This window comes from Pseudonaja textilis, chromosome 10 (assembly GCF_049901715.1).
Source record: "Pseudonaja textilis isolate UNSWEBS1 chromosome 10, rPseTex1.2, whole genome shotgun sequence".
In the NCBI taxonomy this organism is placed as follows: domain Eukaryota; kingdom Metazoa; phylum Chordata; class Lepidosauria; order Squamata; family Elapidae; genus Pseudonaja; species Pseudonaja textilis.
In genome coordinates, this window is record NC_141999.1 from 19,352,994 (window position 1) to 19,424,109 (window position 71,116).

Consider the following 71,116-nt stretch of genomic DNA (forward strand, 5'->3'; position numbering starts at 1 on the left):
AGGAAAAATTCTGTCCTAAAAGGGAAGCAGATGATAACATGTTGCTGTCCCCAAAACTGGGTTCTTGCTTGGTGTCGAAGCTGATTAAGTCACCGGATACAATGTGTGGGACAAAATCATGCTTTTATTTTGGTACCAAGATATCAGGATATAATCTCAAAAGCTAACCAAGGGCCTCCATGAGAATCTTACAGCAATTTTTATACAACCTTTGCCCTTCCCCTAATAATAACGCATGCATAAGAGATAACATTGATTGGTTATTTGGATCTCAGCCCCCTACATAGCTAAATGTCGCATCACCTGTGTTTCACCCCAGGTCATGGGTATCTTGCAAAGTGTCCTAGTTTCATGTGCCAGCTATGTGATTTTGGGTTTTTTTTCTTATAAGCCAGCCATTCTTGTTCCTAATATCCTGGCTAGTGGTTTAAGGTGCTAACTTCTGCCCTGCTAAGAATGTGCAGTTCCAACCTCTTTGCTATTGCAGAACAGCTCAAGGTAGTATCCCCATCCCCCCCACACACCCCTTTCTGCAGAGAAAAGTAATAGCAATTTTAAATCTTTGTCTGAGACAGCATCCCCCATGACCCCCCCCGCTCCTTCTGTAAAGAGGGGCAGGAAGGAGCAAGGCTGCTTAAGGCACAGAAATGAAGACAAGAGAAAATGTTTTTAATCATAATTCATATTCCTCACTCTCACATCCATTCCATCCATACCCGGGTCCTATCTCCACATATCAGACCCTTCCTCCGATCCCCGGGGCCTCCTCTGCACATACATTCCATCCCCTGATCCTTCAACATCTATGGAGATTCTCAGTCATCCAGGCCCTGGTTGTCCCAAAGGTGCTTTTTCAAGAGGTGGCTGAGCTGATGAAGCTTCTTGGATGAGAAGCAAAACGTCTTCAAAGAAAAAAGTTGCCCCTTGAAAAAAGCACCTTTGGGACTGACTGAGGTAGATCTTTGTTATGTAGAATAGACTGGCCCAGGCCTAAAGGCAGGGGGGCTGAGTTTCTACTTCTGTTTTAGGGGAAATATTCTGCTCTTTTTAATATATCCTGAAGTATTTCATTTTCCTAGGAGAGGAGTGGGTTTTAACTTCCAACACAAGTCAGGATTTCCATTAAAAAAACTTTAATGGGGACTCCTTCAGGAAGGGAAAAATTGAAATCCAGATTTAATACACGCTCCTCCAACTATGTAACTCAATTAACAGTCATAATGAAAATTCCATTAACAGTTTTAATGTGTGTAGCAAGTTCTTAGTTGCATGGGTGTATATACACACAGGCACACATGCAAAACATTAAATCCACAATTTTCGGAAGAAAATTAGACTGACACAAAAGGGCACTGAAAACGCCTTTGCATCAAGCCCCGCCCAGCTGAGGTGAGGGCATAGATCTATGGCGTACGCTTCCGTCACAAGTTATCCTGACGTCACCGCAACGGCAAGAATAGAGGCAGAGTTGCTTTGGCAACCTAGTCACACACTCGCCCTCCTCTGCTTCTGCGGAAAGAAAAGTTGGTTCCACTCTGGGATTGGTTATTATGAGCTGTCCCTCAAAACCTAATCGCCTCTCCATAATCGGAAGGCGGAGTTAAGATTGCATTCCAGGGGGCGGGACTATTCCATAGTCCTTTGTGAGCCTTGTGACAGAATGAATAGAGAAGAAAGATCCTCTTATGAATCGGAAAAAGGCGGGAATATAGTCCATCTAACCAATTGAGATGAAAAAGAGGCGGGCGTAAACGACCTAATTCCCCAAATCTCTTTGTGGGCGGCGCAGTTCTGAAATATCTGTCCAATGAAGAACAAGAAAGCCAATGACAGATAGACAGCTATGCTAAATTAGAAGATCGGAAACGGGGAACTCGTCTAAAAAGAATCCAATCAGCTTCTCACGTAAGACAGAGTGACAACTCGAGGAACCAATGGCCTCTCACCCGCCCCTGCAAGGCAACAGTGAGAACCCCGCGGAGTCTTCAGAAGAGGAGCCGGGAGCTAAGATGGCGGCCGCCGATGGAGATGACTCCCTTTATCCTATCGCTGTATTGATCGATGAGCTGCGGAACGAGGACGTTCAGGTACGCCCCAATTCGGTGGGCGTTCAGCTGTTGCTGAGAGGGGGAAAACCCAGCCGCGAGGGAGAAGATTTCAGGCCCGAAAACCCAACTCCCGGCATGATGACCAATCGGGGACGGTCTTTTATCTGAGAAACCCGGATGGGAGTGCTGAGAAACGGACCCTGATTGGTCGCGAGAGAACACCAAAAGGAAAGGGGGTGGCTAATGAGAGGGGCCGTATTATCTGTCCCCCACTACCACCTCCTGCGGCAATGCAAGCAGCCGCGCGATTGGTTGGGTCACCCATTTCTTTTTGGGGGGGGCGGGGGTGGTGGAAGAATGGGAGGCAGGTCGTCTTCTTTTACAAAGCGTACTTGGGGGTTGTGTGGGGGGGGGAGAAGAGAGCGGAGGGTTCTGATTGGGTCGTTGCCTAGCTCTATTCAAGCTTCCTAGCCAATCAGTGAAGAGCCTGGGCCAGCCCTTAGGATGGTTTCCTGGTTCTGGCATTTCCTTGCTGGAGATGTTTTAGCCCCCCCCCCCCGGGTTCCCTCTCCATGAAAGACGGTAAGGGAGGGGCTGTCAATAGAGGATGCCGTGATGGAGGGTAGCCCTTGATGGTTGAGGAAGGGGTGGAGTCTTCCCTCCCCACCCCACTGGCTTCCGGGTGGATGCCCTCCAGGTGTGTGTGGCTCTTCATCTCCCACAATCCTGAGCTTTCTGGGGCGTCTCTGTTTGAGAGAAGGCCGGTCCAGTCATTCTCTTCGCTGTAGATGTTTCAAATCAGAATAGAGGTGGAAGGGACCTTGGAGGTCTTCTAGTCCAACCCCCTGCTCAAGCAGGAGAACTCTAGACCATCTCAGACAAGGGACTGTCCAGGCTCTTCTTTAAAAACCTCCAGTGATGGAGCGCCCACAATTTCTGAAGGCAACTTCTATTCCACCGGTTTCTCTTGTCATCCAGGTCATGGTTATCCCCCAAATAATAAAGGCAGGATACAAAATAAAAAATAAATTTAAAAAAGTAAGCCTTAGCCACTTTGTCTCAAAGGTGCTTTTTTTTCAAGAGACAAAACGTCTTCGAAGAAAAACAGCAGAAAGTCCAGTTGCCTCTTGTAAAAAGCAACTTAGGGACGCTGCTGTGGATATGCAAGGAAGAAAAAAAAAAACAGTCACCTAGAGTTCTCTTGTTGCAGGAGTAGCTTTACGGTTGAGACTCACTCGGTCTGGTAGGTAGCCAGCCACCTTATGTGCCATAAAATGCTTCCAGACTGTTTATTGGCTCAGTATCTATCAAGATTGGCGACGGTAAGGTGCAAGGGCTTCAACTGCTGGCTGGGGAAACTGAGGAATTGAAGTTCATGCATCCTATAGCTGTCCCATGGTTGAGAAATATGGCCTGGCAATGAAATAAGAGCAAACAAGACGATGGAATTGAGTTAAGAGGTGCCCAGTCTTTTCTGGAAGCTGGTAAATCTCAGTACTTGGAACAAATGAACCTCCTAGGCAGTGAGGCCTGTGTTATTTCAGGATAGAAATAGAAAGGAATAGAATTCTGTATTGGCCAAGTGTGATTGAACACAAAGGATACATATAATGTATCCTTCTGTAACATACATCACAGTGTACAGAGAAACATCAAGTAATAGGTCATAGATGATCAATCAGACTCTCGAAACTGAACTAATTCAGCAGAATGGGATACAGCTATATGCATCTGAACCTTAAACTAGCCATCTCCAATTGAATAACCCAGCAATGGCAGGGGAGGAAAAATATCATCTTGGTGTTCGAAGATAGTGCCCCCACTGCTGTCACATTTCTTTTCCAGTTTACACTCATACATGCCTCACTTGAAAAGAAAACCAGTGCCTGTTGGAAATGAATGGAAGCAATCCACCAGGATAGTGCTAAATGGTCATCTAAAAGAGCAGTCTGTATTTTTTACATAGATAATACATATTTGACCTTAAAGGGTACCACAGGTAAATGCAGAATAAAAGCATTACTGTATATTAGTCACCATATGTAAACAGCAGTTCTGTAGCTTTTGTGTGAGGAAAAAAAGGAAAAAGGTGAAGTCTTGCTGAGTGCAGTTATAGTCATTATATCTTGTCATTGTTTCTTAGTAGTATATGATCAGGGTTATTCAGTTGGAGATCTTGACAGTTCATACTGTTATAATTTGTAGAAAGATTCAGAAGTCAACATGCACTAGACACACAGGCAAGGAGCTGACACCTGTTTATAAAATTGGAACAAAACAGTTCTAGTAGTTTAAAAATGTGGTTTATGTTAACCATACATACTATCTGTATATCAGTAAATATATACTGTAGAAGAGCAGAGCAATACAGATTTGAATAAGTATGTGCAAAGGGGCACCTGCTGCCATGTGGGTGGATTATGAAAATGAATACAAAAATGGAATGCTTTAGTGCCATAATAGTTTCAGTTCTCTGCAAAGCCAGTATTCAGCATTCAGACAGAACTGGCAGTTTTCTCCTAAGCTTCATCTGTATGAATCTGTTCCTTGCATTTCTCCCTCCCATATGCAGCTTCGTCTGAATAGCATAAAGAAACTCTCTACCATTGCACTGGCCTTGGGCGTTGAGAGGACGCGCAGCGAACTCTTGCCTTTTCTCACAGGTAAATGAAAATACCCGGCAAGATAGGAAATAGAATGTGGAACTAGCCCAGAGACAATTTGGGCATATTTCTGTTCCAGTCATGTATTTTGGAGGATTGCAGTGTGCCTGCTCTGTGAGCATGAAGATCCTGCAAAGTACTGCGATATCCTTTACTCCGTGCTCATTGATAGAATCCCAGAATCTGCCAAAGACTATGTGGGGAGTGAAATTTCACTGGGATTAAATCTTTGCTGATCTGCATTAACTCAAGGATGTTTCAGTTGTTAAATGATCCTCTTTATGAAAAGTAAATCATCTCACTTCAATTTTCATTTGTCACCAGAAATGGTAGTAACAAGTAATATTTAAATAAGTTGATTATCTTTATTTATAAACCGAAAAAAAAAAATCTGCGGAAATACATTGTCCCTGGACCTGTATCTCACAGCAATCAAGTCTGAAATTATATGCCACACTTCCTCTAACATGAAACATGCCAGACATTTTGCCCAATAGCTCCATTCCTGACCATTGATCATGCTGGCCTGGGGTTGATTGAAATTATAGTTGAGATATGGAATGATATCCTGTAAGCAGTGTCACCAAGGTTACCCTTGGAAGTTGTATAGAGTATTCTATGTTCTAAACTATTCAAATTTTGCCCAGTATTGTTTCTTGGATCTTCCCAGGACAGTTTTAAAATATTGATGTTAAATTTAGACATGGTTCTACCATGGTTCATTGGTGTTACTTCAAATCTCTCATTAGATTTCTTAAAATGTAATTTCTCATAGTCATTTATATTACTATATAAATGTATGTATGTATGTATTTATGTTATTCAGCTTTGTTTGGGTATTTCCCCACGTCATTGTAGCTGTGCTTTTAAAGTTGTAGCAACGTTTCGGCAGAATCTCATCTGTCATCATCAGGCTTCTGTATAGTGTTATAGTGTAGATGAACACTATACAGAAGCCTGATGATGGCAGATGAGATTCTGCTGAAATGTTGCTACAACTTTAAAAGCACAACTACAATGGCGTGGGAAAATACCCGAACAAAGCTGAATAACATACATGTAAGTACCCACGAATACTTAAGAAAACATACACAGTCACATACACACATACATATACATACATACATATATATATATCTTAAAAATAAATATCAGTCCAGCTATTCAGAGACTCATTTTGGCTGCCTGTACATACGGAAGGATAATAAAATAAAATGGAATTGGCACTTTCCATTTTTTGTTCTAAAAATATACAAGCTTTGTCTTACTTTTTGTTGGTTTCTCATTTTTTAACTTCTTGCAGACACTATTTATGATGAGGATGAAGTGTTACTTGCTCTGGCAGAACAACTGGGAACATTTACAGCTTTGGTCGGGGGGCCCGAGTATGTCCACTGCTTGTTGGTAAGTTATAGGCCGGTTTCTGTGAAGGGCTCGGGAAGCCTGACTAACACAGAGAGAAAATGAACTGTTTCTTCCAAAAGATGAAATTGGGTCATGCATATTGTTAACCAAACTGCTAAGAAGTTAGCCTGGGTGGTTTAGGGTGGTTTGGTTAATTAGTAAAGAAAATGTGTATCCCTTACCAAATTAATAAAAGTGTTAAAATGATATTTGGTGATCATTGTTTGACACTATATTGGTGGATTTAATGGCATATGGGAATATTTTTCCCCAAATGCTTGAATTGCACCTAGATAGAATTGTATGACTGGAATGTAACTCTTCCCATTTGAACGTACAAATCCCAATTTTTGGTCATATTCCTTGCTCCCCACATAGACTTTCTTACCTTTTCCTCTTCTCAAAAAAGAGCGGAATTACATACATTCTTATGGTGAACCCAAACGAACAAGGCAGTAATTAAATTATCCTAGAGCTCTTTTGTTTCTCCTTCCTGGTGGTTCATGTAAGATGCACAGGTAATGCTCCGTTTCCTCCTCCTTTCTCCAGCCCCCACTCGAAAGCCTTGCTACAGTCGAGGAGACGGTGGTTCGGGACAAGGCCGTGGAGTCCCTGAGGGCAACCTCCAATGAACATTCTCCAGCTGACCTTGAGGCTCACTTTGTGCCCCTGGTGAAGCGCCTGGCCGGGGGTGACTGGTTCACCTCTCGCACCTCTGCTTGTGGCCTCTTCAGCGTCTGTTATCCCCGAGTTTCCAGTTCAGTTAAAGCTGACCTCCGCCAGTAAGTCAAGGGCCTTGCAATCAAAATTGAGACCCCATGATAAAATTCTTAATAGTCAGAACAGAAGACATTCTTTCTGTCCCAGTATGTTGCAGTTAATACGTTTCTACCTTCCTTGTTTGGTTGTTTTTTGGCAGATATTTCCGAAACTTGTGTTCAGATGATACTCCAATGGTGAGGCGAGCTGCAGCCTCCAAACTGGGCGAATTTGCCAAGGTCTTGGAACTGGAATATGTCAAAAGCGAGATCATTCCCATGTTTTCGAACCTGGCGTCTGACGAGCAGGTCAGCATGGCCTTGGGTTAGCTTTGGGATGATAAAGGGAGCGAGCTGACCCCGAGGGGTGAGCTGTCTACCCTTGTGCTCTTTGTGAGGAAGATCTTCCATGTTACCCACAGGACTCTGTGCGCTTGTTGGCCGTGGAGGCCTGCGTCAATATTGCTCAGCTGCTGCTTCAGGAGGACCTGGAGTCCTTGGTGATGCCGACGTTACGACAAGCAGCCGAGGATAAATCTTGGCGAGTCCGTTACATGGTGGCCGAGAAGTTCACAGAGGTCTGTACCAATATTTTTGTAGTTTGAAGATTGTATTCGTTTCATTTTTTGAAAGTTAAATGACCATAAATGCTAAAAACGTACCAGTGCTTTTGTTTTTCTGCCCACCACTGTCAGTTCTGTGGACCAAGAGTTTTCGGGGTAGAATTCTTTCTGGCGGGGAGGAATGTTTTGCTCTTTGGAGTGTTTGCGTGGTCAGTTTTGGGACTGTGTGTTGTTGTTTTTTTCTCTCCCTATAGCTCCAGAAAGCTGTTGGGCCAGAAATCACAAAAACTGACTTGGTCCCGGCCTTCCAGAATCTCATGAAAGACTGTGAAGCTGAAGTGCGAGCAGCAGCTTCCAGCAAAGTCAAAGGTTATTTTTAATCAATAGCGATATTGTCTTGATATTTATATCGAATTTCCCTGTACAGGTAGCCCTCGAGTTACAGCCGTTCGCTTAGCAACAGTTCAAAGCTACAGCAGAACTGCAAAAAAAAAAAGTGGCTTGAAACCGTTACAGCATCCCCATAGTTACGTGATCAAAATTTGGGCGCTTGGCAACCAACTTGCATTTAAAACAGTTGCAGTGTCTCATGGTCATTTGCAACCTTCCTAGCTGGCTTTTTTTACCAGCAAAGTCAATGGGGGAAGCAGAATTCATTTTTAACAACTTTACGATTTACTTATCCGCAGTGATTCACTTAACCATGGCAAAAAAGGTCATACAATTGGACGTGACTCACTAAACAACTGCCTTGTTTAGCAGTGCAAATTGTAGTCCCAGTTTGACTTGTAAATCAAGGACTACCTGTGTAAAGGCTTTCTTGAAAGGGATAGACTTCTGGGCAAGAAAAGAAGAATTTTGATTCATTAAATAAATCTAGTTGTGTAATGGTTTTAAGCAGCCTCTTGATGTGTAAACATAAGAAAATTGTCTGGATCCAGCTGTAGGAAGACTTAAGTTTTCAGAACGGAGTTCAGGAATATTTTCGTATATAGTTTCACAGATGAGTATAGTGTGTCTTATGTTGGGCTGGAGAGATTTAAGTACTCAGTTAATAATTAGAAAAAAATATTACCTGGGTGAAATCTACAGTGAAATTCTTATTTCTCCCATCTTTCTTTCCCAAGAATTCTGTGAGAATTTGTCTCCCGATTGCCGTGAAAATATCATCATGACCCAGATTTTGCCCTGTATCAAGGTATGTACCACCTTCTCTAGTAACTTTTGAGCAATTCTTATAAGCATCAGCAGCTCATAGTTTTAGTTGGTCCAATCAAAGTCATGCATGCAGGAAGGCTGAAGAAGGCATGGAGTTGTTCTTAAAGAGGACGAGTACAAGGAATGTGAGTGCTTGCATCTGCCTCTAAGATATTGATGTTCACAAGGTGACCAAATTATAGAGGGAATTTGGCTGACTTCCTGTATGAGTGTATGTTGTAGATGTGTGTCTTTGAGTGCCTGGTTGTAAAAGTTCAACATTGTTTTATTGAACTGTATTCCAATATTCCATTGCTGTGAATACATTGGCTTATGGATCTGTATTTAAATATTCCAGTTGCTTTATTACAATCAACAAATAAGATGGCAGCAGTGGTGTGTGTATAAAGGCAGTGACATCGGAGGCATTGCATAAATTGTTTGTTGTGTCTTATCACTTAGGAACTAGTATCAGATGCCAATCAGCATGTGAAATCAGCTTTGGCATCCGTGATCATGGGATTGTCTCCTATTCTGGGCAAGGACAACACAATTGAGCATCTTTTGCCTCTCTTCCTGGCTCAGCTCAAAGATGAGGTGAGTATTCCCCCCCCTCCCCTTTTTGAGGTCACTTAAGAGTCTTAGTGGGTAACTCTTGCAGGTGAACAATAGTGTTATCTGCTCAGGTGGCTTCACTGCACTGAGATTAATGAGTAAGAATAATTAAAGAAAATCTATGGGTTGGTGCCATGTTTCTCAACTTTAGCAACTTAAAGATGTGCGGTACTTCAATCCCCAGAATTTTGCCAGTTGAAATCTGTTTTGAAAAGTTGCCACAGTTGAAAAACACTTGAGTTAGTACTAAGGCGTGTATATTCACCACTAGTTAAATCTTAGATCATTTGTAGAAGACATTTCCTAATTCTAGGATGAATAGTTTTCTGAATAGTATCAACTATGGTACAGGATTATTTTTTTTCCAAACCTTATAACTAGTTACATTAGTATTGCCACCTTTTAGCTAATCAGAAAGTTGAAAATTTAACTTCTGTTCCTTTTTTCATTTTATCTGAGTTCTTAGAAACCTCCCCTTAAACTAGCAGGACAGGAAGCATTTTAGAAATGACAATTAAGACAGCGGCTCTACTCCATTCTTCTCTTTTCTGCAGTGCCCTGAGGTCCGACTCAACATAATCTCCAACCTGGACTGTGTGAATGAAGTGATTGGCATCCGGCAGTTGTCTCAGTCTCTGCTGCCAGCGATTGTGGAGTTGGCAGAGGATGCCAAGTGGCGTGTTCGGTTAGCTATTATTGAGTACATGCCCCTGTTAGCTGGACAGCTGGTGAGTGTGGGGTTTTTGTTTTGTTTTGTTTTGACCTTTTGTAAACAACTGCAAACGTTTGAGCTTTTTACTCAGCAACCTGGGCATTATTAAATCAGTCAGAATGTGAATAGCCGCAGGTGCTTGTAGAGTTCTCTGATTAATAGGTCTGCTAGGTCTGTTTTGTCAAGATCTTCCAAGTTTGATGACCCATCTCCTGGGTTGCCCTGTTTCTCCAGATTCATGTTTTTGTTCTGTTGATTTTTTTTTTTTTTGTGAAACGATGAAAATTCTATAACCTTATTTGTAACCTCGTAATTTGTCATCCTTGCTGGTGATTCATTTGCTGTCACTTTAATGTTCCCTGTCTTCAGGGGGTGGAATTCTTCGATGAGAAGCTAAACTCCCTTTGCATGGCCTGGCTAGTGGATCATGGTAAGACTCGAATCTTGATGGCTGATATTGGTTAGTTTCTCCTTTACCAGTCACCTCCTGTAACCTTGGTTTGCATTTGTGCACATTGCTTCTATGTCAAGGAAGGTACAGTGCCAAATCTGAAGGCAGCTGCATTTTGACAGGTAGTTTTTCCACTAACGGCCAGTTGCTTAGGAGACATCCGAAAGGCGCTCACTACCTGGTTCCAAAGTTCTGGTGCGTGCCCTGCCCCCACCCTCCCTAAATGATATGACCATATCTGGAGCACTTGGCATCTGGCCTATGTTTATGGCCACTTGTAGCATCCCCATGGTCAAATGATCTCGATTTGCAATGATTTTGCCAAAAAACCTGGCATTTATTTATCTAATATATATAAAGGCGAAATACCACTCCCGCATCATCATCACAAAATCTCCAGAATCATAAAGCTTACAAAGTTGAAATTTGGCACATAGGTGCTCTTGGCTTCTAGGTGCTCACTAAGAAAGGATTTTTCCAAATGACCATCAGAGCATTAGTATTTCATATATTATTATTATTAACACACTCTGGTGCTAAGGAGTTCTTCTCCCCCTCCCCACCTGAAAAGAAATCTCTTCCAAATGCAAAACACAAGCAGAGGAGAGGAATTCCAGCTCCAGTTTTAGTTTCACAGCAGCAAGCAGCTGTAGTACCGAACAGTTGAGCTAAGCCACACCCAGATTCCTTGCTATCTCCTTGCTCACACAGCAAATACTGTTTCAGTTTCCAAACAGCCCTCAACTCTCTCACACACTGACTGGACGCTAGCCAGATGAATATCAATGGATGCTGGTAGGCAGAGGCAGAATTTCTTCCTTATTTTCCTCCCCCTAAACTAAGCCCGACCACATAGTTTCATAGCGATGCACGGGTATCATGATAGTTTCCGATATTTGGCCAAAAAAAAATCCTCAACCTACAGCAAGCAATGGATTTGCTTAACAACTGCAAAAAAAAAAAAAAAGCTTTTAAAATCAGGTTGGTCATGTGATGGACCACTGGCAGCCTCCATGATGGTTGTAAATCAAGTATCGAAATGGAGTGGCGATTAATTTTGTATTTACCTCTAAAAGCATTAATAGCTTCAGGGCATCTTTAATTTTAGCTATGATGGCAGCTGCAGCTTCATCTGGACCGGAAGCTTTTCCTCAGCTCTCCATTCTTTGGATGGAGAATATAACGCAATCAGGGTTATCTGGTAAACCGTGGAGTTATTGCATAGGATATTTGAACAGAGTTAGCACTTTTTACATATTCCATACTGAACGTGAGATCATCCGAGAAAAAGCTTTCAGTGGCTCTCAGTAAGTGCAGGACAGTGTATAACTTATAACGTTCTTTTTTTTACTGAATCCTGGGAATAATATCTTTAGGGAAGACTGTTTTTTGTATTCTTCTGTCACTGGTTTTTCATGTGCTAACTCTTCATATACTTAAATGCCCCTAAATATTTAGTTTGTGGATCTATTTCATTGTTTATAACTTACTCTTATTGTAAACTACTTAGAAAACTGTTTCGTGGGTATCTAATGGAAGTTACGAATCAGGTTTTTTTTTTTTTAAAGAAATGTAAATGTCTCATAGGAATAGAAGCACACTTTCTTTCATCTCAACTGCTAAAGATTTATTATCCCGCCTTCATCGGGATAAAACAAACCTAATACTCCTTCCTTCCCCTATTTTCTCCACAACAACAACCCTGTGAGGTGTGCTGGACTGAGAGAGGGTGACTGGCCCAAAGTCATCCAGCCAGCTTTCATACCTAAGCTGGGACTAGAACTCACTGTCTCCTAGTTTGCAGTCTGGCGCCTTAAATCACCAGACCAAATTTTCATGCAATTCATCCCAATTACTGTACCTGTAGAAGAAAGAGGCTGTAGCTCAAGGGGAGAATATAAGTTAAACTAGTTATTTGGCTCTTGGCCAACATTTTTAAAATTCAGAGTGCTTTTCCCCAACTAGTAATCTAAAGCACTGAAAGCATATTTCAGAATTAATGGGATCCATTGTGTCAGCAATTTTCTCCAGCCGAGAAAATGAATCACTGAGGGCTTTTAGCACTAAAGTAAAAGAGGTTGAGTCACATTTCGGTATTTAATGGGATAATCTTTTCTAGCAATTAAATACAGATTTAATGCAGGTACATTAGGAAAAAAAAACCATTACAACATACTAGCTTTTCTCGTCTTCCCCCCCCCCTCCATTTCAAACTTTGATTATTCAGCATGCGGCATTCATATAATTTTCAGTTTATTTTTATTGTATTTTGTACCACTTCAAGCACATTAATTGATAACAGTGAATTTTCACTTTTTGGTCTCATTCTCGCCTAATAAAATGTACTACCAACAGTGAGTTCAAGCTCTGATTGGTAATTATATAACATGGTTAAAAGCTCATTTTCAGCCTAGAAATTCACTGTCCGTTCCAGTTATTTCTGGGATAGGTACAGAGTAGCTACAGCATTAAATGAGGATATAAATTGCCGGTGGAAGCTAACTGTCGCAAAGCTCTCGCAGTTATATTTCAGCTTCATCTACCATCAGTTCCAGTTGGATAGGAAAGAGGTAATGCAGACTGTAAAAGAATACAGTCAGCTCAACTGGAAATGCTGCCTGTGGCATAAAACAGAACTGGTTCCCCATGCTGTGTTCCAAGAATATGTATAGATAGGACTCCACCGAAGAACAGTAATTTGGCCAGTGTCAAATGCACCATAGACACACACACGCAGCCACTCTCTCTGATAAAGGAGAATATTTATAGCTCAGAGTTGAAATGAGGGGTCCCTGGGGCTCTGTGAGCTTGCTTGTTTTCTTGCAGACATTTCATTTCCCTAATTAGGGGATGGGGATAGGGATAAGAATAGAGTAGAATAGGAATAGGAATAGAATAGAATAGAATAGATCTAGAACTAGAACAGAATTAGAACAGAATTAGAATAGAATAGAATAGAATAGAATAGAATAGAATAGAATAGAATAGAATAGAATAGAATAGAATAGAATAGAATAGGGAATGAAGAACAGAACAACATGGAATGAATAGAATAGACTTTGGAATGAAGAATAAAACAGAACAGAATCTTGGAGGACTCCTGGTCCAGCCCGCTGCTCAAGCAGGAAGAATCTATAGTCCCATTTCAGACAAGTGACTGTCCAGTTTCTTCTTAAAAACCTCCAGTGACGAAACGCCCATGATTTCTAAAGGCAAGCTATCCCACTGGTTAATTGTCCTGTCTGTTAGAATTAAGTTTCTCCTTAATTCCAGGTTGATTACGGTAGTTTCCAACCATTTGTTTCTCGTCCTGCCCTCCAGTGCTTTGGAGAATAATTTGACTCCCTGTTCTTTGTGGCAGCCCCTCAAATATTGGAACACTGCTATTGTCTCACCCCTAATTCTTCTTTTCTCTAGACTAGCCAAACCCAGATCCTGCAGCCGTTCTTCATATGTTTTAGTCTCCTGGCCTTTGATGATCTTAGTTGCTCTTATCTGAACTTTTTTTTTCCTCTTGACTACCACCGATATGTCACCTACTTAGGGTAATGAAACATCTGCCAGAAAACAAGCCAACTCAGAGAGCACCTCACACTTCTGCAGCCTCAAAGTATCTGCATTTTAGAGAGGATTTTTTTTTTTAAAAAAAAAAGGCGAAATCTTAAGGTTATTTTTTTTCTCATAATCTTCGACACTCTCCCCTATCCCCGAATATCTCTTTGTGCTCCAGAGTTCACCTACTGAAACAAAACCATGTGATTACTGCAGCTATATCTCAAAATCAAGTCTTAAGTGTTACAGCAAGAACTCCCCTAGTCGTCTTCTGTGTGTTGCTCTTCTAGAATATGTGTTCTAGCTTTAACCCGTCCGGTGTCTTTCCTCACGCAGTTTATGCCATCCGAGAAGCGGCCACCAGTAACCTTAAGAAGCTCGTAGAGAAGTTTGGCAAGGACTGGGCCCATGCCACCATCATCCCCAAGGTGTTAGCCATGTCCAACGACCCCAACTATCTGCACCGCATGACTACGCTGTTCTGCATCAACGTGAGTTGGGGAAGGGATGAGCGAGAAGAAGAAGGGGAATGTGGAAAGAGGTGCCTGCACGGGTTGTGCATGCAAGTCAGTGTATGAACTGTGAGTTAAGAATTGTCCTTGCCCTCCCTGGGAGGGTTTTGGGGTTTTCTGGCTAGGGAGAGCAGCTGCCTTGTTAGGGGACTGAATCAAAGAGGTGAAGAACAGGGGCCAGCATAAGCCTAGCGCCATAACAGCAACCTTCTTAAATAATAAAAGCTCATCAGGTCCAAGTTGCACAGGGCCTTTGATCTACCCTCGCGGATCTTCCTTTGCTAGGTGCTGTCAGAGGTCTGTGGGCAGGAAATCACCACCAAGCACATGCTTCCCACGGTATTGCGGATGGCCGGCGATGCAGTAGCAAATGTTCGCTTCAATGTAGCCAAATCACTTCAAAAAATTGGACCAATCTTGGATAACAGGTATGGAGAACAATGACTGTTGTTGATGCCATCCGGGTTTGGAGTGTATCTTGATGACTGGGAATGGAGGAAATGAAGGGAAGAGATAGGAGCCATGGTGGCACAGCGGTTAGAAGGCAGCATTGCAAGCTAAACTCTGCCCGCAGCCAGGAGTTCGATCCTGACCGGCTCAAGGTTGACTCAGCCTTCCATCCTCGGTAAAATGAGGACCCAGATTGTTGGGGGCAAGAGGCTGACTCTGTAAACTGTGTAGAGAGGGCTGTGAAGCGGTATATAAGTGCTGTTGCTGTAGTGAAAATACTGAGGCTTTGGAAAACCTTAGATACAGGCCTTGTCTTCTGCCTACTTCCTCCTCCTCCTCCTCATTCCTTGTCTGTCTTTTTTTTTTTTCCTCCAGCACCCTTCAAAATGAAGTAAAGCCAGTGCTAGAGAAACTCACCCAGGACCCTGATGTGGATGTCAAATACTTCGCCCAGGAAGCTCTGACTGGTGCGTGTGCTGTCCCTAGTGGACTCATGCCTGCCTGCCTGCCTGCCTGCCTTCCTGCCTTCCTTCCTTCCTTCCTTCCTTCCTTCTTCCCTCCCTCCTTCCCTCCCTCCCCCCTTTCTCTCACTAGACCTCTGCCTGATTCTTACCATGGAAGTCCCCGTGGAGGATGGACATAATGAACCTTCTCTTTTCTTAGGCTTCATCTTTAAATTTCTGTTTCCAAGGTGACTTCCAGCTCACTGGGCAGCTGGACCTTTGAATGAATCTGGTCCTTTGTTTTTCCTGCTATCAGCTGTTTCCAGCAGGAGGTTTCCAGGAGAAATTTCTTGGATCAGCAGCTTTGTAACCACTTTAGAGAGGGAGATCTATGGGGTGCTTGTGAACTGGAGCCTAAGCTTGAACACGCAGGCTAATTTTATTTGTAAGGATTAGTTCCTAAAATTACCTCAAAGTCAGCATCTAGTTTCCCTTTGGGGAAATATTTGTGGAAAGTGCAAATAAGGCAGAGGCTCAGGCCTGGGCAAGAGGTTCATAGCACCAAAGATGTGAATCTTCTCAAAAGCTCAACCCCCCTGATATTTCAGACAGGAGGAACTGTGTAAGCAGTTAGTCAGGAGCCAGGGATTAAGGGCAAGTTACTCTATGTTTGAGATGATGTGGAAGTTGTAGCAGAAGGTCCCACTTGCACCCCGCAGGGACCAACCAGTGAGCACCTAAATAGCTGGAGTCTGAACAGTGGGAGAGTCTGGGCTTGGAACTCACCTTTTCCAATTAATGCTAGCATTTGTGAGTAACAGTGCAGTTGTGCAGTGGCCTAGAGGTGGGGCTCTCGCCTCTCAATCAGGAGGCTGTCGGTTTGATCCTAGCTAGAGGCAGATATTTCTCTCTCTGGGAACACTGAGAATATATCTGCTTGAAGAAAACTCCGCATTGGCGACAGGAAGGGCATCCGGCCAGTAAACACCGTAGCTTCATTCAGTTGCCCAGATTCCACCCCGCAGGGGATAATGGGGTCGTTAAATGATGATGATTTGTGAGTAACAGTATACGATGGGCACCGCACAACTGAATCTACAGCTGTTAATGAAATTATTAGCTTTCATAAACTATTAACGTTTAATCACTCTTTTCGTCTCTCTCTCTCTCTCCCATACAGTGTTGGCGTTAGTTTGAATCCGGGACCTGGCTCTGTTGTCTCTCCAACTTGGATGCTGTTGGGCCAACCATTTTTTCTCCCTTTTCCCTGCATGTCTCTGACCAGCCCACCCATCTCCTATTGGATGTACATGATGGAATTAGGCCACGGCTGACTATTGTCCTCTTGGGAGCCCCTCCTCCTCCACCTCCTCCTCCTCCTCCTCCTCTTAGCTCTGTGTTTTCAGAACCTTCTTGGGCAGCTGTGATATTTTCTCCCCTTCTCATAACAGTCAGGTTCAACTTAACAGTTTTGTTCCCACCGTCTGGGGGGGCCACAGGTGACACCTCCCCAGCCCCAGTTCTCTGAAACTTGCAAGGAGAGACCTATTTGTTGAGGCCCCCTGTCACTTCTTGGCCACAGTTTGCATGGGAATGCCACCGCCATGCAGCGTGTAACTGTGCATGATACCCCACAGTTGAGCTTTGTCCCAATCCACGCTCGGCCTGGGCGGTCCTCTTACCTTTTTCATCCCGATAATTAAAGCCGCCACCTTTTCCCTCCTAACTTGGCGTCGAAGTATATCAGTCCATGGAAACGTTTTCCTTCACTCAAAAATCAAACTGAGCAGCGTCTCGCCTTTTCGTTGTTGTCGTTGTTGTTGTTGTTGTTGTTCCAGAGAAGGTAGAAGGGTAGTTAAATCCTTGATTTAAATCTCTCGGTCTATCGGGCTTCATAATACGGTGTTTCCTCAGTTCCTGTGCATGATTCTCTCCTGTGCCCTTTCTGTTCACCGTACGTTTCCTTTCCCTGGCCTTTGCTGGAAGGAGGTAGCTATTTGGCACATGGGGATGTGTGTGTGTGAGAGAGAGAGAGAGAGAGAGAATGAGTGAGTGAGAGAGAGAGAGACAGACAGACAGAAAGCAAGCAAGCTGTGGAGCAGTTGACATGGGCTGAAGAGTAGAAAACTCAAGTCACTTTGGCCCATCACAGTGGGGATGCTACCTCCAGGCTAAATTTAGTCCCATATTCCCACTGAACTTCCAAACGGGAACCCTTCCCAAATTCTGGTGGTGCAAAATGAAAAGATGCTCTTTGACGAAAGACCACATCCATTGGCGGGAGAAGAGGGGGCATGGGGTGGTTTGCTCCAGGAGGGCTCGGTGACCCCATGAGCTCTTGATGGATGGATGGGAGTTCTGATTTCTGTCCTGTAGAACTTCCTCTTCCCTTCCAGCTTTGCCTTAGCGATGTCCCAAGCTTTCCTTCGGCACCTTTGGGTTCCTATTCTGGTTGCCTCTAACACTTGCACTGGACCTGTGAAAGAAGTGTGTATTCTAACCACTCATCCCTTAACATAACAGGCACATACACACTTGTTTCTCTCGCTCCCGTTAGCGGAACGTCATTTTAAAAATGTCAGAATTTTGTGTGCGTGTGTGCATGTACACTTGTTTTATTTTTTTTCTTCCTCTCTCCGATTAATAAAATGCTCGATCGTTACTTAACAAGGCTGAAAGACTGAAGCTGAGTCAGTGAATCTTTTAAAAATGAGGGTGCGGAGGAAAACCAGCAGCCATCCAGATATTCCTGGGATCTCAAGTCTTTTCGGTTCTAGCCCACACAGCCAGGAATAAAATAGGAGGGGGTAGCCATCGACTTATGACTATAATTGGGCCTGCCAGTGCAGTGGTCATTAAGTAAACCCATTGTTTGCTATAGGATGTTTTTCTCTGGATTCAAAACTTTGAGATCCGGTCATAAGTACCTTTCGGAGATCCATTGTAACTTCAAATGACCGCTAAGCAAAAGTTGAGAACTCCTGTAATTCAGGCGTGTTCAGAGGACTATCACTCCGCTATTTATCTTAGAAAGTGATAGTTGATTGAGACTGAGGAATTGGGTAGATTGTGCAAGGTCTATTAAATAATGACCAGGTTACAGTTCGGTCGTTCCATACGTAAGAAAGACAGTGGATCGCTCTTCTCTCTTAAACAGATCACTTGAGTGTTAGTACAGCATTGGATTTCCTCATTCGGGGTTTCGATTTATTTTTTTTGCCTGCATAAGCACGACACTTTTTCCCTTCACTATCTTCCCTCCACAGATAACTCAGTAGCTTTTTTTTAACAGCTCACGTTTAGTATATTCCTGAATCTCTGTTTGAAATGTTAAAATTTCCAAAAATGTGTGATTCCGGAAGAACTAACACTGCATTTGGTCCAGCTTTGGCTTTCATCCAGCTGATTTCCATGTTGCATTTCCTTGGAGCAGGGGTCCCTGACCTGAGCCACATTCAGATGTACCAATAGAAAAGGATATTTGTATCCTAACATTGAACAGTAGGGCCCTTGATGTTATCTGAGATTGGTTGCTTTTCTTGTAGACATTTCACTACCGTATTAGACAGCATCATCAGTGCCATCGCATCTGCAAGAAAGCAACCGACTTCGGCACCAAGGACCCTGCAGTTTTTCAGATGTGTGGACCTCCACACATCTGAAAGCAACTGAAAAAACCTACCTTGGAGAATAGTTAACGCTGCTTGGGGACTGGATGAGGTCCTTCATCTTCTGGAAAGATTTAAGTCATTATTCTCGGGGCCTACATTCGTTTATTTATTCTGCCTGCTTTTTCTATTCCAGTCATGCTTTTGGCAAACAAAACACAAAAAGCTGCCTTGTTATATTTGTTACATCATTTGACATAATGAAAGGATCAACCTTTTATGTAATCCGGTTTATCGGTTTCTGTTGTTAAAATTAACAGTGTGCAAACAGCTAGGCTGGGGAGAAGCGGTGGGGGTGGGAAGCAGAATTGACTCATGAAGAAAATGGCATAGGATTTCTTTTTTAATGGGTGGAGGAGGCTGCCCAGTGAAAGTTAGTGTGCCATCCTTAACATGGTCTTGAATCCAACCAGTCCTGGTGCTTGGTGTATAATGTATCTTCCAGCATTTCACCCGGAATTGATTTGTACTTGTGGTGTGGTCAGAACCTTATTTGTGTACTTTTTTGTGACAAACGTGGAGAACAAAGGTTTCAGGATCAACAGCCAGAAGCCTGGGGGTGTTTTTAATTCAAGAAATTAAAATTAAACCGGTCCCTACCACCCATTCCAGTTTTTTTTGTCTTGTTTTTCTGGATGGGAAGGTGTAGGAGATTTGCGATGTCTTTATTCCACTTGTTTTATTTATAAATATACAAACAGCATTTCAAAGCAAGCAGACATTTCCCAAGAGAAATACCCCACATCTACGCTTAGCAATTTATAGCCAGTTTTGTTTTTTTTTCTCCTTTATTCATTCTAACTGCAAAGGTTTGCACTCGCCATGCCCGAAATTTCCCTCTAGAAAAATCTACAACCATTACACTAGTGTTTCGCCACCTGGGCCGCTTGAAGACATGTGGACTTCAACTCCCAGAATTCCTCAACCAACATGAATTCTGGCATTGAAACCCACACATCTACAAGCAGCTCAGGTTGAGAAATACCGCATTTAAAGGAACTCTTAGGCCTCTTTTGAGAAGGATCACAACTCAGACTATCTTAATTTACTACTGATCCACTGCAGGTCAAAAAACTGAAAAGGGATATATAATTTGACTGCTGTTTTTTGTTTGTAACCGCCTAGCCCCATTGGCAAATTTGAAGCAGCAAGTCGCCAATGGTTTCCCCTCCCCCATGAATGTGTTTTCTGAGGTTGAGAATAACCAAAAGTTATATTTTTGGTACTAAAAGAGAAAGACCTAAAGCATTTTCTTCCCTTGAATTTTTTTTTCAAAAACTGGTCACTACAATATCTGGCCATGCGTCTAATCCCTATCACTGCCCGTATCTGGAGACAGACTAAGTCTATAAGCTGTCCATTGTATAAATAAAGATTTTAAATGAAGGAAACAAGTTTTGCTTTTTTTTTTGCTTTTTCTGGCAGCTTCCTAGCCATATTCATAAAGCTTCACTGCTTCACGCTAGTTTTTTTTGATCGTCCTTGCTTTTCTCTTTAATTCAGCCGCGAATGGTGATTCTGCTAAAATAACTGTCCTTTGTTCATCCTGTGCTGTTGGCAGCCGCTGGGCTAATCAAAAGAGGTTTTTTTTGCATTGCAGAGAACATTGTGCCTCTCTAGAAGAGCTCTGACGATGAATTTAAATCAGAAAGTAGTAGTTCCTCACTCGTCTCCTGGGGAGGCACTGCGGTATCAAGATGATGAGAGAAAGATTATCCCTGTCCATCACTGAATGCCTAGTGCCTCGGGGCTGCCTGCAGGGGCTTATGGCAGTTGTAGTAACAAGGCAGGCATTTGGTAGGGGTACCACTGATCTTCCAGGTGATGGCTGAGATAGACGTAAGATGAGCCTCAACTCTACCTTCAAGTAGAGGATGAAGTGTTCTCAACTAGGCTGAGAACAGTATTAAAATGTCAAGACAAACTCCACGCCCCCGCCCCAAAATAGTGACTTAATTTTACATCTAGGCTATGCTGAACCTGGTACCTAAACACATCTGCACTTGTGGGTTATGTCAAAGCTGCAAGCTAACCAAACGGGTTGAATTCAGACAACGTAACTTAAGCTATATTGCGATTATAACTAAACTTGACATGCTGGGCCACTTCAGCTGTTGAAAGTGGTGGGTAAACACGAGATTTTAAAAAGTAATGTGCAATCTTTTTTCTAAAAATGCACGTGGTTTGACCCCAAACACAGTTAGGATGTAAGGCATGGTAGGAGTTTGATGGTGGCAGGAGAGGGTGATTGTCTCTAAATTTACTCCCATTCTCTAAATTTCGTTATCCTAAGCAGCAGATACCTGTTTTTATGTCTCCCCCTGCATACAACCAATCTGGAGTCCAAAGAACAAGCAGTTTTTAGCCTGAGTTTAGCTTGATGCAAAATACACAATATTAGCCACATTTTGCTGAAACACTCCAGAGACGAGACCATCATTTGGGACATCCTGCATCATTAACCAAGTTGGTTGCCAGTTAGTTGGAATTCGCTTTCTTGCAGAATCCAACTTTTGGTTTTAGATATGCACACTGGTATAAAGTTCCATGTTGTTCCCCACTAGGAAAACTTGGTCTGAAGTAAGAGAGAGATTATGTCTTGTTTAAAATCAGCCACAAAAATTGAATGGAGAGAGTGAGGTCTGTAGCCGTCCAAGAAGCAAATAGTGTTCTTTAAAGCTCTGGAAAGTTGACTCTCCTTCTTTCTAGTCATAAACGGCTTTAGAAGCCTCTCTGCAGCTGACAAAAACCCAGACTACCCAAGGTTTGTTCGAAAAGTTCAGCTTCTCTTTTCATTCGGTAGGTCACGTTCACCTTCCCAATCTTGTTTCTCTAGCCTCAAGAACAGGCCACCTAAACCTTGGTAATGGAATGAGTGGGGGGGTTTTTTCCCCTCCAAGAGGCAAATTAGAAAGGTTAAAACGTCCCCACTCATCCTCCCTCCATGCCCTGCGGAAAGATTATCCCCAAAGAGTCGGTTGGTATAATTGATGCCGGGGGTGTAGTCTTTGGATGGTCACTTAGAAGCGGAAGGGAGAGCTTGTCCTATCCATGCTAGAGAAAGGCCATTCTCTTGCTTTTCAGTGAGCTAATTATCCGTGGCTATTATTCACCCTGGGACATTATGAAGAATGGGATGTAATGGTAGCATGGGTACCATATGCTTCTTGTTGGCGATCTTTACAAATGGAAAACATTTCAGGAACAGCGAGAGCTTTTGCTAGTAAGACACAAAAGAGTTTTTAAGGGTGAAAGCGACGCAAGGATCCCCTTAATTTATCTTCAAAGTACAGATGACCATGTCAGGAATGTAACCCTCTCTGAATGCTAACTTAGAAGGCGAGCAACTTTTCCTTGATAGTAGACAAAACTCTTGTTTCTGATTAAATAATGTCAAACCTTCACCTCAGACAGAGAACTTCCTTAAAAATTACAGCATATATCTTGTTTTTCCCCTCAACAATTACTCAAGTAATGCAAAAAAGGGGGGCGGGGGGCTCCCTATTTTAACTGTCAGAAGTGATTGGTTAAGTTTAAAAAGTCCCCATAGATGCAGACACAGGAACCCTTGAAAAAATGAAAAATTATCCTGTGCTACATCGGAGAAAAGAGGTGCCATGCGAGAGGATCCCCAGAAAAGGAATACTTTGCATTACTAAGATTTTTTTTTTAAAAAAATGGGACCATTTACATTTTTTAAATAATTCCTTTGGGCTCTGACTACAGTTCCAAAGCTCTGACGTGACACTAAATCAGTGTTTTTAAAACTCAGCAAGATTAAGATGCGTGGACTTCAACTCCCAGAATTCCCCCCAACTGGCTGGAGAGACATCTGGAAGTTGAAGTCCACATTCTTGAAGAATTCTGGAAATAGAAATCCATGCATCTCAATAGTTGCTGAGTATGAGAAAAACTATTATGTATAGGAATCTCAAGGTTATTAATTAGACTGCGAAGTCAAAATATTATCCAATAAAAGCAGCCATTTCCATCTGATGCCCAGAAAACGGCCTTGATGTATGTACATCACTAAGAGCCAGGTTCAACTTGATGGAAAACATGTATTTTTATAAGAAAAACGAAAAGTGGGGGAGGAATGCATGGAATAGGACAGTGTTTCTCAACTTTAGGAACGTGAAGATGAATGGACTTCAACTCCCAGAATTCCACAGCCATCATGGCTGTCTGGGGAATTATGGGAGTTGAAGTTCACTCATCTTCACATTGTCAAGGTTGAGAAATACTGGAATAGGATATAATCTAGCAAAGGTAACCAAAAGTCCAGCTATCCTGACCGCCATGACAGATATACACCAAGCGGTAGGATTATTTTTTTTCAGATTTCTGCAGATTTTACTTTACATGAATTTACATGTTAAGGCAGGGAGGTAAGGAACTGCTGCAATTCCTCTTCCCCCACCCCCCAATCTCCCACTGCACTTTCCAAAGGAGCCTGGGTCCCAAAACTTTTGGAGAGGAGAGCATCAGAACATCTATAAGCAGGATCGCCTCTCCACAAGCTTCTGCAAAAAAGAAACAGAGCAGTCAAGCTGATAAACAGCCCCACCGGATGCATAACTCTACTAGCTTAAGTATATGGTGCAATCTTTTTCACTTAAATGTAAACACCTGCCCACCCGCCCCAACTGAACCCAATGGGACTGAAGTCTGAGAAGACGCCTATAAGATTCACTATGCTAGTAAGGAAAAGGAGGGAGGCAGCATTGACAAAAATGGAGAGATCTACAGCCGGCCGGGTTATACACATTCAACAATTCTACTCTTCCATTGCACCAAGGTGGTGTGCTAATTATCACATCATTTTCACCTCCCTTCTTTTTTTTTTAAAGCCTAGTTTTTAGTCCTTGTCTCTCTCTCCCTCCCATTCCTAGTAGTTTGAGAATGCCTTCTTTTGCCGGGGAAATCCTGAGAGACCAGCTTTCCTGGTGGACTTCTCTCAGAGGTTGGCGCCCAGAGGTGCTTCCTCAAAAGCAGTCCTGAAGACCTGCAGCAAAGATCTCCGGACTGCATCCTGGAATTCCTGCCCCACAAAGACATAAAGCAAGGGGTTGATGCAACTGTTGAACATGGCCAAGCATTTGGAGAGGGGAATGGCCACCAGTCGCATGCTCTCGGGCACGAGATCCATTGAGATCCTGGCCAGAGCCAAAGCGTGATAAGGGAGCCAACAGAGGAAAAAGCAGAAGACCACTCTGGTGATGACCAGGAAGGGTTTGCTGGATTTGTTCAGCTTCTTCTTGCTCATGGTCACCACCAGGATTGTGTAGGAAATGGAGATGACCAGTAAGGGAAGGAGGAATTGATAAAGAAAAATGCAAATGGTGAGGACTTCGGCTTGTTGCCAGTCCTGGAAGATGTCCAGGTTGTTGCAAGAACTCCGGTTGTTGTTATCCACGGAGACCTGGGTGAAGAAGTACGAGCTGGGAACGAAGAATGCCAACGACAGGAGCCAAAGGAATCCACAAGCCGCCCAGGTAAGCCGGGGCGTGCGGTAGTTCTGGCACCAGACCGGAGCCACCACCAACACACAGCGATCCACACTGATGGAGCTCAGCAACAACACGCCACTACACACGCTCAGCCCGAAGAGGCAATTGGCCACTTTGCAAGCCACGGAGCCAAAAGGCCAATGGAGGTCAAGAGCCAAGTTGAGTACCGTGACAAGGATGAGGGAGGTGGATGCTAAGTCGGCTAAGGCCAGATTGAAGAACCAGACAGTGTTGGAGGTCCATCGCAGCTTCCACCCAGTGACCCATAGGACTACCCCATTCCCAGTCACACCAGCCAGGAAGATGAAGCTGAATATTACCCCTGTGATAATCTTTACGCTGTCCCGCATGGAGTTCTCCTCCGTGAGCACTTGGGAGGAAGAACCGTTGGCATTCGGGTTGGTTGACATCTCCCCTGTCAAAGAGAGAAGAACAAGGATGAAGATCCGTGATTATTAGTCATCCAGGCCAGGCAATGCAATTTCTTTGCCAGGGACCACATTTTTTTACCAAAAAGCAAATTATCCCCAAGGGTCACAAAGTTATTGATGGTAATGTCCCACCCTTGCCCTACTGCCCATGTTTCCCCGAAAATAAGACCCGGTCTTGTATTTTTGAGCTCCAAAATAAGCACCAGGCCTTCTTTTGGGTGGGGATGTCTTATTTTTGGGGAGGCCTAGTTCTTCTACTTGCTCTAGGTCACAACAGAGCAGAGAAGCCAAGACACAGTGGGACAGAGTGGAGGCAGGCAGGCGTGGCGGCTTGTATTCTTATCTCTCAGCTTTCCCGTGGTCCTTGTGGCTCATCAGGATTGCCTGCCTCCCCTTTTACACCAATTTGAACTGCCTTCTGATTTTCTTGACGCTGGACATGTGGACTACAACTCCCAGAACTCTGTGGTGGTTGAGGAATTCTGGGAGTTGAAATCCACACACCTTAAACATTGCCAAAGATTGAGAGAGACTGATCTAGAACATCACTTAACAAAGCACTATGCTATAGGGGTGCTTCAAAATTGCTCCAAATCTAATCTCATCTGGAAGACTATAAATTGCTTACCTTTGGACTGTATCTTCCGTGGACAAACTGCGATATAATTTGAGGGTCATGCGTAGCATAAGCGTGGGTGGCTCCCTTGAACAGGAAGCTCCCTGGGACTGATTATGATATGCAGTCAGATATGGTCTCTTACTCGGCTAAGATCTATGTTGCAATAAGCCAGAGCAAAGCCACATTAAAGGGGAAAAAACTATCCTTGTTGGACTCAGCACCGGATAACAAGATGGACCACGTTTGACCTTGCCTTTTTCCAGGAGAGTTTATCAACTTCCCAGTTTAACTGACACAGGTAGCCCTCAACTTACAACAGTTCATTTAGTGAGAGTTCAAACTTACAACAATGTGACTTATGACTGTTTTTCACAGTTACATTTCCAGCATTCCGATGATCATGGTTTTAAAATTCTGATGCTTGGCCACTGGTTCATATTTATGCCTGTTGCTGTATCTGATCCCTTTTCCCCAAAGGTGTTTTTCCAAGAGGCACCCACAACTTCTGGAGGCAAGTTGTTCCACTGATTAATTGTTCTGACTGTCAGGAAATTCCTCCTTAGTTCTAAAGGTTGCTTCTTTCCTTGATTAGTTTCCATCTGTTGCTTCTTGTCTTGCCTTCAGGGGCTTTGGAGAATAGCTTGACTCCCTCTTCTTTGGGGCAGCCCCTGAGATATTGGAAGGCTGCTATCATGTCTCCCCTGGTCCCAGATTCACTTCACAGCCAGGTTACTCACCTATCAACTGCAGGGATTCACTTAACAAGGGTGGCAAGAAAGGTCGTAAAAGGAGGCAAACTCACTTAACAAGTGTCTCACTTAGCAACAGAAACAGAAACAATCCTAAACTGGCAGCCAGTGGGGAGCAAACTGGGATTGAAAGAATTGCAAGGAAGCTTAGCTGTCCACAGGATAACTCTCCTATCAAGCCCAAAATTGACATAAGTGTAGCCATTTTAGTTTGTCTTAGTATATATTCTTTTTCTTATTTAGTCTGTGGCAGTAATGGGGGGAAGGGTTTCGGGCTATGGGGGGAGGAGTGGAGACAGATAGAGTTGTTTAGGCTAGGTGGTTCTTCTTACCGTGGGAAAACGAGCTGTCCGTGCTTGATCCCCTGGAGGTAGAGATTTATGACATCAGGCAACGTTGAATTACTCCTATTGGAGAATGTGACTTTCGGGGGTTGTTTCTAATTTCTAATATGGTGGGGTAATTCCAGGTTGGGTCAGATCTGGAATTACTATGGACTTTACCAATGCCTTCCTAAATAAAAGAAATCTTTTTGAAAGATGGACTTTGTACTTTTCTTTTTAAATGGGTTTCATCACTTGGAAACCTGACATCTCTCTGATCAGACAGGTTTGGGGGGTGGGTGTCACACTAAGCTATCATGCAGTCGATTGGGGTTTCGCCAAGTACAACTTGCGAAACTCAACCATTAGCCACCATGGTTTGCAAACCTGTTTTCAGCTGCTGCACCGTGCAAACCCAGCCAGCTGAATCCTACTCCAATCACAGTTAAGCAAACCATGAGTCGGGATCAACAGGGAGAGGGTCTCTACCGCAGATGCAGAGCATTCCTCTCTTGATCACATAGTTCCAGGGGTTCAGGAGAGCCCCTAGCTTAAGATACTACGAAGTTCGGAGAATCCCCAAATCCCACTCCTGGCTGGCCCCCACCCCACTCCTCCCAGGAGTCTCCACACGGCCTGTTTAGGATGCAGGTAAGTACAGGGTCCGCACGGAGGCTTGGGGAGGGTGGGAGAAGTTTGGGGAGGCCGGAAATGGGCCCATTTCCGGCTTCTTCCAGAGAGCCTCCGGAGCCTGGGGAGGCCGTTTTTGCCCTCCTGGAGCAGAGGTGGTCTTCTGACCAGTTAAGGAAAACCTGTAGCAGAAATTTTGAGTAGTTTGGAGAACCGGCAAATCCCGCCTCTGACTAGCCCCGCCCTCATCTCTTCTCTGCCTCCCATTGAGTCCCAGCTGATCGGCTGAGTCTTCTTTGGTTGCCCTGCACAGGAGAACGGAGCTGGAAAGCAGGTCAGTGGGGTGGGGAGGGAAGAAGGATTTTGCAGTAACTTTCCCCTGCTATGCCAGCCATGCCATGCCCACCAAGCCATGCTGACAGAACTGGTAGTAAAAAATTTTTTTGAATCCCACCACTGTCCTGGAGGCTCGAAGAAAGCCTCCAGATTATGGGGAGGGCAAAAATGCTCCCCCCCACACACACACACACTGTGGTGGAGGAGGAGGAGGCCAACTAGGCCACGCCCACCATGGCCACACCCACCCAACCACCAGGCAGAGAACCCTTGCTAAAATCCTTGAAGCCCAACCCTGCATGGTTTGATAGATAGGGCAAGGGCAAAAGGAAGGAGCAAGTTGCAACTTCGAAAAGAAAACCGGGCGCCTGCCAGCATCTTCAGCCTGCCTTTCAAGATGGGAGGGTGAAATGGGAAATTCTGCTCCTGGCTAAGCTGAAAACCCACCCGTCGCCCCAATCGTTCTGCATTTTCCCCTCTTCCGTAATGGAAATTTTCAAGGGCAGTCTCTGTTGCTTTGGTTACGATATTACCTCCTGACATTGTCAGGGATATTGCAGAGGGAGGCAAGAACAATCGTGAATGAGCTTTTATTCAAAGCTAGAAAGTTGCCATGGGGTGGTTGCATAGGAGCTCGGTTGCCAAGCAATGCGAGGAGGGTTGCCAAGTGGCACAGGCTCTGAGCCACAAAGCAGGTTCAGGATGTGACCCCTGGAAGCTGAACGGGGAGGCGGGCGGGTATGTTCCAAAGAGCATCCGAAAAGGGATGCAGAATAGAGGCAGACCCAGCCAGCAACACATTGTCATCCTGAACCCCATCAATGTTTTGATGGACTTCCATTCCTTGCCACACAGAGCGGGGGGGCGGGGTTTCCCATTGGATTTGCATTCAGAGTTACGCAGCCTTGGGGTCAAAGAAATTTTGTGGTGGCGGCAGTTAGAAGGCAGTCTTGCAGGCTAACTCTGCCCGCAGCCGGCAGTTCGATCCTGACGGGCTCGAGGTTGACTCAGCCTTCCATCCTTACATGATCAGTAAAACAAGGATCCAGATTGTTGGGGGCAATAAGCTGACCTTGGTAAACCGCGTAGCCTTAGAGAGTGCCATAAAGCACTGAGGAGGGGTTTGTCCCCTGTTTCCCCCCAAAATACGGCCTACCCCGAAAGTAAGTCCTAGCTTGATATTTACACGTACGCCCAATATAAGCCCTACCCACCCCAAAAAAGTCCTAATTAAGATCCTGCCCACTCCAGATTGGACGGGTAAAAATTAAACTAGGGTGAGGATGGGGAGGTGGAGCTGCCCTACTACTTACCTTTGGACAGTTGTAGCCAGGCCTCACACACCCCGATACCTGCCTTGCCGGCCCATTTCTTCTGCAGCCACCAAGGCTGGCAAGGCTTTTCTGAAGGCCTCTGTGGCTGATAAGAAATCTCCGGATCGGTCCAGAGCTCTGTTATCGGCTGCAGAGGCCTTCAGGAAAGCCTTGCTGGCCACAGAAGAAGTTCCTGACAGCAAAAAGGAGGCCGGGGGCAATGCATGCAAGTGAGGTGAGTCAGTGGATGTCACCCCCGCCCCGAAAATAAGACCTAGTGCCTTTTTTGGTGGCAAAAATATATATAAGTCAGGGTCTTACTTTGGGGGGAAACCTGGTTTAAGTTAGTGCTATTAAAATGGTTGCACATTCATGGGTTAGAGTTGAATAAACCAATGTAAACAGGATGGGGATTTACCCAAAGTTGCTTTGGGAAAAGGCAATTGGATATTCTTGGATGAGAAGTGACATGTTTTCAAGGGAAAAAAAATGCAAGGAAGTCCAGTTGCCTTTTGAAAAAAAGATCTTTGGGACAACCACGACCTGGATGGTTGAGAACGGCCGATTGGAGATTGAGTTTCCCTGTTTGCAACTTGGCAAGGAAAAAAAAAAAAGGCTTATTTATTTATTTATTTATTTATTTAATTTGTCGAGCATGTATTAGATAACAGATATAACTATAAGCATGATTATTAATACAAGAAATAAATATGAATAAAAGGGAATTTTAAGACAGGGACAGTAGGCGTGTTGGTGTGCTTATGCACGCCCCCTTACAGATCTCTTAGGAATGAGGTGAGGTCAACAGTAGACAGTCTAAGGTTAAAGTTTTGGTGGGATTGGGAAAGAGACCACGGAGTCAGGTAGGGCGTTCCAGACATTGACCGCTCTGTTGCTGAAGTCGTATTTCCTGCAATCGAGTTTGGTGCAGTTTACCTTGAGTTTGTATCTATTGTGTGCTCGTGTGGTTAAAGCTGAAGTAGTCATTGATGGATTGGACATTGTAATGGATAATTTTATGCGCTACGCTTAGGTTGGCATAGTTCTCTAAGTTGTCTAAGCCTAAAATTTTAAGTCTGGTGGCCTAAGGTATTCTGTTATGAGTAGAGGAGTGACTTTGGTCAAAGGGAATTTGTATGTGTTGTTCACATACAAGTTTTGTAAGATCACTTTGATCCGGGGATTGGATAACTTGCAGCTCTCCCGGGCTTAGCCTGACCTCAACATCCTTTCTGCAAGAGGATCAGATCTCGGGCCAGCAATGTGATTCATCAGAAAACCTCAGACAGGTCGTGCATTCTTCAACGGCCAGCCAGTTCCCTAGCTAAGCGCTGGTTTTTTGGCTTGCAATAATAGCATTCAGGGCTTAGAAGTGTGATTACCCTTTTGGCAACAGTGAGGAAGCTGGTTGGTGGATGGCTGAACTTAGTTTCTGTCCAGTATTGGGCATGTCAGAGCCAAGAACATAAAGCCAGCAGGATGTTCATTGCTTCTAGCACTGCGTGTTGCTTGCCAGCAAGTCTGCGTAATAATGGGAACCTGTTATGCAACCCTGCGGCTTCAAATGGGGTTGTTTAGTTACAACCAGTTTGGATTTATTGGGGATGGTTGGAAGGAGAGCTGCAATTCACCCTCCCTCCCTCCGTCCCTCCCTCTCTCCTTCCCTTTCTCCCCACTCTCTCTTTCCCCCTTTATCTCTCCCTTCCTCCCTCTCTCTCTCCCTCCTTTTCTCTCTCCCTCCCTCTTTCTGTCCCTCCTTCCCTCTTTTCTCCCTCCCCCCTCTTTCTCCCTCCCTCCCTCTCCTTTTCTGTCCCTCCCTCTGTCCCTCCCCCTTTCTTTCCCTCCCTTCCTCCCTCTCCCTTTCTCCCCATCCCTCTTTTCTCTCCCTCTCTCCTCCTTCCCTCCCCCTTTCTCTCCCTCTCCTTTTGTCTCTCCCTCTCTCCTTCTCCCTCTCTTTTTCTCTCCCTCCTTCCTTTCTCTCTCCCTCCCTCCTTCTCCTTCTCTTTTTCTCTCCCTCCTTCCTTTCTCTCTCCCTCTCTCCTTCTCCCTCTCTTTCTGTCTCTTTCTCTCTCTGCATTGGGTGGGAGAGAGTCAAGTTTCAGGTGTTGCTCAACAAGAAGCACCTTACTTGGAAGGAGATAAGAAATTTTATTTTTTATTTTTTTTAAGTCTTGCTCCGCTGTGTAAAACTGAAGCCTGCTGTCATCTCTCTCAATGTGAAGCAAACCTCTATATTTTTTAAAAAACACTTTCTAACAGGATCTTCAAACCACACAAATAACTCACCTCCTTAACCACACACCACTTTAATTGCCGTTTTTGGCAACATGGAGGAAGTTGGGTGATGAACTTGTTAGTTTCACTCCAGCACTGAGCAATTCAGAGCCAGCAGACATCAACTCAGCAGGATACCAAACAAGAGAGCCCATCATTTCTTAGTCCTAAGAAACCCGCATATTTTTCAAGGGGGTGGCAGAGCCCTTCGAGGTTTTGACTTTTGCTCCTGCCTTTCCTCCTCTGTGTTTTCACATCTAGCTTGGCAAAGACACCGAAACCAACCCAATGGCAAAGAAAAGGTGGTTCCATCGGAGTTTTCCGAAACTCGTTTCTTCTTTTTCTTTGCCGTCGGCTTCACACAACCCTATTAAGCCTCGGTGTTGTTATTCTTCTGGTTTTGATTTAGAATGCTGTCTGAACCCAACCATGTTTATCTCTATGCAAACCAAATTGTCCTAGAATAGAATAGAGCTGGAAGGGGCCTTAGAGGTCTTCTAGTCCAGCCCCCTGCTCAAGCAAGAGAACCTATAGTGCCATTTCAGACCAGGGACTGTCTAGTTTCTTCTTAAAAACCTCCAGCGATGGAAGCCCATGATTTCTGAAGACAAACTGTTCCACTGGTTGATTGTCCTCATTTTTTATGAAATTTCTCCTTAATTCCTTCTCTTGCTTCTCTCTTTGATTAATTTCCAGCCATTATTTCTTGTCCTGCCCTCAGGTGCTTTGGAGAATAATTTGACCTCCTCTTCTTTGGGACAGCCCCTCAAATACTGGAAGACTGCTATCATGTCACCCCTAATTCTTATTTTCTCCAGACTAGCCAAACCCAAAACCTGCAGCAGTTCTACATATGGTTTAATCTCCCAGGCCTTTGTCCATCCTAGTTAAATAAAAGCATAGCTCAATCTGAAAGATGAAGGAAGATTTGCAATTGGAAGCCCTTGGGAGAGAAAAAGGCAAATTTCCCATACGGGACGTTTCCATAGTTGTACTTTTATACCAGACATTTCTATAGTAGCCCATTTTATTTGGGGTGTTTAGAAGAGGAAGAGGATTTGAAGCATTTGTCTCCCAGTACACAGAATTAGGATGCTCGAACCGCAGCATCCAACAGGACCAGCCTCTATATTCCCACACGACTTTTTTCCCCCCAGCCTCCTAAAACCCTCGACCGGACGCATTCACACAACGCGGTGGGCTAGACACGGGGTTGGCCGTCCCGCGCCTTGCGCGAACCCAGCTTCCTTCGATCGCTGGCTGCAACACCCGCACCGCGATTTTAATTCGGGAACTCGGGGGTCGGCGTATCGTGGGAACCCAGCCGGGCATCCACCCACCCACCCGTCCCGCTCCTTTCCGTCGTTCGCCGGCCCCAGCTCGGTTCAGCTCTCGGGGCGAATTCATCTCGCCGCCCCGCCTGCCTTTTCTGCCCGGCCGGTGAATAATTAGGCATCGGGATGGAGCGAGCCGCGCTGGCGGCGCTTTCGGGGCCCCTCGAGGCGGCGGGGGAGCGGCGGCGCACGTGTTGCGGAGCTGCCGAGGCCCATTAGCCCCGCGCTAATCGATGCGCGCCCAGCTGCTTCGGCACCCACGCCCGGAAAGGCCAAGCGGGCGGGCCGGTGGCGCTGCGGGGTTCGCCTGGTTGGAGCAGCGCTGCCCCCGGAGCGGAAAAGAGGCGTCGGGCGGGTGGGGGGGGGAGAGAGAAAGAGACCACTCACTCTATAACGCCTCGGTAAGTATTCCCACTTGGGATAAAACACGGAGATTCTCAGTCCTCCAGGACACGGTTGACCCAAAGGTGCTTTTTTTTCAAGTGGCAACTGGACTTTGTGGTTTTTCTTCTTTGGAAGACGTTTCGCTTCTCATCCAAGACGCTTCTTCAGTTCTGACTTTCATCCCCCCCACTTCCATCCAGGCAGAACTGAAGAAGCTCCTTGGATGAGAAGCGAAACGTCTTCCAAAGGAAAAAAGAAAACCCAGAAAAGTCCAGTTGCCTCTTGAAAAAAAAGCACCCCTGGGACTCTGCTGTGAATGTGCAAAAAGAGAAAAGAAACCAACCACCTAGGGCTCTCTTGTGCAGTTTTGGTCACCGCCATGTAATAAAGATGTTGAGACTCTGGGAAGAGTGCAGAGAAAGAGTAACTAAGATGATTAGGGGGACTGGAGGCAGAAACATATGAAGAAAGGTTGCGGGAATTGGATATATGTAGTTCAGGGGGTCCCCAAAAGTGGCAGCTTGAAGACTTGTGCACCAACTCCCAGAATAGCTGGCTGGAGAATTTCTGGAAGTTGAAAGTCCACAAGTCTTAAAGTTGCCAAGTTTGGAGATCTAGTTTAATGAAAAGAAGGAGGGGTGTGTGTGATATGAGAGCAGGGTTCCAATATCTCAGGGGCTGCCCCAAAGAAAAGGGAGTCAACCTATTCTCCAAAGCCCCCGAAGGCAGGACAAGAAGCAACGGATGGAAACTAATCAAGGAAAGAAGCAACTTAAGAATTACGGAGAAATTTCCTGACAGTTAGAACAATTAATCAGTGGGACAACTTGCCTCCAGAAATTGTAAATGCTCCAACACTGGAGGTTTTTAAGAAGAGATTGGACAGCCCTTGGCCTGAAATGCTTATAAGGTGTTGTCCTTGAGAGCGGGTTGGACTAGAAGACCTCCAAGGTCCCTTCCAACTCTGTTATTCTTTTACCATCCACTCCCCAACCTGTCCCGATGCCGTTTTTTCGTGCTTTCCCACCCTCAAAAACTCGGCCGGTTGGCTGATTGGCTTCATTTGTGGGTCAGCTGAATCTATGGAAGTTATTCCTCAAACTTCTGTTTAGCAAGCTGAGACACCCCGATAGTTAGAATTGCCCCAAAAGGGAGAGTTGAGGGTGGCCACCCAACATGTCTGGGCTCCCCAAGATCCTCTCGAACTCTTCGGTGCTGCTCTGCTCACCAGGGGCCCCTCCAGCCAAGGGCAAATGCCGAAGGTGCCAATTCTATAAGTGCTTCCATCTTTTATCTCCCGCAAGAGTTGGTTGTGACTGTGTGCACATGATTCTTTTTTCATGGAGGAAATAGATTACAGCTCCAGCCTCCCGAATTTAGATCTCCCATATTCACTGTGAGAATTGTTCACCCCATCCCCGTGGGTTGAGGGTGCATGCACACAGCAGGTCTGGCCATCGATGGAAGATTCATTTATTTATTAAACTTACTAGCTCTATGCCGGTGCTTCGCTACGAAACTATGTGGTTGGGCTTAGTTTTTGAGGAGGAAAATAAAGGGGAAGAAAATTCTGCCTCTGCCTACCAGCATCCACGGTATTTGTCTGGCTGGTGTCCTGTCAGTGTGAGAGAGAGTTGAGGGCTGTTTGGAAACTGAAACATGGAAACTGAAACAGTATTTGCTGTGTAAGCAAGAAGGAGACAGCAAGGAGCCTGGGCATGGCTTAGCTCAACTGTTCTGTACTAAAGCTGGTTGCTGCTGTGAAACTGAAATTGAAACTCCTCTGCTTGTGTTTTGCATTTAGAACAGATTTCTTCTCAGGCGGGGAGGGGGAGTAGAACTCCTTAGCATCAGAGTGCATGTTAATAATAATAATAATAATATAAGAAATACTAATGCTCTGATGGTCATTTTGAAAATTCCTTTCTTATAGTGAGCACCTAGAAGCCAGGAGGAATATACATGCCAAATTTCAAGTTTGTAAGCTTTACGGTTCTGGAGATTTTGTGATGAGGCGTGAGTGGTATTTCGCTTTTATATCTACAGAAGATATGCCACCCATCTGGTCACAGGAGTCTTACAATCATTCAGTTAAAATGCAGAATAAAAGATTAAATCAGTAGAGATCTCAAATTAAGATTCAGTTAAAATGGACCAAGATGAATAAGAACTGTATAGGGAAGCAGAAATCCACAAGTCATCTATTTAATGCTTCGCATCTTCCATTTTTTTCTCTCTCTCGCAGAAAGTCGGATGGAAGAGAAAACTTGGAATTGCTCTCGAGCGTTGTGGTTTCTGAATCCCAGTGTGACATCCAAAGGAAAGACAATGTGCCAAGATGTTTCTGAGCATTAGCCAAGCTCCCTGCTGGCTCTAATTTTATTTGTTTTTAAAAGATGATTTTAATTTTAAAAAATGAATGGCGAAGTAGTGCGCTCCGAACAGCCTGAGTGATAAACTATTTTTCTAGTTATTTCTCAAGGCCCCCTTAGATCTCCGAGGCATTCTTAGAAAATAAGAATGGAAGCAAAAGTTCAGAACTTTGTTTTTGTTTTTTTGCTTCTTAATAAATGGGTGTTTTGTAATTGGCCACATCCACCCTGGCCATCATTCCGCAAGTGTGCCCCAAACATGCACTCAAGATTCCCACCGTCCCCTCTGACTCCTCAAAATTAGAGAACCCTCACTGGATTAGACCAGATGCTGCCTGCCAGTCTGGAAACAATCAAAATGCAAGTTACAATAGACTGGAGTAAAACTTAGAATCTTCTTCATGGCTGTGTTCACACAACAAGTCAAACCCTAGCTAACAAAACACAATGTCTGGGTTCACACAACCCTGCCAGGATCAAACAAAGTGTTATGTATTTTAATGAGATGTCTGGTTCATTCCGCACACAAAGACAAATGGCTGGATTTTTAACAGGGGCTTTGTTCAAGCTTGTCTTAACACGTTGTGTGAATCCATCCACCGGGTTCTTTTTCTCCCTTTCCCTGGTTCAATTCTTTATCGTCTGTCTGTGATTAGTTACTGCCTTTTACAACTAATGAACTGAAAAAGAGAGCCGTGTCTTCCAGGGTGGATTAAGACACACCCAATTGGGGGGGGAGCAGGTGTGCAATTCCACGAACAGGTGGGTTGAATTCAGAGTTTGGTAGATCAGCTGAAAGTTACACCCCTTCCTTTTGGGGTGGGTAAAAACCATCATTAGAAAGAGAGAGAGAGACATTGTTTAAAAATGTTTTACATCTATAATCGTAATAATACTTCAAGAAAGCCTCTTGCTTAGAGCTTGTCTAGATGACATCTCAAAATAAGCACAATCGTAGTTTATAATACTTAAGCGGAATGGAACATAACTTGGGAGGGCGGAGGGTCATTTTAGAAAGCCCCTTCTTATTCTTCCCATTTTATTCTTATTATTTCTCCCAGGGACCGGGGGCCGGAGGGAGGTAAACAAGGCAGCCTTTGCGGGACTCCACTCACCTTACTTCGCTGGCTTTTGCTGCCTCTCCCGGATGAAGAGGTGGAGAGGTTTCCAACTGCCCCCTTTTCCGGCCATCGGCAGCGACAGAAGAAGAGAAGGGTTTTTTTTTTCCCACAGCTGGTCAGGCAGGAGAGATGCTGCTCGGTCCAGATCCAGGCAGGGAATACCTGGGCTCCAGGAGAGAAGAAGAGGAGGAGGAGGAGGAAGAGGTGGTGTTGATGGTGCTGTCCATCAAGCTGAAACTCGGGGATGCTGTGTGAAAGAACAGATGAATGAAAGCAGATTAGCTGTTCCTTGAGAGGTGGCTTGTTTGCATGGGTGGGTGTCAGTCTGTCTCTCAGTCCCTGTGAGTGTGTGCTCTGTGTGTGTGTGTGTATATATGTGTATGTTGCACTGGGCTGACTGTAGCTTGTTTGCATGTGGGTGGATGTGTCTGTCTGTGTGATCTTGTTGCACTGGGCTGAATAATATATACTATAGCAGTGAACTAATTATGGTTTGTTTGCGTATCTACCTATCTATTTATCTACCATCTATCTATATCTACGCATCTATTCTATCTATCTATCTGTCTGTCTATCTATCTATCTATCTATCTATCTATCTATCTATCTATCTATCTATCTATCTATCATTATCTGTCACTATCTACCTACCTATTATCTACCTACCTATTATCTATCTATCTATCCATATCCATCTATCTATCTATCTATCTATCTATCTATCTATCTATCTATCTATCTATCCTATCCATCTATCTATCCATTTGTCTATCTATCTATCTATCTATCTATCTATCTATCTATCTATCTATCTATCTATCTATCTATCTATCTATCCGTCTATTTATCTACCTACCTACTTATCTGCTATTATTACCCATCTATGTCCATCCATCCATCTACCTACCTACCACTTACCACTATTTATCTGCCATCTATCTATGTCTACCCATCTCCATCCATCCATCCATCCATCCATCCATCCATCCCTCTCTCTCTCTCTCTCTCTCTCTCTCTCTCTCTCTCTCTCTCCCTATCCCTATCCTATCTCTACCTACCTATCACTTGTGGCCTGTTTGCATGTGTGTATAATTTTACATTTAAATTTCTCTCTTTCTCTGCATATATGTATAATTTTATAAAAAGAGACGGGAACCAAGGTTACACTGGGCTTAAGAAACCTGGTCTGGCTGTCCAATCCAAGGAAGAGATCACTCTCTTCTTCCCTTCGTTTAAGGGCTGGGTGGGCGTGAGTGCAAATCGACCTCTGTCTCCCTCTCCCAATTTTCCAGTTCTAAGGGTAAACCTGAGATGGAGAGGAGGTCAGGTGACCTACCAGGAGCAGCGGATTCTGGCACCCATCTGGTTTGAAGCCATTTTTTGTGGCTTTTGCTTTGCAGCAAGTGAGGCGTCTGACATGCTCCCAGGGGCATTCTGGAGCCACAAGTTGGGCAAGGCAAGGAAACCGAAAATGTCCATTGCTTTCACTCAGCTTCCAGACCTCAACGTTGGCAAGTTTAAAATTATGATATTTATAAACTTCCTTCTGGAAGGAAGCCTTGGTGTGGCCGGGGATAAAAATAACCACATTAAAAAATGCAATCAATTAGCACAACATAGAAAAACTCTTATTATGAGATGGTTCAAAGATCTGCAGATGGGGTGGAAATACGATTTTATCCTTCAAATGTCTGATACATGTATCCCCTAAAGGGATATATTTTAATATTCTACTAGAACACGCAAGCTTTTGAGTTTCATTGAACTCTTCATCAGAAGATGCCTTTTTGAGCTCTCAGTAAAAGCCACTGTCTGGTTTTACACCTTGGGTTAAGCATTCATATAATGGTTCAGTGTCAGCTTCTTGTGACTTTGAAACCCTTTTCTGAAGGCTAAATGCCAATGATGTATTGTGTGAATCCCACCAGGCTTGCTTTCTTTAAGCAACTATTCTTCAGCAGAACAAGCCTTCACATGTACTATGAACCCATCTCCACTTTTTGTGGAAGAAGAGAGATAAACAGAAAACAGAGACCTTAAAGATCTTCTAGCTCAACCCCACTTTTCAAGCAGGAGACCCTATGTTATTTCAGACAAACAGCTGTCCAATCTCTTCTTAAAAACTTCCAGTGTTGAAACATTCACAACTTCTGGAGGCAAGCAGTTCCACTGATCAATTGTTCTAACTGTCAGGAAATTCCTCCTTAGTTCTAGGTTCTTCTCTCCTTGATGAGTTTTTAATCCATTGCTTCTTGTCCTGCCCTCAGGTGCTTTGGAGAAATAGCTTGAGTCCTTCTTTGTGGCAGCCCCTGAGATATTGGAAGACTGCTATCATGTCACTCCTAGTCCTTCTTTTCATTAACTAGACAATACTTCCATTAAAGCTAGAATTTCTCAGCTTTTGTCACAGGCAAAAGTTTGTCGGGTGTGACTTCTCTTGCCATAGTATTGGGGTTTAATTCTAATGCTAGGGGGAAAAACATTTGGTTGTAGAATTTCTTTTGCTTACACTATGATTATTATGACTCGCCAGCTGATGAGTGGTGGAATGGGTAATGATGACACTCCAAAATTACCGGCTTCCGGTAATTTGTCCTTATTCTTTGGCTTCCTATTTTTAGCTTCTTTGTGGTGTTAACAGTTTCCAGTTGGAACATTTGTCTGCATGGGACTATCAAAAATCCTACTGAAATATTACATCTTTGCAGGAAGTTTAATCTCCATTTATCCTCCCAAAAAAAAAAAGCTGTTATTTTCTTAGCAAAAAAAAGTTGCTTTCGTTACAGGTGCCTCACGAGACAAATACATCGGGTGCAATGTTTCCTTCTTCTCATTCCAAGACTTCTCTACCTGACCAAATGCTTTTTTTAAAAAAAAGAAAGAAAGAAAGAAAGAACACTTATTACATCCCCTACATAGATAGAAATTCAGCATTCACAAGTTTAAGGCCAAGTGCAGGAATGCCCGCAGGTGGGTTAAAAAAATAAAAAGTCAAGTCAAATAAACAAAGCCTCCTTTTTTAAATGATGCCTCATAAAGCTACAACTTTAATTCGGTGGGTTGTGGCAGCCATTTTGACTTTTATGACCTCTCACAGGTCCTCCCGGCTGGGTTCGTATCAGGGGGATGGCCTTTTGAGAAGAATCAAAGCCCAGCAAACTCGTAGGAGAAACAGCTAAAGCAATGGTGGGATTCAAAATTTTTTACTACCGGTTCTGTGGGCATGGCTTGGTAGGCGTGGCAGGGGAAGGATATACTGCAAAATCCCCATTCCCTCCCCACCCCACTAACCTGCTTTCCAGCTCCATTCTCCTGTGCAGGGCAACCAAAGAAGATCCAGCCAATCAGCTGGGACTCAATGGGAGGCAGAGAAGAGATGGGGGCGGGGCCAGTCAGAGGCGGTATTTGCCAGTTCTCCGAACTACTCGAAATTTCTGCTACTGGTTCTTCAGAACTGGTCAGAACCTGCTGAATACCACCTCTGAGCTAAAGGGCTGGGAAGCTTTTAATAGCTTTCCATTCACCCAATGCTAATTCTTTGAGATCTGTAGTGCCAGGAGTGTGAAAGCATTAAAAACCCAAATGGCTGCTTCCCTCCACCCCACAAAAAAATTACCCCCCTTCCTCCAATTTTCTTCTTTTTCAGTCACTTTCCTGTACCTCTTAATAATCAAATCATTATTATGTGCCAAAGCCTCCCTGCCCTTTTTTTTTTAAAAATACCATTTTTAAAAGCACTTTTCGCTTTTAGCAATGCTTTTTTATTTTATTTTTTTGAACTGCAGGGGCCAAATCTTTCCTGCAAAAGAAAAAAAAAAAATCCTGCAGCTGCCTCGAGGGCAATTCAGAGCCATCCTGCGGAAGATGGAAAACCGAGGGACGGGCTTTTATTGTGTTTGTATGGCATTTTATTTCCTCTGAATGATCTTTTCCCTGTCTTTTTACGATACTGCTTTATTGTGGCACGGTTGGCTCTATTGTCCATCAAGATCAATCTTTTTTAAATCAATTTGGGCCCTGTTATAACAGATAACAGATAATCAGAGTTGGAAGGGACCTTGTAGGTCATCTAGTCCAACCCCCCACCCAAGCAGGAGACCCTACACCATTTCTGACAGATGGGAGCCCAATCTTTTCTTGAAAGTCTCAAGTGATGGTGCTCCCACAACTTCCGAGGGCAGGCTGTTCCATTAGTTGATTATTCTCACTGTCAGAAAGTTTCTCCTTATTTCCAGATTAAATCTCTCCTTGTCCAGTTTCCATCCAGTATTCCTTGTCTGGCCTTCGGGTCCTTCAGAAAATAGCTTGACTCCCTTCCTCCTCTCTGTGGCAGCCCCTCAAATATTGGAAGGCTGCTATCCTGTCTCCCCTGGTCCTTCTCTTTTCTATACTAGCCAAGCCCAGTTCCTGCAGCCGTTCTTCATATGTTTTAGCCTCCAGTCCCCTCATCATCCTGGTTGCTCTTCTCTGCACTTTTTCTAGAGTCTCAACATCTTTTTTATAGTCTGGTGACCTCAAAGATGAGGAAGGATGATCCAGGGTGCGTAATTCCTGCTCCAGGTTTAAGAGACAATAAGACCAATCTCTTTGTCTTCAAATTGTTGCATTTATGACACACCTGACAACAATGTCCTTGCAATGAATGGACGAGGCAATGCAAGAGAAAGCATCAAACTTACTCTACTTATGCAGCTAGTCTTTGACTTACCGTCACAGAGGGAGACCAGAGTTACGGTTGCAACTTGTGGCAGTCATTAAATGAGGCTCCCACACGATTGTCTCATTGAATGGGCACAATCCCTGCTTTCGTGGGTCCCTGCAATTGGTCATAAGCGTGGGCAGATGGCTAAGCCCTTGTTTTGTTTGCATGACCATGGGATGTTGCAGCAGACATAACATTGATTGTAAGTCTCTTCGTTTAACACTATTGTAACAGTTGCTGAACGAAGTTGAGGACTAACTGACTACTAGTTTAAGCAAAACGAACCACTATGAGAGCACGCAGGGCTAAATTCAGAGAGACATGGTGGCGCAGTGGTTAAAATGCAGTATTGCAGGCTAATTCTGCTGACTGCCAGCAGTTTGGCAGTTCAATCCTGACCAGCTAAAGGTTGACTCAGCCTTCCGTCCTTCCAAGGTCAGTAAAATGAGGAACCCAGATTGTTGGGGGCGATAGGCTGACTCTGTAAACCGCTTAGAGAGGGTCATAAAAACACTATCAAGCAGTATATAAGTCTAAGTGCTATTGCTACCCTGCCTTGGAGAAATCTTCATTTCCTCTCAGCAGATCTGAATGTAGACCATGACTCGGGTTGAATACTCACCTGGTGCACGCAGAAAGCATCCAGTTTCTACACCCCACCTCCCACCTCCAATTAAAACTGTGGAGAGTCCACTTTCCACTCCGTAGCACATGCCTTCCCCCCATAGTGCTGCTGAAATTCAATAATGTGTTAACTTGCAGGGGTGGGTGATTGTAAACTGTGCAAGAAGCAGTGAAAGAAACGTGTTAAGCCTCTAGTGGGATTAGTAAACTAATTTCACTTTGAAGAAGAAGGAGGAGGAGGAGGAGGAGGAGGAGGAGGAGAAGAAGAAGAAGAAGAAGAAGAAGAAGAAGAAGAAGAAGAAGAAGAAGAAGAAGAAGAAGAAGAAGAAGAAGAAGAAGAAGAAGAAGAAGAAGAAGAAGAAGAAGAAGAAGAAGAAGAAGAAGAAGGCTCCTAAAAGCAAACCCAGAAATTGAAAATTGTGCCCCCTTCAATCTATGATGTCGGCTTCCTTAAGCTGCTTCTCCTTGAGTTGAAAATGAGGGGGGAAGAACCGCAAAGAGTTGGATGCTAGCATCAAAGGGTTGTGGGGGGTGTGTGTCAAAAAAGACAAGATGGTGGCTGTGCAATTGAGGCCCCTGCCCCTTTTTAACATGGGTTATGTCGCCTAGAAAAGAAGAGGAGGGATCATATGGGTTGCAGCTATCATTTTGACTCTTTCTGACCCCTCTCTTGGACACCCCCGTGTTGTGATGCAATTTTAGGAGATTTGGCCTGGGGAAAACAAGCTCAGATTTCCTCCCCATCACCAAGATAAGGAGGTTAATAGAAGAGAATATTTGTGGCTCAGGGTTGAACTGTGGCATCCTTGCAAGTGTGTTGGGTTTTTTTTGCAGATGTTCTACTAGCCAACTAGTTGCGATGATGTTACGTAGTTAGGTAATGAACTGCCTTCAAGCTAACAACCAAGCTCATCAAGTACAAGGGTTCCATATATAAAAGGTCAGCACCCACGCACCCTCCTAGGGAATGAAATATTTTGGGGAATAATCAAAAGGCAGGATAGAATATTTCCTCTAAAGGAGAAATTGGGGAGGGGGGAATCTTAAGGGAGGCACAAACCAGCTCCAGTCTCCCTGCCCCAACAAGCAGAAACTGAGGCCACCAGCTTTTAGAAATGCAGATTTGGTAATCCATTCAGAAAGACTGGGTCAGACGGAAACTTCGGATAAGCCACAAGCCAAAGGTTGACAAGATTGGCTCAGTCAAACCCCTAGGATTTGTGGTTTCCCTTTTGCCTATAGAGCCAGCCATGACCCCTACATGACCCCCTAGGGATCCAGAAGGTATGAAAACCCACTCACTCTCAACTCCATTTTGTCAGCTGCCCCAGAACCGCACGCTGAGTTTGTATTGGTTCTGTTCAACCAATAAACACAACCTTTCTTTTCAATCAGCCTCCTTTTTTATTCCCGGCTTGGAACTGGACCTGGATTTTTCTTCCAACGCAGGCTAGTCATTCCCTCTTAGCTCAACCTACCTGCAGATAAAAAGAGGGGAGACTTTGTCTAAGGGCCCACTTGACTACTAATAAAAAAAAGGGGGGGGCAGGTGGGACGGGCAGCCATTCACAAATAGGCCCATTCTGATTGAGCAGTAAGGAGCTCAGATCGGCTCGTCCTGAGCTTAGGGTCACGGGGGAGGCTTCAAACATTTTAGCAAAGGGCTCTCTGCCCCATTGCTGGGTGGGCGTGGCCAGGGTGGGTGTGGCCTAGTCAGCCTCCTGCATGGGGGCGGGGGTATTTTTGCCCTCCACGGGCTCCGGAGGCTTTCCTCGTGCCTCCGGGAGGGCAAAAACGGCTTTCCTGGGCTCTCCGGAAGCCAGAAACGGCCCATTTCCAGCCTTCCTGAACTTCCGGGAATCCCATTTTTCACTCTCCACGAGCCTCCTTGCACTCCCTGCACTTACCTGCATCCAAAATGGGCCACGTGGGGATTCCTGGGAGGGGGGAGGGGCAGGGTGGGCGGGGCAGGGCCCAGCCAGGAGTGGGATTTGGGGGTTCTCCAAACTGCACAGAATTTTAGCTAGGGGCGGGGCTCTCCCGAACCCCTGCGAACCCCCCCAGCAGCCCCAGCCCTGCTTAGGGTATCATCTCAGACTGTTCTTAAGCGTTAGCTTCCTTTTGCACCCAGTTCTAAGCTGACCTTTCCTTCTAATCATCATTTATCAACCCACCACCACCACCACCCACCGAAAGGGGCCTAATGCCGCCTCTCTCCCTGATTAAATTGCTTGTTTGCCGTTTCCCTTTCCTAAGGCAGAAATGCTCAGGTCCCAATAGGGTGGGAAAAGGGATTAACAGCAGAAGAAGAAAAATGTTCTCCTTTCTGACAGCCGCACTGTTTGCTTTCGTCGTCGGCAAGAGAGGGTCACGGGGGGGGGGGGGAAGGATGCCCGTTGCTGTCAGGGTTCTACCCCGTTGGCCAAAGTCTGCAGATTCAGCCTTTCCATCTCTGGGGTAGACTAAACAAAGCCCTGCTCAAAAATTAATATTGAGTAGGAGATCCATAAGTAGACTCAGTGGTTCCAAATGCATTTTTTTAAAAACACTCGGGGGAAGTTTTCCCCCATAATTTCTGCATTTGGGGGAGGCCTCTAATGGTCACCGAGGTGCGACCAGATTCTGCTGACCATCCTACTGGACAAAGAAATCTCTACAGAGAGCAGAATATGAGCATTTAAGGTAAAAAAAACAAAAAACAAACCAACCCGCCCCATTACCAGAAAACCGGTGCCTGGATTGTATCTTAGTCTCTGGTAGAAAGACTCTTGCATTGTTGGGAGGTTGCGAAAGGAAGAGAAATTGTGTTGTTTGGGGGAGAAACACCCAGATGGCTAACATTTGCACTGTGGGGTTTCTTTTTGGGGGTTGTATTTTGAACAAAGGAAAATGTTTCATGCAGCAAGCTGAGCTAAGTCCAGAGGGACAATGCCAGGGCTGAACTACGTGAATGCAATCATTATGCTGCCATTTTAGGTTAGCACAATTTCATTGTTCTCCATTGCAAACATAGATGCCGTAGTTCAGTGACGGTTTTCTCTGAAAGGGTAGAGAGCAGGTCGGTCAAACTTAAGGCCCACGGGCTGAATCCGGCCCACTTAGATCCGGCCTGCGGGGCTGGCCTGGAAATAGCAAAACTGCTAGCCAAAACGGGCCATTTCAGCTGACAGGGTGTTGTAGGAGACCATCCAGGCTGAAAACAGGCCGCGTTGGGAGCGACCTGTGACACACACACACACCACACACACACACACACGTGCCCCATTTTGGCCGGCAGCATGCTGCAGGAGGCCAGCCATCCTGTTTCTTCTCCCCGCCCTCAGCTCCGGCTGGCCCGCGGGGGACAACTACAATGGCTGATCCAGCCCTCCAAGAATCCCAGTTTGACATCCCTGGTATAGAGTCATCACTTGAGACTTCCAAGAAGAGATTGGACTGCCATTTGTCAGAAATGGTGTAGGGTCTCCCACTTGGGTGGGGGCTTGGACTAGATGACCTACAAGGTCCCTTCCAACAGACTTGGAAGGGACCTTGGAGGTCTTCTAGTCCAACCCCCTTTAAAGTCACCTTCAAAGCCCTTCATGGCTTGGGTCTGGGTTATCTGAAGAAATATCTCTTGCCAGTGACATCTACCTGACCCAGGTCAGGCAGGGAATGTTGCGGGTCCCAACCCTGAGGGAGATACACCTGGTGGGCCCCAGAAGAAGGGCCTTCTCCATGGTGGCTCCGTCTTTCTGGAACATCATTCCCCCATAGATTAGAAGGGCCCCCTCACTAATACTCTTCCGAAAGGCACTGAAGACCTGGTTTTGCCAGCGGGCCAGGGGAACCCAGAGAGGGATGGAACCCATCAAATGGTTAGTATAACCTGCTCTCGTCGGGGGCAGGGGGTGGGGGGTGGGGAGTTGGTTTTTGTTTTTGTTTGTTTTGTTTTTTGTTTTCCCAAATTTTGTTCTATTGTACTTTACTAATTTATTTTGATTCTATTTGTTAGTTTTCATTGTTTTTATTTTTTGTTTTAAATATGATTTTGCATTGTGTAAGCTGCCTCGAGTTGCCATGGGCGAATTGGCGGCAATATAAATCAAATCAATCAATCCAATAAATAAATAAAATAATGATAACAATCTCTTTTCATAGACTTGCTTTTCTCCCGGATGAAGTTCAGAGCAGTGCGCAGAGAAGAGTAATAAATAAATCTAGTTAGTGCCAGGAGGAACATCGAGGTTGCAAGGTGGGCTGGAGGAGGTAATAATATCATGATTAAAATCCATCTAATCCAATTTATTCATGTTTGTTCTTGTAGCATTCTGCAAGCAAAGAGACACACTTTCAAGAGGCAAAGGGTTGAGAGCTGTAAGCTCACCTCTTTCCTTGCTTTTTTCCCCCTTCTCTCCCTTGGCTGGAATTTGAGACCACTTTTAAGCCAGGAATGATTAGAGTAATGACTGTAAGCAGACCTCAAGCAAATCAGGCTATTAAATAATTCTGAGAGGACTGGATGACCTTCGGACTGCAATTGATTTCTTCTTAGAAGCAAAAAAGCTGCAAGGATAAACATTTAATGTTCTTCTTTTTTTACTTTGTGCGGTTTTTTTTTTGTGGGTGGGGGAGAGGGGAACCTCTTCTGAATGCAAATATGTATCTATGTGAAGGATTAAAGCCCTATGCATTAATTTGGCAAGACCCCCCCCCTTCCATGTTCCCCCCCCACTTTATTATTCAAATTATTCAAATAGTAAAATGCAGATGCAAAAAGTCTACACGGAATAGTAGCAATAAAATATTATATATATATATATATATATATATATATATATATATATATATATATATATATATATATATATATATATAGTATTCAGCTTTGTTCGAGTATTTTCCTATCTCATTTCCCATGTCGCACGTCATGACAAACTCCTGAAGAAACTAAAGAAATTAGAACATAACAAAATGACGTGGGAAAATACCTGAACAAAGCTGAATACCATACATATAAATACTCATGAAAACTTAAGAATATATATATATATATATCTGGCATCATCAGGCTGCTGTATTGTGTTCGTCTGTGAGTCAGACTTTCACAGCCGTTTCAGTTTTAAATTTAACGAACACAATACAGAAGTCTGATGATGGCAGATGAGATTCTGCCGAAACGTTGCTACAACTTTAAAAGTACAACTATAATGACGTGGGAATATACCCGAACAAAGCTGAATAACATATACATACATACATACATACATACATACATACATACATACATATATATATGTATGTATGTATGTATGTAGATATACATACATACATATACATACACATACATACATACATACACATACACATACACATACACATATATTACTATTTATTTATTGAAGTTTGGGTTCTTTGGCCATCATAAGCATGCTGCTCACCTACACACACACACACACACACACACACACACACACTCTAGCGGAAGGTGATATGGTAGAGATTTATAGAAGAGTTAATCAGCATTGGGGCTATTTGCGTTCCAAGCTCTACTCAGCTAAGAGGGCTTGGTAATTTTTCTTCTTCCTCAGCCTAGAGGCATCTAAACTCAATCAGAGTGTAAATTATATTTTGCAAACCAGATAAAAGCTCTGGAAGCCTAAAGTTAAGATGAAATTCATGCCGGTATAATGTGTTTGTTTGCAATTAAGAGCATGGAATTCTATTTTGCAGCCTTCTCAAAGCTGCACGTTCTGTTTTGATATGTACAACAGAGACAGAGAATCTAAAAAAAAAATGCTCCCTAGGAAAAGAATAGAAGCAGAGAAATCATTAAGAAGTAGATTTTGTTGTTGTTGTTGTTATTGTTATTGTTGCTGTTTCAGAGGTTTATTAACCAGTAATTCAGAAAGATTGGAGATGCCTTCTGCAACGTCTTATGATTCTAGTGTTCCCAAAACAGGTTGTTTGAACACCACCAACTAGTCCAATAAAGAAATAGCCTACTTTTGCTAGTTGCATTGATTGGCTTCCTCTTTGGACAAAAATGATGAAACCAGGAACTCTTTCCCATGATCAAATCTTTCTGAAGCTTTCCATTCTCTGCGCCATGCAAGAGTCTTCCAAAATAAACAGAATAACAGAGGTGAAGGGACTTTAGGGGTCTTCTAGTCCAACCCCCTACTCAAACAGAAAAACCCTACGCCATTCCAGATTGTCCAGACTCTTCTTAGAAGCCTCCAGCGTTGGAGCACCCACAACTTCTGGGGGTAAGCTAGCTGATTGTTCTTGTTGTTAGGAAATTCCACCTTAGATTGCTTCTCTCTTTGATTAGTTTCCATCCATTGTGTCTTGTCTTGGTGCTTTGGATAACAGGTTGACTCCCTGTTCTTTGTGGCAGCCCCTTGGATATTGGAACCCTTCTATCACATCACCCTTGCTCCTTCTTTTCATCAAATGTTCAAAAGCTTCTAAATTGAATGATATGATCAACCTGCCTCATTCTTGCTTGAATGGGGCTCTTTCTAAAATTGAGAGCATCTAGATTCAAGTACAGGCTTTTGAATCTAAAGAAAGGTTGGGTTGTTGCTGTTTTTTCATCTTGTCCACTTATTGCCCTCCTTTAATGCATTTAAAAGTTTCTTCCATGAAAGTCCATTTCCTGCAGCCTCTAAAAGATCTGAAGTGCCGCTAGCAAGGAAGATGCTTCACAACAAGAGTGGTTGCTATGAAACCTTTGATGGTTACGCAAAGCTGACGCCATTAAGCAGGTTTCAACTGATTCATTCACTCGTAAGCAATCAAATCTGGCCACAGCAATAGCAATAGCACTTAGACTTATATATCGCTTCACAGTGCTTTGCAGCCCTCTCTAAGCAGTTTACAGAATCAACCTATTGCCCCCAACGATCTAGGTCCTCATTTTACTGACCTCAGAAGGATGGATGGCTGAGTCATCCTTGAGCTGGTCAGGATCAAACTGCTGGCAGTCGGCAGAATTTACCTGCAGTGTTGCATTATAACCATTGCAGCATTGCATTATAACCACTGTAGCGCCACACAGGAAGGAAGGAAGGAAGGAAGGAAGGAAGGAAGGAAGGAAGGAAGGAAGGAAGGAAGGAAGGAAGGAAGGGAGAGAGGAAGACAAGCAGGCAGGCAGGCAGGAATAGCAAAACATTTATGCTTCACAGTGCTTCACAGCAGTTTACAGAGTCAGCATATTGCCTCCAACAATTTGGGTCCTGAAGTCTTTAGAGATGGATATTTTGTGCCTGTTAAGAAATCCAGGCCAGCCTATTCACAAACAAAACCCCTTCGCCTTCAGCGAAGGGATTAAGAATTTACACCCCAACCAACCAAATTCTAAGAACGGGACACGACCTGTAGGACATAATGGGTATTAACCCACCACCATCAGAAGAGCAAAAGACACCAGGCTCAGTACATTGCATGAATCCCCAGCAGCATCTCAGAATCCTATAAAAATGCATGTACTCATCAAACCAATGTGCCAGCTGTCCCAGAACCACATGCTGTTGTTGATTCTGCTCGTCAATAAACAGAGTCCTTTTTTCCAATCAGCCTCCATTTTATTTCTAGTGCCTTTCTCCCAGCTTGGAACCAGACCAGATTTTTCTTCCAACATCACTAAGATTGGTCATCTAAACTGCTGGTTAGTATAAGGATGGGAACCTGCCAGGAAGAGGGAGAACTATAATCTAAACGGAGAATGTTGCTTCTGCTGCTGTTACTACTTCTACTATATTATTCTTCTCATCCTTCCTATTACTTATCTCCTTTTCTACTTATGACTGTAACCTTATTGCTTGTATCTTACGATTTATATGGTTTTATTTAGTTTTCTAGTATGATTTTGATTACTTATTTAGTATCCTATGACTGTCACGTATGATTCATTTATGAAGACTATGATCGTGATTTATCACTTACATCTTTCATGTACACTGAGATCATATGCACTGAAGACAAATTCCTTGCATGTCCAATTACATTTGGCCAATAAATAATTCTATTCTATTCTATTCTATTCTATTCTATTCTATTCTATTCTATTCTATTCTATTCTACTCTACTCTACTCTACTCTATTCCATGCCTTCCCTTCCATCCCATTCTATTTTCATTCCATATTCTATTCTATTCTATTCTATTCTATTCTATTCTATTCTATTCTATTCTATTCTATTCTATTCTATTCTATTCTATTCTATTCTACTCTTCTTCTACTACTACTACTTGTGTGTGTTATGTATGTCCATATCTTTGAGTCAGCTTTTGACCACTTGGCTTTTCCAGGAAGACCGTTTGCTCTATGCCTGCTTATGACTTCCTGAAAAGTCACAAACTGATTGCAGCACACACATCCAGCTCTTGAGTTTAATCTGGCAGTTACAGCTGCAATCGTAGCACACAGTTCTGCTCCTTGGGCTTTCTAAGAAGTTTGCTAAAAACAGAAAGGACGGTAGTTAAAACTTTCATCACAAGAGGGCTCTTCTACATCATTCTTAATTACAGAAGAGCGAGCAAACAAAAAAGGCCAAAAGGAAAAAAAAAAGGAAAAGTATATGTTTGCAGTGAAAAGCATAGGTAAGCTACCTTATTTCTCCCTACGTCACAATTTTAAGCCATGTATTCTTGTTCTCTTACAATTAAACAGCTATAGGCAAGGGGCCTTGCTGCCCAATTCTGAAGGGCTCTCTAATTTCAGCTGATTTACACAACGATATTTTTCCCATGTGCTTGTAAAAATATTGTGCGGGGGGAAGGGAATATACACATCATATTTATGTTGTTGTTGGTTGCAAAGTCGTGTCTGACCAACTGCAACCCCATGGACAACGTTCTTCCAGGCCTCCCAGTCCTCTACCATCCCCTGGAGTCCATTTAAGCTCACGTTGACTGCTTCAGTGACTCCATCCAGCCCCCTCCTTCTCTGCCATCCCTTTCTTCTTCTATTGCCCTCAATCGTTCCCAGCATTAGACTCCAGTGAGTTTTTCTTTCTCATTAGGTGGCCAAAGTCTTTGAGTTTCACCTTCAGGATCTGGCCTTCTAAAGAGCAGTCCGGGTTGACCTTCTCTAGGACTGACCGGTTGGATGGCCTTGCGGTCCAAGGGACTCACAGGAGTCTTTTCCAGCACCAGAGTTCAAAGGCCTCCATTCTTTGGTGCTCAGCCTTCCTTATGGTCCAACTTTCACAGCCATATGGCCACCCAATTCACAGAGAAGAGACTGTGCATGCCATACGACAAAGCTAAAAACAATATATAGATTAGATAGATAGATAGATAGATAGATAGATAGATAGATAGATAGATAGATAGATAGACAGACAGACAGACAGACAGACAGACAGATAGATAGATAGATAGATAGATAGATAGATAGATAGATAGATAGATAGACAGAGACGGAGACAGAGACAGACAGACAGACAGATAGATATACTGTAGATATAGATAGAGAGACGGGTGAGGGAGAGGGGGAGTGAGAGAGAGAAAGTAGAGACAAATGTATTTTTTATTCTGTACCTCCAGAAGATGCACTGCTTGAAAGGCAGAATATAAATATATCGAAGATAAATAAATAAATACATGCATGAATATTGCACAATATCCCCCTGGAGGAAAAAAAAAACCCAGATAGTTGAGTTAAATGTCCTGGAAACAGTGAGTAAACTTGACGTCCTTCAATATGTCTCGTTTATTTGGTGGCTCCTTTTGCTTCTGGCAGCCCCATTACTTCCCATTTGTCATTGTCATGTTTATTTTGTTACTCCTTGGTTTGCTTTTTGTTTCCTCATTTGTTTTGCTTCGATTCAATCAGAGGCTCGCATTGTGTTCTGATTCCTAAACTTCCTGAACTTCTGATTCCTAAACTTTGGATTCTTCCATTGAAACAGCGCATTTCCCAGCCCTGAAAAAACTCCTGTTAGGCAGCGCATGTCTCTCTGCTGCAAAATGTATATGCTGCAATACCTCTCTGCTGCAAAATCTTAAAAAATTTGCTGTAGAGGTTAAGGCACCAGGCTAACAACCAGCAGGCTGTGAGTTCTAGTTCTGTCTTAGGCATGAAGCCTGCTGGGTGACTTTGGGATTGTCCTTCTCTCTCTCTCTCTGCCCTAGGAAGGGGCAATGGCCAACCATTTCTGCAAACTTGCCAAGAAATTCAAAGGCACACAGACAAAAAAAAACCCCTAGCATCCCATCCTCTAAAATAACATGGTTTTTAAAGAAGTAATGAAAGGTTCCAGGCATTAATAGTCTTCTGCAAGTTTTAAATAATGTCAAATTCCTCATTGGCCTTGTTGTCATAATTTTGCTTGGGCTTTCATGGGGACAAGACTGAAAAAGTTATATTGTGCTGTCCAGACAGTTTAGAGTTAATGGGATTTGGGATAGTTAGTTAGGATTTGTGAGCTGTCCCCTTAAAGGAATGCCTCATGGTAAATATAGTTAAGGTATCCTGGGAAATGTAGTCCATGTCCTGTGGTCACATCTGTAATCCTGATGGGTCACTAAATTGACCCTTGTTGGGTTGGGGGAGGCTTCCTCACTCTTGCCGGAACACAGCCTCGTGGTGGCAGCCTCTGTGACTATGGGAGAGAAAGACTAATATCATTTACACTACGATTTCAACTATACAAAGAATTAGATGCATCTCGACATAACTTTATTTTTTTTTATTTATTCATTTTGATTTGTCAATCGCTTACAAGATAATAGGTATAAGTATATACATAGTTATGAATACATGAAATGGGTACATATAAGAAAAATAAAAGAAACAATAAGACAGGGACGGTAGGCTCGTTGGTGCGCTTATGCTGTATAACTGTGAGTCATCTTGAGGATACCTAATATAATCCAATAAAAGAAACTTTGTATGGAAGAATTTATCGAGTTATTCTATATATTCAGCAAGTGAATCATAAAACAGAATATATATAGAAATACATTTTTTTCCTTTCACATCATCTGCTTTTAAATTAGCCTGGGGTGAAATGAAACAAACAAAATGTTAAAAAGGTATGATATTTGCCTGATTACTTACCAAACACATCTAAATTATATTAAAGTAATCAAATTACCTTTACAATCCCCAAGGCATGTCACAACGTTTGGGTATCCTTAATGTTTGGAAATTGAAAGCTGAAAAAGTTGACACGCCCTACAAGATGTTTTCAAAATGTACCATTTCCCTCCCTGAAAATGTTGAGGTGGGAAAGGGGGATTAGCTACCGTAAATCTGGGAATGACAGGTAACCTGCCTCCATTGTTGGGAGTGCAGATTAAAGTCGAGATTAAAGACACATAAAGCTGCACTTCCCATAATCTCTACTGGTTCCTCTCTGATTATTTGGGGTTCTTGGTCCTACCTCAGCCTCTTTCAGCAGCATCCTGCCATATATTACGACAGGGGCCAGAGGAAACACGAAGAACCATCTTCTGATTGTTCTAAGGTAAGTACAGTTTTCCTCGCTATCCACAGATCTATTGTTTTCCTGATGAAGATTTAGCCAATGCAATTCTCCATGCCAGGAAAACTCCTGCATGGTATCTTCTAGAAAGACACCAGCAAATTTGACTGCTTGAAGGCAAAGATTCTGAAAAGCAGAAAGGGAAATTCAACAACTTTCAGCGAGAGAGCAGAGAGGCAGAGTAGAAGATTCATTGCAGGAGCAACCCAGGTTTATCTTGGTTAACCTGTCTCTTTTATTTTGCTTCCTTTTCTTCCTGCAAGTCTTCACTGTATCCCAGCTTAGAGATTAGCTAAGATCTTAATTAATAAAATCTATTTATTCAGCATTAATATTTTGAGATATTTTTTTTTTATTACGAGCTAAAAAACCATGTTGGAATTGGCTTCATATTTCATTTTTAATGCTTTGTATTTCACCCCTCATAATTGTCCTTTTTGCTGAGACTTCTGGATTTTATCTCCAGTTTCTCTTTAAGGTTCAGTTCACCCTCGAATTTTCAGTTCCTGTCTTTTAAGCATCAGATCTCTTTTTCCTTTCTCTCCTTTAATCTTTTTTGAAATGAAAAATCTCATCAGCAGGAAATCTTTCCTTCGCATTATGCAAACAAACAAATAATATGTATCCTCCTGGTTATTCCAAATTATTTTATATTATTATTTTTAAGCAAAAAAAAAAGGGGGGGAATCTGGATGTCATCTTCGAGTGTGAAACTTTTCAACGGGTGTGAAAATTGGAGCCCTTGTCTAAGTAAGAAAAACATTGCTGCATTTAGATATATTGATCTGCTCCACCAAGCAAGTTCTTACATTTGAAACTAACAACTAAGGAAATAAATATCCTGGCCCGGTTTGTGATCTTTTGACCTCCAAACAATTAAGCGTGGGTAGCAGTTATAAGTTTATCTGCCCTTCTTTTTCATGCCAGCTCTCATGCTTCGTGCTTTTGCTTCAAAGGGAGAAGTGACCAGTGAAGAACTGGCTTGGTCAGAAGAAATGAGCAATGCAACGGATGCCCCTGAATCCTTGGATTTCAGATCCTTGAAGAGAAGGATGCAGATTGCCTCTACGGTGATCTACAGTCTTGCGTTAGTGATGGGGGTGTTTGGCAATGGGCTGGTCATCTTCATCACTGGCTTCCGAATGAAGAAGACCGTCAACACGGTCTGGTTCTTCAACTTGGCCATTGATGACATTATCTTCATCTTTTTCCTGTTTTTGGCTCGCGCTGCTCTGGTATTCCAGTCGTCCACGAGCCTGGCCTTATGCAAGATCCACAGCACCCTCATCTTCCTCACCCTCTATGCCAGTGTTTATCTCCTCATGGTCATCAGCATTGACCGTTGCATTTCTGTCCGGTATCCGGTCTGGGCTCAGAATCACTGAACCCCTCGGCTGGCTTCTTTTGTGGTCTTGGCTGTATGGATCCTGGCCCTGTTGTGTTGTGTTCTCTAGTTATATATTTCAGAAAAACAGAAGTAAATCCAACCCACAAGGATCCTCTTCATTGCTCTAACTCTTATGGTGAGTTTGAAGTGATCAAAGATGCTGCAATGGTCACTGGCCGGTTCATCTTTGCCTTCGTCATTCCCTTCTCTGTCATTCTTCTCTGCTACGGGGTGATTGTCTTCAAACTGCAACATCCTAACCAGCCATGTTACAGCTCCCTTATTTTCCTTTATTCACTTATGAAAGCCTAATAGTTTGATTACACCATTTTATTATTATTTTCCCTCATATTGAAATAGAGCCATGTCTCATCTAGATGATAAAGCTTCTGTTCTCATCTAACACTCTTTTGTGGAACTGCAACAACTATTTGTGTTTTAATATGTGAGTTTTTTTCCCGGGGGGGGGGAAGGGGGAATAACAGGATGTTATTGCTAGCTTTTATGAAATATGATATGAGTTGTTCCTTCTTATTCTCCAGCTTGGTTTAACAGTGTGAAATGTAGTTGAAGCATGCTTAAATAAAATGGAACGTAAAATTATTTGTCAGGACAATTATTTAAAGTGCACAGATGTTTATCATGGTCTATCCAAACAGGACATTGATTTATGTCCTGATCTTTGGGACTACAACTCCCAGATTTCCCATATAGCAAAGCTGTTGCTCCCACTGCCACAGAATCCTGGATATTATCAACTCTCCACCCATATTTCGGGAGTATCAAACTGAGAAAGTTTGTAGTCAAGGCTGTTTTCTTTTTAAGCAAGAACCTTTCATTTAATTACCATTAAACCCAGGGATGGGATTCAGCCGGTTTGGACCGGTTTGGGCGAACCAAATGTGAAATTTACACCTGGTTTGCCAAACGGGTAGTTGAAATGAGCGCGCAGAGGCTCTGGGAGGGTGAAAAACGGGCCCCATGGAAGTCTGGAAAGAGGCCTGTTCTGGCTTCCAGAAGGTCTCCGGAAACCCGGGGATGGCCATTTTTGCCCTCCCAAAGGCCCAAGGAAAGCCTCCTGACCCCGGGGAAGGTGAAAAACTCCCACCGTGGCCACCCCAACCAGCAACCAGGCAGCAAATTGGGATTTTTGAATTCCACCCCTGATTAAATCCCTCCGTTTCTCTTCACTTTTCCCTTTTGTGCCCCCTACAGTAAATAAACAGGTGTCTCTGTTGGGAAAGCCCTGCCAGATTTGAACTGAAAGCTCCGTCTCTCTGTCAGCCCAACTCAACTCACAGGGTTTGTTGTTGTGAGGAAAACAGGAGGAGGAAGTTGTGTTGGTATGACAATAGAGCAATAGAGAATAGGTACGAGGAGGCTGTAGTAGAATTTCACAAGAAACTGTGGGGAAGGAAGCAGGTTAATACTACTATAAATAGTAGCCACAACCAAGCAAGGTTTCAACACAGATTTTTAAAAAGGAAAAAAAAAAAACTTCAACTGTGACTGTGTTCAAACACCTTTTGGCCACCTTCGTAATTTTTACACCCATCCACACATGCAAAGGGAATCCCTTAAAATCTAAATATTCCCCTCTAAAAAAATCACTTTACTGGCAGATAGAATAATTATCCAAGCGGGAGAAAACCTGTTCAATTTTTTTTTTGAAGGATCAACTCATAATTAGCCTTGGCACCACTTCTTTCCTTCCTTTCCCTTAGAGCAATATTTCTCAACCTTGCTCGTTTGAAGATGCATGGACTTCAACTCCCAGAATTCCCCAGCCACCTTTTGCTTTGCTGGCTGGGGAATTCTGGGAGTTGAAGTCCACACATCTTCAAGCTGCCAACGTTGGGAAACACTGCTTTAGCTTAGACGCTTTTTTTCAACAACTAGTTAGGACTAGAAAAAGCTTCTTCTCTTCCCATGTTACAACTTTACCTCAGGCTTCGGCCTTACTTGCTCATTACTAAAGAAACAATCCTAATGTGATTTGCAGGGATGCATGCTGGTTTCACCCAGTCTATATGTGTACTTTTGGATTTTCTTGCCTAAGTGTAGGACTTTACTTTTCTCTACATTGAATTTCATTTTGTTAGATATGGCCCAGTGTTCTAGTCTGTCAAGATCCAACTGGATCTCAAGCCTATCTTCTTGGGTGTTAGCTATTCCTGCCAGCTTAGTATCATCTGCAAATCTGGTAAGTTCCCCTTCTATTCCCTCATCTAAGTCGTTAATGAAGATATTGAAGAGTACTGGGCCTAAGATGGAACCTTTTGGCACCCCACTGCTTACTTCCCTCCATGTAGACTTAGACCCATTAAGGACTACTCCTTGAGTACGGTTTGCCAGCCAGTTGCGAGTCCATCTGGTGGTGGTGCTATCTATTCCACATTTTTCTAGCTTACTGAGAAGTAGGTTGTGGTCTACTTTGTTGAATGCCTTGCTGAAATCTAAATATATTATGTCCACAGTATTTTGCTGGTCTACTAATTTAGTCACTGTGTTGAAGAATGAAATAAGATTGGTTTGGCATGCTCTGTTTTTAACAAAGCCATGCTGACTGCTAGTTATTACTTTACTTGTTTCTAGATGTTGGCAGATCTGTTTTTTTAATTATCTTTTCCAGTATCTTCCCGGGTATTGATGTTAGGCTGATTGGTCTATAGTTTCCTGGGTCTGTTTTTTTTCCTTTTTTGAAGATGGGAACCACATCAGCTCTTTTCCATTCCTCTGGTAGTTTCCCCGGTGCTCCAGGATTTTTGAAAGATATGGTGCAGTGGTTTAGAGATGACCTCTGCCAGCTCCTTTAAAACTCTGGGATGTAATTCATCAGGCCCCCGTGATTTGTTTTCAAGATCAGACAGGTGTTCTCTTACTATTTTTTTTGCTTATTTTAACTTTTATTTCTGATCTGTCTTTTACAGTTATGTTATTTGGGGGTTGAGCTATAGGTTTTTTTTGCGTGAAGACGGATGCAAAGAATGAGTTAAGCAGTTCTACATTCTCTCTGTTGCCTGTTACTTCCTTGCCATCTTCTCTCTTTAGTGGACTGACTATTTCCTTGATTTTTTTCTTGTTATTTATATGTTGGAAGAATTTTTTTTTATTATCTTAATTTTTGTTGCAAGTCTTTATTCATTCTGAGCCTTTGCTATCCTGACTTCGTCTTTGCAGATTCTGGCTATCTGCTGGTATTCTGCCTTAGTTATATGTCTTTCTTTCAATTTTTTGTACTTGTCCTTTTTTTCTTTCAATTTGCCAGAGAGATCTTTGTGCAGCCATGCTGGTTTCTTCTTGGATTTCTTGTTTTTCTTTCTCAGTGGTATTTTGCTGGTCTGGGCTTCTATGATCATACTTTTTAGAGTTTCCCAAGATTCTTGAGTTGTTTTCCCCTTTAGGATTTTTATCCATGGAATCTTTCCCAAGTTCTCTCTGAGTTTATTGAAATCAGCTCTTTTAAAATCCAAGACTCTGGTGTCATTATGTTATGTTGCTTGTGTTTGTGTTATGTTGAATTCTAGTATAACATGGTCACTCTCACCCAAGGTTCCTGCAGTTTCAACTCCCTCTATCACTTCTTCTCTGTTTGTAAGAATTAAGTACAGTATGGCTGTCCCTCTAGTTTCGCCCTCTACCTTTTGTCAGTTAGGTTGGTTAGGAACTTATTTGATTTCTCACTTGGTGCAGAATTAGTTTTCCAATTGATATCAGGATAATTACTATTGTTGTGTGTTTCCTGCATATGTTTGTTAGTTGGCTGGCAAAAAGGAGATCTATATTTTCTGCTTGATTGGGTGGCCTATAATATACACCTATGGCCATGTCATTCTTTTTTTCTTTTATATTGACCCATATGCATTCCAGGAGGTTTTCATCTTTGGTTTCATGCATTTCTGTAGCAATATAGTGGTCCTTTACATACAGTGCAACTCCACCTCCTCTTTTATGGGGTCTGGGTTTGTTGTTTTTTTTGAATAGTTTGTATCCTTCTACCAGTATGTTCCAGTCATGGGTTTCATCCCACCAAGTTTCTGTTATTCCAACTATATCATATTTACCTTCATGTATTCATAGTTCGAGTTCACCCTGCTTGTTCCCCAGACTTTGTGCATTTGTACATAGGCACTTGAGATCTTTATGCCTGACACTGTGTTTACTATCTCCATAATCTGTGTTGTGCCTGCTTGCCCCTACTTTCTTGCCACCTGTTTGATTAGTGCACATGGTATGGCATTCACTATTAAATGCTTGGTTTTGGTTGCCATCAAGGTTGATAATCTTACCTGCACAAACATCTATTTTGTATGCACTGGTATCCTTATTAGTTTTAGGTTGCTGGGGACAGAAATGTTCTGAATCCATTAATTTTCTGTCCCCGCTGTTCAGTGACTAGGCTGATCTTTATTTGCTTCAATTCCTCTATAAGGAATAAAACTAATCAAGTGGCCTTTCTAAACGGGGAGAGGGAAGACAAAAGAGGAAAACAGACGTCCCAAAAGCAGCTGGCCCAGCTCTTCAGATCACTGAGATCTAATTTCTTTTACTTTCTTGCATTTTTATCTTTCTCTTTGTTTCTCTTTGTTTTATTTTCCTCCTTATCTTGTGCCAGTTTTTTTTTTTAAGTATTAATGAAATTATGAAAAAATGTACTCAGGTGGAACGATAGGCATCATGTAGGCACCCAAAAAGGAAAAGAGAGAGGGAAGAAGAACAAGGAAAATCCATGTTGCAGACAGATGCCTCAGCTCTTAATGCTGGTGAAATGGCTGTTTGTTTTCTTTTTAATGAAAAGGAAAATTCCGAGACAGTTAGAACTTAAAAAACTGGTTGGGACATGAGGTGAGTGAAGAAAATCTCTGTGGTTGGGTTGCTGGGAGTTGTAGTTCAACAGCATCTGTTGGGCTGCTGGGGAATCGTAGCCAAATAGGATTTGATGGATATCTTGACCAGTAATTATTCTAGCTAAGAAAAATAGAATTATTTAGAGTATTTAGAGAGCCAGTTTGATGGTAAAGACACCAGGTCGGATTCAGTAGATGGTGAGTTCTAGTCCTTCTTTAAGCATGGAGAACAGGCTGGATGACTTAGAGCCAGTCACTCTCCCAGCCCAATTCATCTGTCAGGACCCCTTGATGCAAAAATGGTTGCAGTAGAAAGTACCATTTGGGCTAACTTTAGGATATAAACAGATAAACATAATGATAATTTTAGTAGTTGTATAGGCTATGCAAAGGTGATTTGCTCCAATTGCCCAGGAAAATGCTAGATTACCTTTATGGTGATTCTTAGGTCATGGTTATCCCAAAGGTGCTTTTTTCAAGAGGCAACTGGACTTTCTGGTTTTTCTTTGAAGATATTTCACTTTTCATCCAAGAAGCTTCTTTAGCTCTGACTGGATGGTGGAGAATGGAAGGATTTATACTCCTGGCAGACAGCTGGTTTGAAAGAGGGGTCAAAGAGGCATGTCTGTCAAAATTGAACAGCCCTCTCTCAACAGAGAGGAAGGGGTATCTATCATCTATCTCCAATCTACAACACAGTCCTTTCAACAGTTCCAAGAAGGCTCCACATCCATTTGCACCTCTCAGGTGACCATGAGGACACAGATAAATCTCCAGGTGGCCTTAAAGACTTGCTAAAAGGATGCAAATGACCAGCTGTCTGCAAGAAGTATAAATCCTTCCATTCCCCACCATCCAGTCAGAGTTGAAGAAGCTTCTTGGATAAGAAGTGAAACATCTTCAAAGAAAAACCAGAAAAATCCAACTGCCTCTTTAAAAAAAAAAAGCAGCTTTGGGACTAGATTACCTTACTAGATGAGTTGAATGAGGATATGGAGGGTTTTGCAGTTTGTTTGTTTTTTAAAAAGGTTATTTGAATAGGACTTTTGATGGTTGCCACAACAATACTCAACAATCTTTTCCAATTTCTTATTCTGGTAGATCTCTGGAAATAATTCTGCAATAAGAAGATGGTCAAAGGGGAGAGCAGCTACAGCATACAGATATTTCTCCAAAATTCAAGGGATGACTTCCTTTTTACTAACCTCCCTGAACCTTGTCCTATTTTACCGAGGTACGAGTGAGTGACTCACAGAAATATGCTGTAAAATCTCAAGTGGTTTTCTAATTTCTCCCTTTATGGCAAAATGAACAGGTTATGAGCTCTGATCACAGATGAGCTATGGGTCACAGAAAACAAAGTCTTAATTCAACAGGAATCCATTTCTCTGTCTCAAAAATGCAAGGATAAGATCATCTCAATCATGATTTGTATGCTGTGCAGGTACGGACGGTCAGGGAAATCTTGGTGCATGGTCAAAGGATTGCATTTGATGGGTGTAAAAGTATAGAATAAAACAGAACAGAATAGAATAGAATAGTTCTTGATTGGCCAAGTGTGATTGAGCACACAAGGAATCTGTCTTGGTGCATATGCTCTCAGTGTACATAAAAGAAAAAATACATTCATCAAGAGTCAAGAAGCATCAGGTACAACACTTAATAATAGTCATAGGGTACAATAAGCAATCAAATCATACTACGAAACAGTCCATATAAATCGTAAGGATACAAGCAACAAAGTTACAGCAGTCACAAGTGGGAGAGGGTGGGTGATAAGGAGTGATGAGAAGATTAATAATAATAGTAGTGCAGACTTTGTAAATAGTTGGACCATGTTGAGGTAATTATTTGTTTAGCAGAGTGATGGCATTCGGGGAAAAACTGTCCTTGTGTCTAGCTGTTCTGGTGTGCAGTGCTCTATAGTGTCGTTTTGAGGGAAGGAGTTGAAACAGTTTATGTCCAGGATGTGAGGGGTCGTTCCGTAAATATTTTCACAGCTCTCTTTTTGACTCATGCAGTATACAGGTCCTCGATAGAAGGCAGGTTGGTAGCCGTTGTTTTTTTCTGCAGTTCTAATTACTCTCTGGAGTCTGTGTCTGTCCTGTTAGGTTGCAGAACCAAACCAGACAGTTATAGAGGAGCAGATGACAGACTCAATAATTCCTCTGTAGAACTGTATCAGCAGCTCCTTGGAAAGTTTGAAGAAGTAATGGAAAGGTTGTGGGGAGGTGGGTTTAATCTCCCATTTGTGGAAGCATTGTATTCATTCTGTTCCCTCCTCTGTCATTCCTTCTCCTCCTTCCTCCTGAACTTCATTTGTGTGTGTTCACATGGTAGCATTGCTTGTGGAAACCATGAACTGTGGCGGATGACCTGAAAAATTAAGTGGGCTGGTTCAAATACAATCCTAAGCCATAAATCATAGTTTGCAAACTATTACAGATGGGTTCATTCTTGGCACTAGGACAGGGATCTCCAAACTTGACAACTTTAAAGAATTGTGACTTCAACTCTCAGAATTCCTCAACCAGCATGAGCTATTCAGCAGGGTTGGCTGAGGGATTCTGGGAGTCGAAGTCCACAAGTCTTAAAGTTGCCTGGTTTAGAGACCTAGGCTACAGCACTAGGCTACAGACCAAGGAAAGAATGTCATAGCTGAAACAATGGGATGTGTGAATCCATCCTATGGTCTCAGTGGATTCACATTTAAGAGTCAATAGTAGCATGACTCAAATCAATGCATGTGATCACTTTCCCAGCTACCATTTCTACCAGCAGAGCAAAGCTGGAGAGATCCATCGAAGTAGTTTTCAGCCGTTGGAATGATCAGATCAACGGGGTGAAAGCAATAAATGTATTTAAAAAGTTATTTTCCATCTTCTGGGGTTCATCCTGCAATCTTGTCCTTCTATCTAGACATTGTTAAAGAAAAGCAATATTCTCTGCTTTGCTCAAGGTAAATTGAAGCTACCTATTTGGGCTGCAGCAACAGATGGTAGCAGAGGCACAGAAAAGTATAACATTTTGCTGTCACCTAGTGGTATAAAAGGACATCTTTCAGGCCAGAGATGAAACCCTGATTTTAAGATACAAAGATGCATTTGCAATGCAGCCCAAATATTAACCTTGGTTTGTTTTATTTATTTATTTATTTAATTTTATTTGGTTTGTCAATTGCTTACAAGATAATAGGTATAAATAAAAACATAGTTATGAATACATGGATACATATAAGAAAAATAAAAGAAACAATAGGACAGGGGCGGTAGGCACATTGGTGCGCTTATGCACGCCCCCTACAGACCTCTTAGGAAAGGGGTGAGGTCAATAGTGGAAAGTCAAACCTTGGTTTGTTTATTTCTTTATGGTATGGCTTCACAGGGTAGACCACTCCAAGGGGTTTCTCTACTTTGACAACTTTAAGACTTCAACTTTAGGACTTCAACTTCTAGAATTCTCCAATCATCTGACTCATTTTTGCAATTTGATCTCCAGAGTTTCCTTTGCTAAAATCGGATGTGCATATGTACTAAAGTGCCAGTCAGTAGTTATTTACTTACTTACTTACTTACTTACTTACTTACTTACTTACTTACTTACTGTAACAAAATGCCTCTGGATAGCTTACAGCATGAAAACATTAAAATCCTAAATGTTTACGGAGATTCTTAAGTCATCCAGGTCATGGTTGTCCCAAAGGCATTTTTATAAAAGGCAACTGGACTTTGTTTTTCCTTGAAGACTATTCTTTGAGGAATTCATCTGCCTCGGAGGTTTGCTTAGTATGGGTCTATTATTTGGAAACCCTGACACCCGTCTCTTCTTACAAACCTCCAGTGATGGAGCGCCCATGATTTCTGCAGGCAAGCTGTTCCACTGGTTAATTGTCCTCCCTGTTAGGAAGTGTCTCCTTAATTGTTGTTGGCACTGAATTGATTGGATGATGTTTTTCAAAGGAGTAACTTGAACAGACCACCTCTGAATAAAAGCCTTGTGGGAGGAAAAAAAAAGTAAATAGGTTTAGCAGGGCCTTGCCAGTTACATTTTTTCTCTCCTCCCACCAGGTACTCTGACCAACGGTCTCGACCATTCGATTTCAGTGCCTGAGAAATCCTTTGTGGAAATAAACCATTGTATCGATGTGCCCTGCAGGTTCACCGTTCCAGAACGGTACTCGGAAAGCTCAGAACCCCTTTACATCTATTGGTTTAAGAATGTATACAAACGTTACTATTTGAGATGGATCAACATCTGGGTATTAGGGGTTCTGATGATCAGCAACGACTCAAGGCAGAGACCGGATCCTACCAATTTTAAGCTGATCGGGGATATCAACAATGGCGACTGCTCCTTCAGCATTGACGATGCCCAGCTTGAAAACACGGGATGGTACTACATGAGAATTGATAAAGGAGAAGCATATAGGCATACATTTGTACATTCTCATAATCTCCAAATTGTGGTGACAGGTAGGCAAGTTCTTGAACTCCCCCCTCCGCTTCTTCCTAGACATGTTTGATGCCTTTACTTTAGAACAAGAGGGGGAAATGTTGGAGACCCATGGACAAACCTGGATCCTTGTTGCCCAGATACGATAAGGGTTTTGCAGATGAAGCTACAATAGACAGAATAACAGAAGAGGAAAAGCCCTTGGAGGTCTTTCCAGTCCTTGCCTGCTCAAGTGGGAGATCCTATACCCGTGATAACTAACCTGTGGCACACGTGCCAGAGGTGGCACGCAGAGCCCTTTCTGTGGGCATGCGAGCTGCTGCCCTCAGCTAGTCCTTCTGTTCATTAAACTAGACATACTCAATTACAGAATGGGCTGGGCTGATAAAGGCAGCTGTGTTAGAGTTTGCAGCAGAAATTCCAGTCCAGAAAACACACATATGACTGATTCAGAAGGATCATTAACTTCTTTATAAACATAATAATATGAGTAAAGTTTACAGTACCATTTGTAGATTCTTTCAAGGTAACAAAAAGCAAAAACACAAGCAGCAGCAGCAGCTCAGAGCAGATATCAGTTTTAGCAAGCAAGCAAGTTAGTTTCAGTTTCAATTCTCAGCAAAACACACAGAGCCAAGCCACACCCAGGCTGTCAGCTCCTATTGGCTGGTCTGTTGCCATGTTTACTCACTTGCTGACTTTGTTCACCGTGTCTCTGCCAGTTAATGAATATACTCTAACAAGCTGGAGGCCTCCCCAAAAACCGAAAGGCCTCCCATCAACATTTTTCTTGCTTAGATATGAAGAAGCCGGTGATTTGGAAACCATCTTCCATCATCTGGGGGGAAACCATCAACCTTAGCTGTGTGGCATCAAATTGCTGCTTGAAACCCAAGCCTCAAATCATCTGGTCCTCCAAATCCAGCAATTGGAATATCTCTGAATGGGGCAAACAGATCAGCGATTGGACCTGGACCTATGGAGCCAACCTCAGCTTCGTACCCATTTTGGCTAACGAAGGCGTAACCCTCACTTGTAATTTAAAATACCCTGACACAAGGAAAGACACACAAAATGCCGTCCAACTTCATATGGCCTGTGAGTAGTTCTCTAATTTCTAACTCCTTGCCTCAGGCTTTGCCTGAGAAGCTCTTTGCATCCCGGTTAGGAGAGGCAGCCTTACCAGTATTTCTTTAGTAACCACTCAAAATTACAATGGCACTGAAAAAAAATGGCCTATGACCAGGGCTGGGCTTCAAAAATGTTAGCAAGGGATTCTCTGCCTGGTTGCTGGTTGGGCATGGTCATGGTGGGTGTGCATAGATAACAGATAATCAGAGTTGGAAGGGGCCTTGTAGGTCATCTAGTCCAACCTCCCACCCAAGCGGGAGACCCTACGCCATTTCCGACAAATGGCAGTCCAGTCTTTTCTTGAAGGTCTCAAGTGATGGCGCTCCCACAACTTCCGAAGGCAACTTCTGTTCCATTGGTTGATTACTCTCACTGTCAGAAAGTTTCTCCTTATTTCCAGGTTGAATCTCTCCTAGTTCAGTTTCCATCCATTGTTCCTTGTTTGGCCTTCGGGTTCCTTGGAAAATAGCTTGACCCCTTCCTCCTCTCTGTGGCAGCCCCTCAAATATTGGAAGACTGCTTTCCTGTCTCCCCACCACCAGTCTCTGGGAAGTTTAAATGGAATGGAGGCTATTTCAATCTATTTTTGTCTTGGGTACTCACTCTCTGTCTCCCCCACAAACAGCCAGCCGTTCCTCCCACCGGCCTCCGAGAGGTTTTTGCCCTCCCTGGGCTCTGGGGGCTTTCCCGGAGCCTCCAGGAGGTCAAAAACAGCCTCCCGGGGCTACGGAGGTTCTCTGGAAGCTTGGAAAGGAGCCCATTTCCGGCCTTCCTGAACTTCCGGGAGGCCTGTTTTTCACCCTCGCTGGGCTCCGTGCGCGCCCTGCACTTACCTGCCTTCAAAATGGGACTCCTGGGAGGGGAGAGGAAGGATGGGCGGGGCCAGCCAGGAGTGGGATTTGGGGGTTGTCCGAACTGCACGGAATCTTAGCTAGAGGATCTCCCGAACCCCTACGAACCCTCAGCAGCCCACCCGTACTTATGACCATCTTTCACACTTACCACTGAACGTTGCAACAATCCCCAGGGTCAAGTGGTCAAAATCCAGATGCTTGGCCATTGATTCATATTTATGATGTCTGCAGTGTCCCGGGGTCATTTGATCCCCTTTTGTGACCTGACGAGCAACGTCCATGGGGAATCCACTAACGTAACAGCGGCAACGATTCGTGTAACAGCGGTGGCAAGAAAGTTCGTGAAAAGGGGACAAAACTTGCTTGCTGCATGTCTCACATAAATGTGGGGCTCCATTGTGGTCGTAAGTCAAGGGCTACCTGCATTCCCAGCCCCTCCTACTCCTCCAAGCACGAACGACCACAATTGGGCTGGAATTTCCATCATAGGTCACTGTCATCGTAAGTCAAGTCGAACAGGGCTGGCTGGGGAATTCGGGGAGTTGAAGTCCACACATTCTAAAGTGGACAAGGCTGAGAAACACCTTTAGAATAATATAGGTTGGACAAATAGCATCTATGTCAGAAGTCTCCAAACTTGGCAACTCTAAGACTTGTGGATTTCAATTCCCAGAATTCCTCAGCCAGCTATGCTGATTTATATGTTCCAGATTACCAAAAGCCAATAGTCAGGGCAGCACCCAAGCCAGCCAACACTTTTAAAAAGTCTAAAGCATCATGAGATTACTGATGCTTTGGGTATTCTGACCAGATAACAGATAATCAGAGTTGGAAGGGACCTTGTAGGTCATCTAGTCCCCTGCCCAAGCGGGAGACCCTACACCATTTCTGACCAGCGATGATCTGAGAATGCCATTGGGAGAACATGTCCGAAAGTTGTCAGATCTTTCAGAATAGGTTTCTGTGGGTGTTTTATAAGGTTCAGGGCATTCTAGAAAACAGGAATGTTAAAGCTCTTTGGGTTTGCTGTAGTACTACACTAGCCTAGAGGTGATATCTTGTGCCATAGTCAGATCTTACTATACAAGATGACGTCCTCTTTTTTTTGAGGCAATGGATACCCAGCTGATAATTATGGACCTTACTTCTTTTGCCCAGAAGAATTGTGTATTTGTTTTGCCCTCTTCCAGATAGCCCTCAGATCATGGCCATCCATATTTGTAAGTATGACGACAATAGCACCACTACTGTTTGCTCTTGTGCCTTCCATTCTTGGCCCCCACCAGATATCCAGTGGTACATGAACCATGAACATTTAACCAAGGAAAACATCTCTGGCGATGTAAATATCATATCCTCAACCCAAGGCAACACCATCACCAGTTCCATATATCTTCGAGGAAATACCTTAAATTCCTATATAATCAGTTGCAGAGGAATAAATCCTTTCGGATTCTCCAATTTGAAGACTCTGTCTATTCTAGCCAAGAAAGGTGAGTAGACCCTATCTGTTGCGGTCCACCGGTGGCTGGCAGAGCTGGAAGCAGAGTCGGACAGTGGGAGGAACATGGGCCAGTCCTGGAGTCTGGGGAGGGCTCGGGCAAGGGATCTGCATTTGATATAAAGAAGAGGCCAGGGCCATCTGAGAGTTATGTGCTGACTCTGGAGCCTCTAGAATCTGACATCAGCGAGGCAGAGAAACAGGGGGAGCCTGTTCCCAGTGCGCGCTTGCGCAGAGTTGCCAGAAGGCAAGAACAGTTAAGACAAAAGGAGCGACTCGGAAGTAAGGCTTGGAGATGATTGGCCCCTCCCATAAGACATAAAGGAGGAGCAAAGGGACATGAACCTTTGCAGGAAGCAACTTTGTTCGTTCTGGTCAGTTTAAAATCTGAAGCTCTGCTTTGACGCCTATGGTGGGACTAGATTTCATGCTCATGCAAAATCATTAAATGATTGTCCAATCTCTTCTTAAAAATCTTCAGTGATGAAGCACCCATAACTTCTGGAGACAAGTCATTCTAACTCTTCTTACTGTCAGGAAATGTCTCCTTAATTCCAGGTTGCTTCTCTCCTTGATGAGTTTCCACCCATGGCTTTTTGTCCTGTCTTCAGGTGCTTTGGAGAACAGCTTGACTCCCTCTTCTTTGTGGCAGCCCCTGGGATACTGGAACGCTGCTGTCATGTCCCCCCTAGTCCTTCTTTTCATCAAACTAGACATACCCAATTCCAGCAACCGTTCTTTATATGTTTTAAGCCTCCGGTCCCCTAATCTTCTTTGTTGCTCTTCTCTGCACAGAGAAGAGAGAGCAAAATGTTCAGCTTGCTGCAATTCTTCTTGGAACGCTTGTAACCATTTTACTGTTGATGGCCGTGCTTTACTATTTCTCTGGTAAGTCGTACATTGGAGCTTCAAATATTCATGCATGCTCTCCATCTTGTTTCCCAACTGCTTCTTAGCAGAAGTTGGCGCCAGGGGTGGGCTTCCAAAAATCTAGCAAAGGGTCCTCTGCCTGATTGCTGGGTGGGCATGGCCAGGGTGGGTGTGGCCTAGTCGGCCTCCCGCACCACGGTGGGGGAGGGAGACGTTTTTGCCCTCCCAGGGCTCCAGAGGCTTTCTTCGAGCTTCCGGGAGGGTGAAAATGGCCTCCCCGTGCTCTGGAGACTCTATGGAAGCTGGAAAGGGGCCCATTTCTGGCCTTTCCGAACTTCCGGGAGGCCCGAGCTTCTGGGAGACACTTACCTGCATCCAAAATGGCCCACGTGGGGACTCCTGGCAGGGGAGGGGCAGGGTGGGCGGGGCCAGCCAGGGGTGGGATTTGGGGGTTCTCCAAACTGCATTTCAAGGAACCAAGGAACTGCACAGAATCTTAGCTAGGGGCTCTCCCGAACCCCTGTGAACCCTCAGCAGCCCCCCCCCCCGGGTTGGCGCTGTTGTTCAGGTGGGTTCAGTCAGTGCCACTTTCCAGCACTGGCAGAAATGGGGTTCGGCTGCCATTGCTTCCAATTTCCCATCTTCAATCTTTTATAGGTTTATTTATTTATTTGTTAGAATCCCACCTTTATTATTTTTAGAGATTGTATGAGGCCCTTAGCCTTACAAGTAGTCCTCGTTTAGTGACCGTAACTGAGACCAGCAATGTGGCTGTCAAGCCCTGTGGTGTGGTCATTAATGAACCTGCAATTGTCCTTACGATTATACTCTGCTTTTCTTTGCTTTACGGTTCTGTTGTAAATACAAGGATCGGTGACTAATTGCTTTTTCATCACTGTCATAATGTAAACGGTCATTAAACAAGGATTACCTGTATATTAGGGATGGCTAAGACACTGAGCTTGTTGATCAGAAAGGTTAGCAGTTCGGCGGTTCGAATCCCTAGCGCCACGTAATGGAGTGAGCACCCGTTCCTTGTCCCAGCTTCTGCCAACCTAGCGAAAGCACATTAAAAAAAATGCAAGTAGAAAAATAGGGAGCACTGTGGCAGGAAGGGAACAGCATTCTGTGCGCCTTTGGCGTTCAGTCATGCCAGCCACATGACCACGGAGACGTCTTCGGACAGCACTGGCTCTTCTGCTTTGTAACAGAGATGAGCACCGCCCCCTAGATCCGGAAACAACTAGCACATATGTGCAAGGGGAATCTTTACCTGTATATTCTGCTGTCTTCTCAGCCCTCTTCTAATGCTGTGAAAATGTATAAAAAAAATTTATTTCTGCCTTCAAAGCAAGATGAGAACAAGGTTGTGTGTGTTATTTTTTGGGGGGGTGGGGAGATGAGGAAGAGGCTTTTTCATGGATTCCATTTAGGATTTCTTTCAGAAGTTTCTCTTTTTTTCTCTCTCTCTCATTTCAGGGTCCACAGAATTAAAAATGAACCAGGCCACACATCCAGCAGGATAAATTCCCCTCATTACATCCTGAACCTCTTATCATTCTTTCCTGCGTGTCTGTATACAATCATCCTTTTTTTTGTTGTTTAATAAAAACTCCAATATCCACTTTGCTCAAAATTTGCTTGGTTCAAAACCTCCATCCTATTCTCGCCCAATCCAAGACATGTTTTTTTAAAAAGATATTCGTTTGATATCTTAAGCTTTCTGGTCTTGTGAATATAATTTCATTTGAATATAATAGAATTCAAATTAAACTCGATGCAATAAAATCAAATAAATGACAAAATAAAGATACCCTACAAGCAAGGCAGCCGTCAGAGTCAGCCCTTCGTAATCTAGAGACCAAGAGACAATTCGAATTCAATTTAAAAATGAACATTTAAAAAAAAAAGGCCTGGGGAAAATAGAAAGGTCTCCACCTGCCACTGACAATGATGCTTTGGAGTGGCATTGATAGATGATTGCAAATCTCAGAGATCACACAAGAGATGTAGTATGTTGCTAGGCTTTTGTGCAAAGCACCATATACAAAGCTGGCAGAAAAAGAAAAGGATGTCAGTGTTCCAGCAACCCTCCATTCCAACCAGTAACTCCAAGACAGACATCTCTCAAAGGTTCCTTTTATTTGGATAGTAACTGGTACATCTGTGGAATCCCGAATCTGAAAGTTTCAGGCTTCCTTGCAGAAGTAAAACATACAAATCCATCCCCGTGCCCATCACCACATCACGTGGCCCAATCACCATCCGTCCCAAAGTAAGACTTCCTTTTCACTATGCGCAACGCTACGTGACCTTGAACCAGGAAAAGGATTTTATTTTGTCTAACTAGATATACTCCAATGAATTCCCCCCTCCCACTTTCCCAGGCTCAATTGTGGCAGCGTGGGAGCATCGGATCTCAATATGGCTTCCAAAGCTGACAAAGGGATTTTAAGAGACTTCCAGGCAGAGGTGGTATTCAGCAGGTTCTGACCAGTTCTGGAGAACCGGTAGCGGAAATTTTGAGTAGTTCAGAGAACCAGCAAAACCCACCTCTGACTGACCCTGCCCCATCTATTCTCTGCCTCCTGAGTCCCAGCTGATCGGCTGAATTGTCTTTTGTTGACCTGCACAGGAGAATGGAGCTGGAAAGCAGGTTAGTAGGGTGGGGAGGGAAGGGGGATTTTGCAGTATCCTTCCTCTGTCATGGCCACCAAGCCACACCTACAGAACTGGTAGTAAAAAAAATTTGAATCCCACCACTACGTCCGAGGGGCAACAGCTGAGGGATGAGACTGGGCAACGATTGCACATCCATGTCATCAACACCCAAAGGCTGT

At 43.5% G+C, this 71,116-nt stretch overlaps 2 protein-coding genes, 1 long non-coding RNA gene and 1 pseudogene across 4 annotated transcripts; 2 read left to right on the forward strand and 2 right to left on the reverse strand.

The window, feature by feature from the left end:
- The first annotated feature begins 1,785 nt into the window (after nt 1-1,785).
- PPP2R1A (protein phosphatase 2 scaffold subunit Aalpha) lies at nt 1,786-18,032 on the forward strand. The gene is made up of 15 exons (XM_026718753.2): nt 1,786-2,087; nt 4,621-4,711; nt 6,015-6,115; nt 6,665-6,897; nt 7,035-7,182; nt 7,296-7,451; nt 7,691-7,805; nt 8,564-8,634; nt 9,096-9,230; nt 9,803-9,976; nt 10,330-10,390; nt 14,300-14,454; nt 14,761-14,903; nt 15,301-15,392; nt 16,549-18,032. Exons 1-15 carry the CDS (start codon nt 1,935-1,937, stop codon nt 16,563-16,565), a joined length of 1,845 nt encoding a protein of 614 aa, XP_026574538.2. The 5' UTR covers nt 1,786-1,934; the 3' UTR covers nt 16,566-18,032.
- Nucleotides 18,033-23,993: 5,961 nt separating this feature from the next.
- LOC113448164 (chemerin-like receptor 1) lies at nt 23,994-24,956 on the reverse strand. Its single transcript, XM_026718754.2, has one exon. The coding sequence runs from the start codon at nt 24,954-24,956 to the stop codon at nt 23,994-23,996; it is 963 nt and encodes a 320-aa protein (XP_026574539.1).
- Nucleotides 24,957-54,277: 29,321 nt separating this feature from the next.
- On the forward strand, nt 54,278-54,933 carry LOC113448225 (chemerin-like receptor 1; annotated as a pseudogene).
- An 8,373-nt stretch (nt 54,934-63,306) lies between these two features.
- Nucleotides 63,307-64,537, reverse strand: LOC148124951 (uncharacterized). Of its 2 annotated transcripts, none has more exons than XR_015744849.1 (3): nt 64,427-64,537; nt 63,703-63,863; nt 63,307-63,461 (listed from the first exon to the last, which is right to left on the reverse strand). It is a non-coding gene; the product is annotated as an uncharacterized LOC148124951 (long non-coding RNA). The 2 variants fall into 2 exon arrangements; XR_015744850.1 differs by having other exon boundaries at nt 63,698-63,863.
- Nucleotides 64,538-71,116: the final 6,579 nt, after the last annotated feature.

What these genes read in the sequence shown, in the direction of transcription:
- PPP2R1A (XM_026718753.2), top strand. Translation starts at nt 1,935, where the DNA reads ATGGCCTCTCACCCGCCCCTGCAAGGCAACAGTGAGAACCCCGCGGAG. An exon ending in TGCGGAACGAGGACGTTCAG is followed by an intron (nt 2,088 to 4,620) that starts GTACGCCCCAAT and finishes TCCCATATGCAG; the next exon opens with CTTCGTCTGAATAGCATAAA. An exon ending in TGGCTCAGCTCAAAGATGAG is followed by an intron (nt 9,231 to 9,802) that starts GTGAGTATTCCC and finishes TCTTTTCTGCAG; the next exon opens with TGCCCTGAGGTCCGACTCAA.
- LOC113448164 (XM_026718754.2), bottom strand. Translation starts at nt 24,956, where the DNA reads ATGTCAACCAACCCGAATGCCAACGGTTCTTCCTCCCAAGTGCTCACG.